Here is a 72,089-nt window from a genome sequence, read left to right on the forward strand (position 1 = left end):
CTCAAGTTTTGTAAAATGCTTAATAAAAATTTACCTTTACTGGTAAAAAATGGTTTGCTAAACGGTAAAGAGTCTTTCCTTCTATGCTCTGATTGTTGCATAGGAATATTTTGTTAGTTAACTTTTTTGTGACATTTTTTGAAATGTTGTCTTTTCTACAAACAGGTGTGCTGATCACATGGGAAAACTTCTAAAACAGTCTGTTGTGTCACAATTACCTTATGTCTATCGGTCAATTCTGAAGCAATCCATATCAAGTGAAGAGGATGACATGGGTAATATATACTTCTATGCTTTATATATTTCTATTAATTTTCAGATCATAGGTTTCTTATATTTCTCCTAACCCTGAATACATCGTCAAGGAAATGACACTTGTACAAATATGAAACACATGAATGAATGATATTAATGAGAACTAAGGACCATATGTAGCACCCCTACTCCTACCACTCTAGATTAAAAGAAAGGTTGAAAAAGAAAAAAGATAAACACCCGATTTGGAGGGCTCAGTCTGTTCCTACATTATCATATTTCTTTCTTATTAATGTATAGAAATATATGGATTAATTTTTTGAGTTTCCTCAGTTTTACTACTTGCATAAGATGCATCTTATGTATTTTTTCCTTCCTATCAAGGTACAGGAAAGTTGGAGACATCAATATGACATTACTTTGTTTCCTGTAGTAAATGGTCTTGTGTGTTGGATTCATAATAAGATTCCAACTTTATGATCTCAATGACTTTGGGCCTATATTTTAAGTTTTTAACCTAAGGTGCAACCTTACCTTCAGCCAGGCAGGACTCAGGCCAGTCTGGCCCATTGTTCATCCCTTGATTTATCAGAGTCAATTTTATCATCTGAAGATTGATGACTGTAAGAAGTTGTTAGTTTGTTGACAAACATTTATGCCGGACAGATTATAAGTTAGGTGACATTTAACCCTGTTTACCAATGAAGGATTGTTATTGATGTATATCACTGGTCCATTTTTAAATCAATTCAAACAAGTGACTAAGTGCTATTTCTTTGATATGGCATGACATTAAGTGATTAAAGTCTGTTTCTTTTAGGCAAGTGATTAAAGTCTGTTCCTTTTCACTTTCTCTCAGGTACCCAAATTTGTGTTTTCATTTTTGTGGGTTTGTCTTGATGAATACTTATTATTGATGTTTACAAAGGGGTTCATCGGCTTTTCTACTTTATATCTAGAGCAAATGGGTATTTCGTGTCTTCCTGTTTGTTAACTGTAATTTGACAAGAAAGTTATGGAACCTCCCTTGGTCATAAGTGGGGCTTGTTTTTATTGATTTAGGCCTAGCTATTAGGTTGCAATGAGCAACAATGGTGGGGCATGTAGAAATTGGTAACTATTTTCTTCTTATAGGACAGTCTTGGAGACTGTACTCACTTTAAGATAGATGGTACATCATGAATGTTACTGGCTTACTTCTATTCCTTTTATTTCCTATAAAAGGTAGATGTTGTGCGTATGTGGGGGGGATGTGGTGTGTGAAGTTCATGGTAATGATATTTTTTTGGGGCTTATGAAATGCTCTATTACTCCTTTTAAATCCAAAATGGACCTAAAAAAAAAAAATCAACGTCCATTAGCTTCAGAACTTTCTCTCAGTCTCAATTCTGACATGATCAAAGGATAATCCAGGTGGTGGAAAGAGGACATCAAGATATTTTCATGTTTTAAGAGCTCTACTGAGTTTTTTTTTTTCTGTTTTTTCTTTTCCAGAATTCAGTTCTTTGTTTTTTATCTCTCCAGATGATGATCTTTTATTTGGATAGGAGTCCAGTTGTTACATATGTTATCTGTTGATTGCTTGGCTACTAAACAAGGAACTTGTGCTACTGTTTTTATATTATCTAGGTACTCTAGTTTCTACCCTTAGCTGGAGTTGAACATTGATACATTTGTCCCATATGGTATTCCAAATCCCCTGAGGCCTAAACAAGACATCTAATGCAGAAAATTATAGGCCTTTTCTATCAGCTTGAGGCATTGTTGTACAAGACTTTCTACTAGGAGGCCATCAAAATTGGAGGTAATTCAAGTACCCAAAGAAGAAACCTCTGGCTAGTTAACCAGTGAATATATCATGGTATCCCATGACTCTTGCAACAAAGCAGGAAGAAACAATCTAGAATTTGTCAATGTGGCAAGACCAGCAATGTACCATGATTAGCTCTGTTTTCTATGAGGTTTAGGAATCTGTACTCTGTAGGGAGCAGTAGTGGTCTGTGCAAGTATGAAAAACTGTTATGGTTGAAAACCAATCTGATTTTCTGATACAAGTAAAATTGCCTTGTCATGTTTGTCTTGTAGGATATAGATAATGAACCATCACGTAACCCATATTGTTATTGTCCATGGACAGTCCATCTCATAATATCACTCTTGAGAATCCAATAATTTGCTGTTCAATAAGAAAAAAGATGGTTGTTTGATACTTTAACTGTCATGGATAATCTATGATTTGGAGTTTCAATTCCAGGGCCTCGGTTTGGAAACATTGCAAATGTTTTATAAATTAAACTGAAAACAGAACCACTTTTCCCTCTGGGTGCTGGGTCAGCAGTTCAACCGTCCAGGTCAAACGGTTCAGCACATGAGATCATAAATGAGATAATAAAGACAAAAAATAAAAAGTAATTACAAGGCAGAAAATACAAAATTATTTTTCTTATTCTTAGAAATTGTTTATTCAATTTCTTCAACACAATTATCTCAAACCAAAGAGACCGATATGGTTTCAAATATATATCCTCAGTTTGGTCCGTGGTTAACTGAACCACCAAAGAGACCGATATGGTTTCAAATATATACCCTCAGTTTGGTCTGTGGTTAACTGAACCGTGAGCACCCCTATTCCTTTATCTAGGTTTGAGATCTGCAGTGCAAGAACCAGCACAATATTGGTCCAGCTATTGTTCCCTCAGGCACCAATATGAAATTATGAAATTTGGTTGAAGTGGCGGCTATCAGTGTAAATCACTACCTTAAAAATGATCCAACTGATTTGCCAAATGAAACACCATGGAGCAAGAGGCTTTGTCAACGTGAACCGATATCCATCTGTGGTGTGATTCATACAAAACCGGGCCCCACACAGTTATTTTGATTTGAACAATTCTTAAAAATTAAAAATCATCAGTTGCTTCTTTAATATGAAGTGGGAGCAACCAAGTGTTATGACTCCTTTTGTGAATGGCGGGGAGATTGGATTGACCCACTCTCCTCGTCTGAAGTAAATAACAAATAAACCATTTGAGCATTCAGCAGTTCTTTGGCTGATACGGAATAGCAGAAACAATTGTTTTCTCTAATACTGACCCAGACCCTTTTTCTCTGATTGTGAATGCAAATAGGTATATGAAGAACTTCCAGCAAGCAACATAGCTGGTGCTCAATTCCAGCTTGACCTCAGCTTAGAATAGAGGTAGGCGAAATACATTTTTGGATCCCACCAAAACCTGGCTTTTTAAAGGCAAACACAGAAGGTGATTTTTTTACTTCAGGCTCAGCATCCTTTGGTTTTATTCAGGGACAAAAAAGGAGTCTTTTGGCAGCAAAATTTGGCAAATCAGCAGCAGTTTCTCCCAGCACTTAGAAGCTTTAGCTGTACTGGAATGCTTAAAGTTCATCAAGGAAAAGAATCTTAATAATGTCATAGTGGAAGGTGACTCAAAGCGTTTGTGTTCAAATGTTTATCGTCTTCCAACAAGGTTGCATAGAAGGAATCTTGTTTTACCATCCAAGACATTCACAAGATGGTGCAAGAATTAAATGTGTTTCAGTTCAGTGCCAGAGAAGGAAACAGGGCAGCTCATTTATAGGTGTTCTACAACTTAAATTGTTTTTCTAGTAGCTGGTTCCAAAAACAAATCAAAAACCATCTTGTTTGAAAAGATGTTCTTGGTTGTGTGTATGTGTTTTATTTTCAAAATTGAAACCAATAACATGCTCTTGAATTTGATTTGAAAAACATGTTTTCATCTGCTTGTTCAAGATCATGTTCCATAAATCGTATAATTTTTATACTAGAAATTTATTTTTATTTTAAAAATCAAGATTTTGTTGGTTCTAAAAACATTTATTGTTTTTTCTTAAACAAAACCAACTTATTTTTTCCCTTGAAAACAAAAACAGAGTTCAAGAACATATTTTTGTTTTATTTTGCTAGTGTGACAATTCCAACAATAAATGAAAACAAAAAATATTCATGAGGAATGCTCTCATAGTTGTTACCTGATTGTGCGCAATTTGGATGCTCCAAGCTGGAAGATGATCTGGACTTTAGTTGTGTGACGATCTGGACCTAGTTGCAAGATAAAAGATTAGAAAACCTGGGGTGGCTAACCCGACGAGGTCGCTCCGATGCTTAAGTGAGCAAATAATCACGCGTACTTTCTGCTAGGGGGTGAGTGCTCTTTATATAGTCAAGTTGTCATAGGCCTCACGAAGCCCTTTCGAGATCTTCGAGCTAGATAAGTGGGAGTTCGTTCTGCTCTGATAGGGGGATGACGTGCTAGATGATAACGTTTATCGTGTCCATCCGATTCGGGTAGGATGCGGATAAGGCCTAAAGCTCCGCATCATGATCCCAGAAAGTTAGGAGACAACAACTTTCTAAAACCTGTTGCGTAATGCATTTAACAGTTTCAACCATCCAAGGTCCCCGGAGCTCGGTGCCTTGCGAGGTTGTTAGGACTCAAGTGATTTGCCTTACTGAGGTGGGCATTCCGCTAAGTCATCGTCCAGTTGGTAGTCTATACCCATGTGTCCTCTATTTATCAGGTCAGGCCAAATCGCCCATCATCAATTGCCCCCCACTCCTCGTGCATGGGTTATGACTCGGTGCGAGGAGTTTACGTCGGGTTGAGGTGGACTTGGCTTCAGTCGGTCTGACGGTTCGTTCTCAGCATTCCCTCCGGTTCGACTAGGAAACCAAATTGTGTATCAGGGGCGCACGAATGTCATGCGGATTTATCAACCCCGTAGACATCAAAACCTGCGCTCAATTGATTTCTGCCTCGATAGGAGTGCAGCTGGTTTTCATGGGAGTCATCGGATTACATCAATCTTGTTCGTCGAAAATCGACTACAGTGGCTATAAATAGGGGCCATGGGGTCCCAATTTTCTCCGTCGTGATCTGTGTTCGTGTTTTGAGCTCACGTGTCTACTTCCAAGTCGATATCATCTATCCTCGTTCTTCGAAGTCATCTCCTTTCTTCGGTTGAGGTAAGCCTCCTTCGTTTCAACTTGTTTCCCTTTTATTGCAATGTCAAGTGTTAGCACTAGTAGTCTGTTGGATGTCAGTGGCGAGTCAAGTGGAACCGAGGTGGACTCCTCGGGCCAAGCATTAGAATCTGGTCCTGACAAAGTGGGCACCTCGACATGAGCTTCTGAGCCCAGCCCACTCGAGGTGGATTCCCAAGCCGAGGAGCAAGGAGCCTCCGGGAAAGAAGCCTCGAGTTCCTGTAGTTCTCGGAGATTGGGGCTGGACTGCTTCAGTCCTTCCGTGATGACTGCGGAGAGGCTGCAAACACTGGCCGAATATTACAAGTTCCCCGATGACCACGGCTGGTGTATCCCTTTGTAGGGATACCCTTGGGACCACGATCCTGATGAGGTTGTGGTGTTCGAGGAGTAGCTGATAGCCGAGCTACGCTTCCCACTCCACCCATTTATCATGGAAATTCTTCAGTTCTTCAACATAACCATAGGTCAGCTTCCCCCGAACTCAGTTTATTCCATAGTAGGTACCATTTCCTTATTCCATCACTATGATAAACCCTTGACCATGAACACCTTTAGCTCGATTTGTTCTATTAAGAAAAACTCTTCTAACCTTCCTTCTTCCGAACACCGTAACTACTACCTCACCCCCCGACCTGGGTACAAGATCCTGCATGGCCTCCCCAATAAAGTTTTGGCCTAGAAGAGACATTACTTTATTGTCACTATGGTTGGGGGATGGCCATTTCCGACGCATTGAGGGACAATCATCTGTGACCCCGACGTCAAGTTAGATAAGGAGATGAGGGAATAGGTCCGTGCTTGGGCAAAGCTCAGGTTGGAAATGGACGACTTCCTAGCTAAGGAGAGGTTTGTTAGTGCGGGGCTGAGTCCGGGTAGGTCTCCATTTCGGTTTCGCACACTTGGACTTTTTCTTTCCCATTGATTTCATTGCTAAGTCTGTGTCTGTGTTGCAGGTACTATGGCGGATATCCCTATCTCCAATCTTTTTACCGACATGAAGAAGAGGAAAAAGAGAAAGGCATCTCATAGTGATCCCCAAGACGCAAAGCTCGTCGCCAGTCCCACCGCACCTGCACCCCCGAGGAGGAAAGAGGATGCACCCATCATCAACCTGGTCGAAGATGACCAGGGATCCAGGTCGGCAGCCCGTGAGCCCGAGGTGGCCTAGGAGTTTGAGCCCCAACCCGTCCAAGCCGAGGTCGCTGCTTTAGCGCATCCCCCGAGGAGGGACAAAGCATTTTTGATGCTCGGATTGCCACTCTCAAGAGCAAGGAGGCCGTCTTCCCTGCCGAGGTGTCGAAGTGCATCGGGATGTCGCGTTCCGAGCTCGCTGCCACTACGTGGGGTCATCTGATGGTGGTATGTCTCTAACTTCGCTTCTCTGTCCTTGATGCTTTTCTTGCCTTGCTAATTGGTGTGGCTCTTTTGCAGACGAACTCTATGATTCACTCACTAGTTGAGCAGTCCAACCGTTAGATAGAGCTGTTACAAATCTCGGAGTCAAAAGCGAAAGTCTTGGAGGCTAAGGTTTTGGCTGTCAAGTCGAAAGCGGCGGAGTCCCAGTCCAAGACGATAAGGGTTGTCGAGCTAGCGACGAAGCGGGAGGCAGAGTCGAAGCGAAAGGAGGAGCGTATCTGCGAGCTACAAAAGGAGATTGAGGAAAAGGAGGCTCTCCTTGCTGAACACGAGGCTATCTTCTCATAGGAGTTGAAGGAAGCAGGTGATCATGCTGTGCGAGCTTACAAAGCTTCTTCGGAGTTCGATAGTTTTGTGAACAAAACAGCTACTTCGGCTTTCCGCAAAGGTTTCAAGGTCTGCCACTAGTTGGCGAGATGTGCATTTCCCCAGCCCGATATTTGACTGCTCACAACAATTGGGATCTCGATAAAGACTGTGATTCAGGCAGCAGGCAAAGATCCAGACTCCGAGGAAGATGATGATGACGAAATTGATCTAGAAGCTGGGAATAGGTCGGGGAACTCTGACGCAGCGGCCGACGAGGTCATGGAGATCGATGAGGTTGCTGCTGCGAAGACATCAATGGAGGTGGACTTGACCAAAGATGTCGAGATTGTGGAAGGAGGGGGCAAAGAGCCCCATGAAGACTGAGTTGTGCCTCTTTTCTTGGACCCTCTTGTATATATAGTGTGTATTGAACCTCTGAGTTCGGTAGTAATGCTCTTCCCTGTTTTTTTTAATGTAATGAACTCCCATTTAAATGAATGAAATATTTTGGCCATTTATCTTGCATGCACAAAACTTCACTTGCCCGAAATTTTCTAAGTGTGGAATACTTCGAAGCACCGAACTGACGAAGTAAGCACAAGTATTGATAAGCTAATCTTGACGTACGCCGAAGTGGGCAGGCACTGTATGGTATATATGCCTGGCATGTCTGTCCACGAGCTAATTTTTTATTTGTCCATGCCGAAGCGGTTGGTTTTTGGTTGCCTATGCCGAAGCGACTAGGTCTTAGGTTGCCCTTGCCGAAGAGGCGACTGGGACTTATATCGTGCCGAGGTCTTTGTCAGCTCGGCACCATAGCCCTTAGGCTCTGGGAGTGACTCATAGTCCTCTCTCGAAATTGATGTCATTTTTACCAACTCGGTGGCCTTGTGGACTTGGTAAATATTTGGTTACGTTGAAGTCACGAGCTCATAAGTAATACCTCCTTAGATTGTTGACATTCCAAGCCCAAAGTACCTATCTCCCTTCCATAGTCTCGAGCTCGTAAGTACCCTCTCTGAACACTCGTCTCACCCGGTACGGACCCTCCCAATTCGGTCCGAGCTTACTTGCACCGGGCTCAGGTACCATTACTTTGCGGAGCACCAGGTCGCCAACTCGAAATTGTCGTTTCCTGACCCGAGCATTGTAATACCGAGCAACCCGCTGTTGGTAGGCCACAGTTCGAATATAGGCCAGGTCGCGTACTTCTTCAATCAGGTCTAAGTTGGTCTGGAGCTCATCGTCATTGACCCTCTCGTCATACGCATCAAGTTGCAAGGTCGGTACCTCGATCTCGATAGGGATCACGACCTTTGTTCCATATGTCAAGTTGAAGGGTGTTTCACCAGTTGCGGTTTTGACAGTCGTCCTATAGGCCCAGAAGACACTGGGCAGCTCGTCCACCCACAAACCCTTAGCTCACGCTAAACGAGCTTTCAATCCGCGGAGGATGGCCTTGTTCATTACTTTGGCTTGTCCGTTCGCCTGCGGATATGCTACCGAAGTGAAGTTTTACTGGATACCCATCTCGGTACACCAGTTCTGGAACTTAATATCCTCAAATTGCTTCCCATTATCCGATATTAGAACCTTAGATAGTTCGAACCGGCATATTATATTCCTCCAAAAGAAGTTATGCACGTTCCGGGCCGTAATTGTCACCAGGGACTTAGCCTCTACCCACTTCGTGTAGTCCACTACCACTACTAAGAATCTTCTCTGCCCGGTTGTAGGCAGGAATGGTTCGAGGATATCTATCCCCCATTGCGCAAAGGGCCACGGGCTGGTTAAGTACCTTAGATCGGCGCAGGTTGATGGAGGATGTTGGTGTGCCTCTAACAGTTATCACATTTTCTAATGAGCCCGATTGCGTCTGCCTTCAAAGTAGGCCAGTAATATCCTTGCCTGAGTGCCTTGCCCCCCAAGTGTCCTCCACAAAGCCCTTCATGAATATCGTGGAGTACTCGGTTTGCTTCTAAAGGCTGCAAGCAACGTAGGTAGGGGAGCGTGAAAGACCTCTTGTACAACCACCCATTTATAAGAACGTACCGAGCTAATTGATGCCCTACCCTTCGAGCTGCATTACGTTCAGATGGTAGGGTCTCGTGGAGCAGGTAATCAATGAGTGGGTCGGTCCAGCTCGGCTCTACATTTGTGTTGCCGGCTTTGGTGTTATTGGGTATCTCTATTTTGCTTCGAATACTGGGACGAAGTGGATCAGGGGTCCTTCTTCCTGCTTCTTCTTCGTCACAAGACTGGTGTTGGCTGTCACAGGGTGCCAAGGGGTCTCATCTTGGGCCTGTCCTTCGAGTTCCCTCTTTGAGAAACAGGGGAGTGGGCTGTTCATCTACTCTACCCCAAGGTGGGGTCCGACCCCTGGGAGGGACCGGTACCTACAAGGTTCTCTCACCCCGAGGGGGAGATTGACAGACGTTTTGACGAGTCTGATGCTAATTCTGATTCTGAGTTTGCCCTTAATACTGTCCTGTTGGCTGGTTCGGTTGTAATGGTGGAAACTGTTGTTGGTATTGCTGGTAGAAGTAATAATGCTGGAATTGTTGAAACCGATGCATCTGCTGCATCTAGAGTTGCATTGCTTTGACACTCTAAACGAGGTCGTCGAACTGAGAGCGTCTGATCCCAGGAGGGATCATTGATCTGCTGAGTCATTTGAGGCACTAACAGAGTGGGGATCCCTGAAGCAGTTAGGGGAATAGTAAACTGCCCAGTAGTCACTGAGGGGCCTTGAGGGAGCGGTGTCAAGTTATCTTGCCCCCTAGTGGCATTCATCTCAATGCTTTTACCGGTGCTGCTAGAAGATGCTATTAAAAAGTGTGGAATGGATGAAGATAGAGAAACTAGACTTTTCGTTAGTTTCCCACAGATGGCGCCAATTGATTGTGTGCGATCTGGATGCTCCAAGTTGGAAAATGGTTTGGACCTTAGTTGTGTGATGAGTTGGACCTACCTGCAAGATAAAGGATCAAAGAACCCGGGGTGGCTAATCCGGCGAGGTCGCTCCGATGCTTAAGTCAGTATTGTATTATGGATGCAAACTGAATACTAGAGTATTAGAGTGCTAGTGAGCAAATAATCGTGCGTACCTTCTGCTAGGGGTGAGTTCTCTTTATATAGTCAAGTTGTCGTAGGCCTCACAAAGCCTTTCCGAGATCTTCGAGCTAGATAACTAGGATGCAGATAAGGCCTATAGCTCCACGTCGTGATCCCGGAGAGCTCGGTGCCTTATGAAGTGACTAGGACTCCGAAGTGATTTGCATTGCTGAGGTGGGCATTCCGCTGAATCATTGTGTAGTTGGTAATCTATACCCACGTGTCCTCTATTTATCCAAATCACCCCTCATCGTTACACATGGTCTTCTTTTTCCAGGATTGGCTGTTAGCAGTGCCCCTCTTCAATTTTATTTAGTGAATCCAGTAGGTTTATCAGTGTCTTGTCTCGAGGCTGAGTCTTGTTTTTTCTTGTAGTTTGCTAGTTGTTTGTGTTTGATTGTCTGTATCTGTGGATTGATCTTTTCCGGTTTTTGAATAAAATTTAATATTTTCCACCGAAAGTGTGAAGTCGATCAAATTTGACTTCTAAACAAGGGATATTTTGCCGTTGGAAATGAGATAATTTTAAGTGGATGTAGAATTACATGATTTAAGAAATTGATTAAAAAAATCATTCAACATATCACCATTAAGCAGTGCTGTTTTTTTATCCTAGCATCTTATTGTTGACGTGGATGCTTTTCCTGTGTAACAACTGAGACATCAAGTCGTTATCCTTCAACTAAGCAAGATTCTTACTTGCCACAGAGAAAACTAAGGCACTAAGCAAGATTCTTATATACCACAGAGAAAACTAAGGCAGTAAGCAAGATTCTCTTTTAAAGACGTGTCTCAAATCAAAATAAAATCGTTCGTTTCTGTGTTTTAGGCCTGAGGTCAAGATGTCAGGTACCTGATTCTGGTTCAGACACCACTAGAAATCGAATTTGTTCTTCTCACATAGCGACCAAATGGATCAAACGAAAATTTGATCTTTGTATTTTATTTGTTGGAGAAGAAAATTAACATGCATTTTTTTAATCTTGTTTGTGGTTTTTGTAATCTGAAATCTGCACAAAAACACAGGGACACAGACACATGGTAGAAGTAAAATAAAATTACTTGATTCATTTCTTCATTTACTGAAATAGGTCAGAGTTACATCATCTTTTCTTTTTCATTCACAGCTCTCGATCTCGAGGATCCTGAACTACGATGAACCGGCAAAATCAACCAACGGCCAATATCTTGAGCACACCCTCGTAAGAGATGCCCTCTTTTCCATCTGCACCTCCCAATCTAATCATGGCCCAGATATCCTCATCAGTGGCGGAGATTCCAACCCAGTTCATGTAAATCCTCAAGTCCTCGAAGCCAACTTTGCCGTCTCCATCTTTGTCTATGATCTTGAACATATCCTCCATCACCCAGTTCGCGTGGGGCGAGCTTCTCCTGCAATCGCAACCCAGAACCCGCTTAAACTCGTCGTACTCCACGAAACCATCTTTGTTGAAATCGGCCACCCATATCATCGACCCAATATCTTCATCGCTGGCATCGGGGAATCTCGCATAGAAACTCCGGAGGTCGTCGCGACTGATTTTACCGTCTCGGTCTGTGTCGAGAACCTCGAATGCCTGCCTGCAGTGTGATACTGATACCCTCGTTGGTTCCTGACTCGGTGGGACTGTGTCGCCGGAGGGACACATGAGTGGTTGTTGACTTGTTGTCTTTGCCGGAGGCGACAGCTGGAGAGATAGGCGAGGAGAAGCGTATAGGAAGAGAGGGAGAGGGCACAGGCAGAGAGAGTAAGCATATATCAATCAGTAATATTTATAGGGAAATGATTAAAAGAGGGGAAAATGTATATGATGCGGAAAAGATACGGTGGAAAGCGCAGATCGGAAATGTGGTGGAAAGCGCACTAAGGTCGTATCTGCCTGCGTATAGAATGACGTCATTGGTGAGGTTAATCTCGAAAATCTGAATCGTGGCTGGAATTAAATGACGAGTTACATGTAATGAAAGCAATATTTAAAAAACCGACCGAAACGGAACCGGTTTTGGGGTCAGCTGTTCCACGGCCCCGTCTGAATGGATCAACCTGTGATATTATTAAATGTTTAATAAAAAAATATAATTGACTTCTTAGTAAACGTGGTAATCAATTAAACGAACCAGAAAAACACAGCAGCACAAAAGACCTACTACAAAACACCAAAAAGAAAAAACAACTGCAGAACTAGAAGGGGAGAGGGCAGAGTTTTTGTAAATCAATTGCCAGGAACTCAGACAACCACTCTGGAGAACTGTTGACAGAAGACCCTGACTTAAAAATGCCTTGATTAGCCACTCTGTGGGCAAGGGCAACCTTGCTTGCTTTCCTATTGACCCAGGTAAAGGAAACATCCAAACCTTGGCTGAGAAGCAGGATATCTCTTAAACTGAACTTATAATCCTTAATTAGGACAGCCAGCATCCTTCTTCAATTTGGGCCTTCCGAACCAATGTATGATTTTTTTTTTGACAAGAAAGTAAGCCGATTTAACAGTGAACTTACCTTGTGGGTGTGGGTTCCAAAAGAGCTCATCCTCCCATCTATGAGAGGTCAACTTGATACTTAGAATTTGCTTTGCAAGTTGCAACTGGGGGATGGAATTTTCCTCAATTAACCTCTTATTCCAGCCACCTTGGCTTGGATCTATTAAGTCACAGACTTTGGACAACCTGGGATTGTTTGGTTTAGGGCCATAGGTTTTGTATCCACTCAACCCTAGAACCCAATGGGAGTTCTAAATATCTATCTTTTCACCAGTAACAACTTCCCAACAAATTCCTCCAAGGATAACAGCTACCAGCTAAAAGACTTTTCCATCCCCAAGAGCCATGAGAACTTAGGTTGGATGAAAGAAAACATTTGTTTCTTAGATATTTTGCTTTAATTACTTTTGCCCACAAACTTGTAGAATCCACAGTTGACCTCCAAGCCAGTTTGCCAAGAAGAGCTCTATTAAACACTTATACGGATCTCTGAATCCCAACCCTCCACTTAGTTTGTTCTTGCTAATTTTGTTCCAATAATTAATCCAGTGAGTTTTTCTTTCATCAAAGTCAGTGATTCGCCGATCGATTCAATAGTCTTTTAGGCTGCATTTCGAAATGATGCAAATAAGTGTGAATGCAAATGTGTAGAGTGTAAAACGGTTCATATAAATTGTAAAGTTGGGTTAGTTTTGCAATGACAAATTTACCTTCTTACCAAACAGACTTTTAGCTGTAATGGATATAAACATGAATTTCAATAAAGCATATGCCTTTTTTTTTTATCAAGAGCCCACTTGAATGCAAATTTACTTTTTTTTATTGATATACTTTTACATCTTATTATCAATGTAAATATGCATTGAAAAATGTGTTTTCTGTCATTTGTCAATACATAAATATAATATTGCCAAATACAAACAAAAATGAACCTGAACCGGGATTTACACTCCATTTGCATCGTTTCCAAACGCAGCCTTAGAAAAATCTGAATTAAGTGGTAAATTGAACTACATAGATGACTGGTTCCAGGTCTGAATGGTTCAACTGTTTGGACCAACAGACACATGCCACATGGGCAAAGCAAACTCCTGGACCTTAATCAGAAAAAAGTCATAATTGCTTCTCATAAGGAATGCCTAACACCAACCCAATGTTAAAAAATCACCCAGAAATGAAACCATTTTTTCCTTCAACTACCTGAACGGATCCACATGTAACATCATAAAATAGGTAATATAAATATTATAAACAATCATGTTCTATGAGTTATTCGATATGCTTTCTATTTTTCTTTTATTAGAAGTTGCTACACATTTCTAGAATACTTTACTCTAGAACTTCCTAGTTATACTTGAACGGATCCACATGTAACATCATAAAATAGGTAATATAAATATTATAAACAATCATGTTCTATGAATTATTCGATATGCTTTCTATTTTTCTTTTATTAGAAGTTGCTACACATTTCTAGAATACTTTACTCTAGAACTTCCTAGTTATACTTGAGAAGCACATAAATTTGTGTGGTCAAAATTCTTTCAGTAAAAGAAGGATCTAGAGCAAATAATATTAACCACAAATGTAAAGTCGGTTTACCTTCCAACCACCGACTCTAGCTACTATAAATAGAACCTCTTGTATTGCAAATGAGTATGAGAGAAACAGAAAAAATACAGAAGCTACTAGCATTCTCTCTCCTATTTCCTATCATGTACTCTACTCTTCTATACCTTCAGTATACCAACAGTGGTATCAGAGCTTTGTTTGATCAACACTGGGCGTAATCCTTCCTACTCATTATGATTACCGATTCCAACCGCTCTTCTCTTTCTCTTCCAATTTTCCATGGAGAAAATTATGATTTTTGGTCCATCAAAATGATGACCTATTTTCGATCACAAAATCTATGGAACATTGTTGAAGAAGGATTCAGTATTCCTGAAGACACTTCTACTCTCTCAGCAATTCAAAAGAAGGTCCAATAAGAGAATCAACAAAAGGATTCTCAAGCGTTATTTTGCTTGTAGCAAGCAATGGCAAACGATATATTTCCACGAATTATAGGCACGTCAACTGCCAAAGAAGCATGAGATGCATTGCAGAAGGAGTTCCAAGGAACTATCAAGGTACGCACTGTTAAACTGTAGAAGCTTAGAAGGGATTTTGAAAATCTTAAGATGAAGGATAATGAGATCGCAAAAGATTACTATTCTAGAATAAAAGAAATAGTAAATCAAATGAGAGCCTATGGGGAAATTATTTCTGAAAAGAAAATAGTTGAAAAAATATTAATTTCTTGTACAGAAAAATATGATGCAATAATTTTTGTGATAGAAGAAACAAAGGATTTAGAAACTTTATCACCAACTGAATTAATGGGCTCTCTCGAAGCATATGAAAATAGGCGAGATAGGCAGAATGAAAATTCAACTGAAAATGCCTTTCAGTCTAAATTAATTCGCGGTCTCATAAATCAAAAGCTAATGAGAGAAAGTCACAAGGAAAACAAAAAGAAAATAATGACAAGTATCCTCCATGTGGTATTTGTAAAAGAAAAAACCACTTGGAGAAAGATTGTTGGTTTAAAGGAAAACCCCTGTGCCAAAATTATAAAAAGTTCGGGCACGTTGAAAAAACTTGTTGTTTGAAGAAATTCCATCAAGCTAACTTTTCAGAAGAGAAAAATGAAGAGAATAATCTCTTCTACGTCTGCCAAGCTGCATTAGAAGAAAAGAAGGATACTTGGTATCTAGACAGTGGGTATAATAAACACATGACAAAAAATGAAAGCATCTTTTATAGTCTCGATAAAGTCAAGACAAAAGTCAAAATTGGTAATGGCGACTTCATGGAAGCAACGGGCAAAGGCACCATTGTCATTGACACCAGACAAGGCAAGAAATACATCAATGATGTATTCTTATTCCCCAACATTGATCAAAACCTACTTAGTGTAGGTCAAATGATGGAGAAATGATACTCTTTACATTTTGAGGGAGATTCTTGCATAATCTACGACAAGTAAGACAAATCCCTTGAAATTGCAAAAATAAAAATGAAAGAAAACAGATGTTTTCCTATACAATGGAGAGATGCAAGCAATGTAGCAATGCAAGCACAAGTGGACGAGTCGTGGCTATGGCATAGAAGGTTCGGACATTTCAATTTTCATGGGTTAAAGATCCTTCAGCAAAAGAACATGATGCGAGACCTACCAACAATCAAGGAACTCAACAATGTCTGTGAAGGGCATATGCTCGGGAAACAACATCGACAACCTTTCCCATCCGAAAAAGCTTGGAGAGACAAAGAGCAACTAGAGTTAATCCATCCAGACGTTTACGTTCCAATGCGTACTCCATCAAATGATCAAAACAGGTACTTCATTCTCTTCATCGATGACTATACTAGAATGACATTGGTTTACTTTTTGCGAGATAAATCACAAGTCTTCGATATTTTTAAGAAATTCAATACCCGTGTCGTGAAGCAAAGTGGTCACAACATCAAGACGATAAGAAGTAACAGAGGCAAAGAATACACTTCTGATGAATTCAACAAGTTCTATGAAGATGAAGGCATGGAGCATCAACTCACAATTGGATATGCACCAGAACAAAATGGAGTATCCGAAAGAAAAAACAGAACAGTTATGGAGACAACAAGAGCCATGCTCATGGAGAAGGGTCTTCCAAAAGCTTTTTGGGTAGAGGCAATAAGCATTACAGTCTACTTGCTCAACAGATGTTCAACCAAAGTTGTGCAAGATAAGACACCGATCGAAGCTTGGAGTGGGCAAAAGCCATCAGCAAAGCATCTCAGAGTTTTTGGCTGCATATGCTACACTCACATTCCACAAGAGAAAAGAGGCAAGCTAGACGAGAAGATTGAGAAAGGAATCTTCTTAGGCTATAGCACTCAATCAAAAGGCTATCGAGTCTATAGCTTAAGAACAAAGAAGCTCATAATCAGTTGAGACATAAAATTCGACGAAGATGCTGCATACAATTGGGAGACAGAAGAAGTTGAAAGAAAGAGTATCAACATACCCCTATTTCCAAGACAAGAAATTGAAGAAGGCTACGATCAAACTAGATCGCCAACTTAACCAACAACACAATTAGATCCAGTACAAGCCTCAGAATCTCCTCTAGACTCGCCACCAAGACGAACTAAATCCTTAACAGAGATATACGAGACATGCAACTTGATGCTTATGGAGCCAAAAAGCTTTTAAGAAGCTTTTAAGAAAGAAGTATGGAGAATAGCTATGGACGAAGAGATAAAGATGATTGAGAAAAATGAGACATGGGAGCTTGTAGATCATCCATAAAACAAAGACACTATAGGAGTTAAGTGGGTTTACAAGACAAAGCTTAACTCAGATGGCTCAACCCAGAAGCATAAAGCAAGGTTAGTTGCCAAAGGATACTCACAACAATATGGTGCCGACTACAATGAGGCATTTGCTCCAGTTGCACGCCTTACACAATCAGGGCATTGATTGCACTAGCTGCACAGAAGAAATGGAAGATTTTCCAACTAGATGTGAAGTCAGCATTCCTCAATGGCTACCTTAAGGAAGAAATCTATGTGGAGCAACCTCAAGGGTTTGTGGTGCAAGGACAAGAAGATAAAATTCTCATATTAAAGAATGCATTATATGGCCTGAAGCAAGCTCCGCGAGCCTGGTACAGTAGAATCGACAGCTACTTCTCTGAGCAAGGATTCAGGAGGAGTAAAAGTGAGCCAACACTCTACATCAAGATTCAAGGTACAAATGACACACTTGTTGTCTCTTTATATGTTGATGATCTCATTTACACAGGAAATAATGAGAAGATGATCAAGAAATTTAAAGAATACATGATGAAGACTTTCGAGATGACCGATTTGGGTTTAATGCACTACTTTCTTGGGATCGAAATAACTCAAGAAGAAGATGGGATTTTCATCTCACAAAAGAAGTATACAGAGATTCTCTTAAAGAAATTCAAAATGGAAGGCTGCAAGACAGTATCAACTTTATTAGACAACAATAAAGCATTCAAGAAAGAAGACGACTCAACAAAAGCAGATGAATCACAATTTCGAAGTTTAATTGGAGGCTTACTCTATTTAACAGCTACGAGACCAGACATCATGTATGCAGTTAGTCTGCTATCAAGATTCATACAGAGTTTAAGTCAAGTTCACTATGGAGCAGCTAAGAGAGTACTTAGATACTTGCAAAGAACAAAGAACTACGAAATATGGTACGGAGTCACGCATGACTCAAAACTAATTGGCTACATAGATAGTGACTGGGCAGGATCAATAGACGGCATGAAAAGCACGTCAGGATATGCTTTCACAATTGGATCAGGGATATTTTCTTGGGCATCAAAGAAACAAGCAACAGTTGCGCAATCATCAACTGAAGCAGAGTATACTGCAGCAACAATGACAACAAGCCAAGCTATATGGCTAAAATAATACTTGAAGATATGGGGAGAACCACAAGTGGAAGCTACAGAAATCTATTGCGATAGCAGATCAGCTATAGCAATGGCAAAGAATCCCGTATTTCACAACAGAACCAAACATATAGGCATCAAGTATCACTTCATCAGAGAAGCTGAAGCAAACAAAGAAATAGAACTCAAACACTGCAAGACTGAAGAGCAATTAGTAGACATATTCACAAAGGCACTACCAAAAGGCAAGTTCAAACTATTACGAGACATGATTGGAGTTACTGAAATGTGCACCAAGGAGGAGTATTAGAAGTTGCTACACATTTTTAGAATACTTTACTCTAGAACTTCCTAGTTATACTTGAGAAGCAAATAAATTTGTGTGGTCAAAATTCCTTCAATAAAAGAAGGATCTAGAGCAAATAATATTAACCACAAATGTAAAGTTGGTTTACCTTCCAACTACCGACTCTAGCTATTATAAATACAACCTCTTGTATTGCAAATGAGTATGAGAGAAACAGAAAAAATATAGAAGCTACTAGCATTCTCTCTCCTACTTCCTATCATATACTCTACTCTTCTATACTTTCAGTATACCAACATCTTTTCAAGAGTGTTCTCTGTTTGATTTTGTCTTGTTCTAAAAATCTACTGATATTTCTTTCGATTTGATCGAATAGGCTTAATGAAATCATGCTTTGAAGTTTGAATAATTCAAAAAAATAAAAAAAATACAATTAAGGTTTTTTAAGATAGCATCTTCAGAAGCACATTCATTGGTTGATCTTACTTTTGAATTTAGGATAGCGTCTCACACCATGAATGCTTGGAAACTAGAGAAAATACCAAAGCTACGACAACTTTTACACCAAATAACTCAAGGTTTAGTCGGTCATGGACCCAATACCTCGGGTATTACAGAAAATTTGAGGGGATATTCCAATTGCAAAATCGTTCATCGGTTACCACCGATATAGAAGGGATCTATCGATCTATGGAATAGATTAGGTGAACAAAACACTAGCAGCATAACTTGTCTTGCCGTTGCATCATGGTTAGAAAAAGAGGTCATCGGTAACCACTACATCAAGGTGAAAACAAGAGGTTGTTGCTCGTAGGGCTCTGCCATGATGTTTGGTACCGTTTAAGTTTATTCAGTAAATGTTTATTGATGGTGCCACATAGGCGCCATCTCAGCATTTTCTCTCTCTTTCTCTTCTGCATACATCGAAAATGTAAAACGTGAACTTTGGTTTATGTGCACACTAGCTATTTGTAGAAGTTATTTTTTGAAGCTTCCACAAACGGCCAAGCATTCACTATTACACTGAAGTGGCGCATATTGGCGCCCAGTTGTCATAAACAGTTGCAATTATTGCATTTCGGTTTTACCAGCAAATAAGTACAAGCGTTTATTCAATAAACACAAACGGTACCAAACACATACAAAGTTAGACTGCAAACCGTTGTCCGGGTTTAATGGTTTGATGGTTCAAACACCTGGGTCAATGGTTTGTTAACCAATTTAATGGATTTTTATATAAAGCCAGGTTATAGAGTAAATAGAACCGGAATTGTGCCCGATTTCTGGTTTTAACGGTTCAAATGATGGTTTTAAAAAATGACACAGAAACGGAACCGTTCTAGCCACCGGTTTCTGGGTCAACAGTTTGACCATCCGACCATTCTAACCCGAAAACGGAACCGTTTTGGCCACCGGCAAGTCTCAAAGAAGTTTTGGTCTCATGTTGTTTTGATAGCTTCTTATCTCATCAACCGAATGTCATCCAAGGTTTTGGGGATGAAAACCCTTTTTCTTGTCCTATCTCCAAAGCAAGTTGTGTTCTCTTTGCCTCCTAAGGTTTTTTGTTAATGATACTAAACAAACAAAGTTGTGCTCTCATCAACCGAATGTCACAACGTTGTGTATGTTTTTCATGTTAATGATACTAAGTAGACAAAGTTGGATCCAAAGGCAATCTATGGGGTGTTCTTGGGTTATTTCCTACACAAAAAGGATATAAATGTCTTGATCTAGCTACTAAAATGAAGTTTATCACCAAGGATGTCACCTTTTGTGAGTCACAATCCTTCTTTGATCATCCCTATGAGACTAATGGAGTGGAAGAGACTTCCTCAGAGGCTATCCCTTTTGTTTCATCTCCTACCTCCCCTACTTCTTCCTCAAACCCTCCTCATGTTGAACATTCTTCCTATTGTCTAGTGGATACTACAAGTAATGAAAACTCTCTTCATGGTACTACTCCTTGTCTTGAGGCAACTGGTCTTGACCGTAATGATGACATTGATGATGAAAGGTAGCTAAGGTATTGCTCCTCCCATTATTTCCTCTAATCTTGATTCAGATCTTCCACCTTACGAAAACTAGTTCATTCATGCACTCTTCCTTCCATTAATAAATATGTTTGATGTTTTTGTTTCCTTGCTACTACTCTTTTGTGTTGACATTGTCCTCTATCTCTACCCCTTCCAGGTACTGAGAAGCTATTGTTGATCCCAAATGGAGGGAAGCTAAGTGTTTGTCGAAAACTAACACTTGGGAGCTAGTGGATCTATTGGCTGGGAAAAGCACTATAGGGTGCAACTGGTTATAGGGAGACATTTGTTCTAGTTACCAAATTGAATACTATATGGGTGTTATTCTCTACTGCAACAATTTTTCTTGGAACTACATCAGTTAGATGTTAAGAGTGCTTTCTTAAGCTAGGATCTACAAGAAGAAGTATACATGGACCCTCCTCTAGGGTATGACGTGAGAAGAAAGGTATGCAAGCTAAGGACAATCTTATATGGCCTCAAACAATCTCTAAGGGCTTAGTTTGAAAGATTATGCAAGGCAATGAAGGTTGTTGGGTACAAGAAGAACAGTGTTGATCACATGTTAAAAGAAATGAAAGAAAACTAACATCATTAATTGTTTATGTTGATGATATGGTTGTTACAGGAGATGATCCAAATGAGATTCAAAAGTTGAAAGACTCATTAACCTCAGAGTTTGAAATAAAAGATCTAAGACCTCTAAAATATTTCTTAAGAATAAAGGTGGCTACATCTAGAGAGGGAATATACATCTATCAAAGGAAGCATGCATTGGACCTTCTAAAGGAGATAGGGAAGGTAGGAGACAAACCAGTAGATACTTCTATAGAGCAAAATCATGGGTTGCAAGAAGATGATGAGGAACTATATCATGACAAAGAGAGATATAAGAAATTAGTTAGAAAATTGCTTTACTTATCCCTCACAAGACCTAATATTGCATATGTAGTCCATGTGATTAGCCAATTTATGCATGCTCTACGAGTTACACATATGAGGGTAGTAGAAAGGATCTTGAAATACTTGAAGACGTGCCTTGGAAAGGGATTACTGTTTAAGAAATGTGACAAAATAGAGGTGGAAACCTACATTGATGTCAATTAGGCAGGTTCTCATGGATATAGAAGGTCGATATCTAGATATTGTTCCTTCATAGGTGGCAATCTAATCACTTAGAGGAGCAAGAAGCAAATTGTTGTTGTAAGATCAAGCACCGAGGCTGAATATAGGGCTATGGCCCATGGTGTTGCTGAACTACTTCAGCTTTAGATTTTTCTAAAGGAGTTGGGGATAAAAGTAATTGGACCTCTAAAAATGCATTGTGATAATTGATAGACACTTTGTGTGAACAAGAATTGTTTCTAGGGACCTCTACATCCTTTATATGCCATCTATAAGACAACTTGTTGATATTTTTACCAAGGGGCTCACCAAGACAAGATTTATGGAACTGTTATTTAAGTTGGGCATGAAAGATATGTCTATGCTCAACTTGAGTGGGAGTGTTGTGAGACCTAGCTTGTAGTCTTATCCTTAGTAGTCAACTATTATCAGTATACTATTCTTAGTAGTTGACAACTATCAACATACTGTTCTTAGTAGCCGACTACTACCAGCATATTATTCCTACTAGTCGACTACTTGATGAAGAGATTTCCTAGTAGTTGATACTAGGACACTGTTGTAATTTTTTTTTGATTGCCCTAGTATATAATAGAAGGGTTGTTTCCACCGGCATTACTCTTTTGCCTTTCTAACATCTTTTCTTCTTCTCTAGTTCTCATTTTCTCTTATTTCTTCTTGTTCTTCTTAGAAAACAAATATAAAATATAAATAATTTAAAATTTTTAAATACTACTAAAATAATGAAAAACATATTAAATAATTTAGAAGTGTTGAAACTTCCAACTAACAAAAAAATATGAAATAACTTTCAAAAAAGTTTTTTACTATATATTAAAAAATATAATAATAATTACAATTATCATTTTACTAATAATAAAAACATTTTTTAAATTATACCAATTAATAATTCTAGAAAATAATAAAATCTTAAAATCTTTATCTATATATTATATATTTATATGTACTAATAAAATGAATATTTTATTGTATTATCAATAATTATTTATTGTATTTTTGTGATAAATATATTTTCAATAATTATGTATATATCTATTTTCATTTTGTTATTTAATAGTAAATTTTCAATAATTATTAGAGATTAAACTATTGTTATTTAACTTTTTGAAATTTAATTTATTGTACTTATTGGATTGATTATATTTTTTTATAAATTTATTTTTAATAATTATGTATTTTTGTTGTAATTTATTGATTTATATTTATTAGAGATTAAACTATTAATGGAGATTACACTATTTTGTTGATTATTTTAATATGTTTTCAAGATTTAGGGTCTGTTTGGTTCAAGGGAATAGAAGCCTGGAATTGGATTTGGAATAGCCCATTTCGATTCCTATCATTTGGTTGAGCGTAAGGGGATTCCCATTCCCGTTCTAGGCAGAATAGGATTCCCCTATATTGGGGAATGGGCATTCCCTAACCCCCCGCCCTAGGGAATGCGATTCCCATTCTGATCTAATGTATTTTTACTTTTTATGACAAAAACACCCCCTTTGAATTCACTTCCCTAATCAACCAACAAGTCTGAAGGCTCTAAGCAACTCCTTCGGCCTCCATATCTTCCTTCATCCAACTAGTTGTTGTCATCATTGCTGATCCCATCTCCGGCAAGGTAAGACCACCGCCAACCATCATCATCATCATCATCATCTTCTTCTTCTTCTTTCAAATCAATCACCCTTCTTCTTACTACCATCTTCCTCCTCTAAAGATGTTTTTTTTTTATATTTTTTTATGATTTGTAACAATGAAAAATTTCTTTTGAAGTTCTTTTTACAAGGAAAATTTGTAAATTTTAGCTAATTTTTGGATTCTGATTTTTACTTCAAACAAATAGCAACAATCATAATTCAATTCCAATTCCAAACTGAACCAAATAGGCACCAAGAATAGGTGATTCTGGTTCCAATTTCTGGCCTTGCCTGCAAACCAAATGTACCCTTATTGTATTTTTGTTATAAATTTATTTTCAATAATTATGTATTTTTGCTATAATTTTTTAATAATTATTGGATATTAAACTATTATTATTTATTAGAGATTAGACTATTAATTTAGATAAAATTAATTATTATTATTATTATTGTATTGTAAAAAATTATTAAAAGTGAATATAAAATATAAATAATTATTAATTATTAAAAAATTAAAATGTAAAAAAAGTATTCACTCTTATGCGTTTCTATTATTTCTATTGTATCACTTTCGTTTAACAAAACCCATCGCATGGGTCCCCACAACTAAATAAATAAAACTCTACTAACACACCCAACCCAACTTTAATACTATTTGAACTGACCTAGTTATATTACATTGATGCTATTACCATTTAATATAGGTTAGATATGACTCCACTAGCTTTCTTGGTTCCATACTACATAGAGGAGAAAGAAACTAAGAAAAATAATTATTAGATTATTAATTAATTAATCTAATAACTGTTATTTCATTCAATAATAGAAAATTATTATGATTAAAAATTAGTTAAATGAATGAGTTTAGAAATTTCAAAATGATTAATTAAATACTTAGATGATTAAATAAATAGAAAAATATTTAAATAATAAAAAATATAAAACTTTTATACAGTAAAAGTTAATTAAATAGAAATTGATTTAATAATAAATGTTAATGATAAATAGCAAATAAAATAGATTTAAAGGGCAAAAGTTAATTCAATAATATAAAATGATTAAATAGTTACTAAAATACTGAAATGATTAAATTAGATAAAAAAAAACTTAGCTTATAATTAGTTAAACTCAACACTTGATTAAACTTATTTAATTAATTTTACTTAATTAACATTAACTAAAGCCAATTAGATTTGTAACATTTTCAGTTTAATTCTTTAAAATTAAATAAGGAACTCAAATCAAATGTACTAGATAAATAGTGGGTCCCATTCTTATTCAAATAAAAGATTTATTAATTATAAAGACTTTTAATGGTTTGAGTTTAATTCTTTTAGATGAAATATTTTATTAATTACAGACTTGATTTTACTATTTTTACAAGTGTAACCTAATTTCCTTTAAAAATAAATAACTCAAAATAGATTTATCAGATAAATAGTAAATATCAAATAAAGTGGGTTATTGTTTACAAATATTTAATCTCTTAAATCAAATTAAAAACAAATGGGTTTCAAACAAAGTAGGTCAGAATAAATTGCCAATTAGACTCGTATTAATTTTTCTAATTTAAATTTTTATAGCTAAATAGTAAATTTCAAACTAAATAATACACAGATGTGGTTGCTCCGTACTTAATACGGGTCGTTCTCTAGTGATACATGCGTGAAAGAGCCCGATCCTGCTGAAAGAAAATACCGAAAAAAAAAAAAATCTGCTGAAAATAGTTGAAGGGGCCCATCTTAAATTCATAGGAATACACATGTAATATTCCAAATGTATGTTTTAAGATGCACTTGCAAGTCAAAAAAAGGAACCTAAACAAGTGGGCTTGGGTTGATAGTTTGTTAAAATTGAAGGGCCCATCTTAAGGCCAAGCCCAAATGTTGTCGAAAACAACATATCAACATATCACCAGGCTTTCTCCTCCTCCACTATCGACTGAGTTCGAGAAGGAAACAATGGATGCTGATTGTGTAACATGCGTAACATATCTGGCAACTGCGCCAAACAATGGCATTGAACAACCGAGATCAGATCAGCGCCTCACATGCACATCTCAGTGTACATTGACAACATCTTCCGTATTTGTCATTGGGAGATGATCCCAACGGTTGGGATGTGGTGTGAAGCGCTGCGGGGCGCTGATGTGAACTCTGAACAACCACCACGGGTTTTTGGTTTCTGGTACGAGAGGAAGAAGTGGAGAAAGAATTAAGAGCCAAATCTCCGTTGAACTACTCCAGACATGAATCATCACGCCCTTCTTTTTCTTTTCTTGCTGCGAATAACGTTTAGTACAAGCAAAATTACTTAGGCCAGCGGTTTGGTGACCGCCGGCTTATCCTTTTAAGCTGCCGGCATAGACATGAGTTGACACTTGACAGTTCAGTGGCCGTTATCTATGTTTGTATTGCCCTAGGTTATGAGCGTCATCCTAGAAGACAACCCGCTGCCTTAGGGACCCGGTCCAACCATTCCCAAGCCAATGGTTTTTCAGTGAACCGCCAGCTTAGGCAAATGACAGAAAAAGGTGATTTATAAAAAACCGCCGGCCCAGATAATGTATGACAGCGGTCAAAATCGCCGAGCCAGAATACTGTTGTTAAGTTAAACAACAGTTACTTTCTAACCACCGACACAAATTTGAGTATTTGGTAATGGTGGTGGTCCTGACTGCTGGTACAGATTATGGTAGATGATGTTTTTTTTTTTTCTTGACCGTCGCCTTAGCACCATTAAGGGCAGCAGTTAAGACCACCGATATTGATGTCATATAATTCTATTTTTCAACCAAAAGCGGCGATCAGGACCATCGGTTTAGATCTATTTGTCATTTTAATAAACCAGCGCCTTAGCTAAACTATGTAATCGAATCCGACGATTTGAACCACCACCTTAGACTGAATTGTTATATATCTAATCCGTTGCCATAAATGTCTTATTTCATCAAAGGTGGCAGTTGCGACTGCCGGCATAGATGCATTACAAAACGCCAGCTTAGGTATATTGATTTGCCAAAGGCGGTGGTTTCTATGACCACCGGATTATATTTTATTTTTATATTTTAAATAATAATAGCTGTTGCCATCTACTTAAACCTAAAGCATAAAATTATTAAATCAAATGCATGGTGGCATATTGAAAATTTCCTACTAAAAAAACATGTCATTAATTATGAAACTGAAACCTGAAACAAGGATTCAATACAATCAGTTCTGTTAATCTGATTTGCACTTCTAATCAAGTTCTGGTAATCTGATTTGCATTGCTAGTTTTTCAAGTGACCAATGCTTCTTAAACTTATAAAGAACATCAAGACAGTCAGGGGAGGATTTCCTGGTGCATCCAGGATCCTTTATTCGAACCATCACTTGGAAATCTGCATCCACAGCTCTTCTCAAAAACTTTTGGATACCATAGACTGTTAAAGGATGGAAAATCAAAAGATCCAATTAGAGAATGATCAATGGAGCTTACCATGTTATCTTCCCCCATTTCCTCAATAATTTCAACTATAAAACCATCTGCTATAGCCATAAGTAAACACCCATTCATCAAAAACTTCATGCTCCCAGTCCCTGATGCCTCATAACCAGCAATACTGCACAAGAATTATAACCCATCAGACATCAAACAAGAATTTAAGTTAAGATCAATTTAGTAACTCCACATTAAGAAGTGTTTAACCCTCTTGATTTAGTTGAACTAGAATTTTTAATTACCTAGCCAATGAGCTCAAGATCACATGATTAAGAAATGGTTGACTCTGCTGTTTGTTAAAGCTCAAGAGTCAAAACAGCCGAAGAATCTAATTAGAGTGTTCAGAATTTGAAATGGCTGGAAGCCTGAAACTTCTTTTTGCATAATCTCCCTTGAAATATAAGTTCTTAAGGTGACTTATCAATATATATACAAGCTTGGATCGTATCATTGACAGATATGGTGGGAACCAAGTAAAGCATGGAATTCAACTAACACACCCACTATATATATCCATGTATAATTCTCTTTAAAACTTTTTTTGAGTCATAAAACTTTGAATGTGTTCGTTCACTGCTATTATTTCCTGAAATCCATAAAACTTTGAATCCAACTAACACACCCATTCAAACTTTGTTTGAGTCATTATCAACCCCATAGTCATAGAACTTGGTTCCCACCATATCTGTCAATGAACTTTGGTACTAATTAACATAACAAGCTTGGATCATATGTGGTTATAGTGGGTGTGTTAGTTGGATTCTGGGCATTCTTTTCAGAATTTTTTTTAATTAAAATATTACAAAGCTTGAGTAGTGGTATAATTTGACCAGTAGCTCCTATATAAGGATACTATGGGCTTGATATGGATTGCAGGAGATGGATGGTTTGGATTGGATAAGTGGTTCCAATCCAAATCTCCAACACTCAAGCCTTTGTGTACTAATTAGGCATACACTAACCAATGAAAATCATCAAAATTCACAGGGGTGGCTTTGATTGGTTAAACTCTAAAATCTAATAGGCTCATACCCGGGCTTAATCCTTAATAGGAATTTAGCCACACAAAAGTTATTCCCTTATGCAGAAACATCTGAGGTAGTCAGCTGATACATATTAAGTTCCTCACATAGCTGCATCATTTCAGAGAGAAACAGACTTCCAATGACTCATCACCCTGTTGGAAATTAAATAAAGTTTGAAACAACTAATAAATCTTTGTAAATTATTGCTCCCTGAATACATCTTACAGACCTATTCCCAAATCAGCTTAGATGTCTCTAAGAATATCAGCCCGCTACTAATATTTTGATCCATTGAATTCCAAAGCCAGGACTTAATCTGTGCATCTTCTTGAATCCACTCCACATATGTAGATGTACCAGATTCTGGCTTGTTATCAGTGAGGTACTTCAGTTTTCCTTTAGTTGTTGGAAAGACTTCAATTGGTTGAGCCCAAATAGCATAATTCTCCCTTTCACCAAGCTTAATAGATATAATCTGAATAGCTAACATATCAGATGGCATAACTACAGTACCCTTGGATTCCATCCTATGCACTTCTTAAAGCAAGATCAGTCACAAGAATGAATAAATTCTGGTACACTTCTCACATCACTGTCCTTCACTCACAATGGGTATGAAAACCTTGTATCAACATAAAAAGAAGATATACTCACCTATCTGCCCCTTTTGACTGCTTAATTCATCAAGAATATGTAAACATCAACAGTCTTCTAGTCACTAAGAAAATGAGGTCCATATCATCAACTTCATTAAGAGAGAAATGAGCAAACATCTAGCCTTCAGTCAATAACTTCAGGTCCGATAACATGTGTCCACCACTTCACTTCTCATTCACAGCGCCACATAAATACTCCTCACAGATTGTACCCTTCATCATCAATCATACTACACCTCATATTGACCATTAGAGGGTTTCACCTCACCAGTCAATCACAGCATCAATTGTGATGGTCTGAACCATTACAAAACATTTAACAGAGCAGTCCAATTGGGTCTAATCAGGTCTGATCCTCTAGATTTTGTGAAAAGTCAGAAAAGAAAGAGAACAGTCGATTTTGTTGGAATTGACTCAAAATAAAATCAGTTACAGAAAGTGGCTATTAGTGCTATTAGTGCATGGTAACCATAAAGTAGTTATAGAAAGTGGCTATTAGTGGATGGTAACCACAAAGTCAGATATAAAAGGAGTGGCTATCTTGTATTTACATCTACTTCTTCTTCTTCTACAATTTTAATGAAAAATCTCTCTCTGGAGTATGTGCTCTTCCTGTGGACGTAGGAGGATTTTCTCCGAACCATGTAAGTTCTTTTGTCTTCATCTCTATTTGCTTGAATTTTTGTTTACTTTGCCATTTTGTGTATTATCCATTTTTCTTCACAGGTTGATTTAAGATACGTGATCCAACGCTTCTGCACCAACAAATGGTATCAGAGCCAGGTTATTAAATTTGTGAAGTACTTACGATGGCGAAGATGTTGACTATAAAGTTCGAGGTGGAGAAATTTGACGACAAGATGAATTTTGGGTTGTGGAAAAAGAGGGTGAAGACAGCTCTGGTACAACAAGGTCTTCACAAAGCTCTCCTTGGAAAGGAGAAGGCAGAGAAGATGACAAGTGATGAGTGGGCTGAGTTAGATCTGAAGGCATTGAGCATGATTCAGTTATACTTGGCAGATGAAGTGATGTACAACGTACTCGATGAGGAAACCACCATTGGCTTGTGGACAATAAGTTGTACCTGAAGAGGCAATTATACAGTTTGCGTATGGCCGACGGAACCAATTTATTGGATCATTTGAATACATTCAATCGATTGATTGCACAACTTCTCAATGTAGATGTGAAGATTGATGAAGAGGATAAGGCGATTCTTCTCCTCTCATCTCTCCAAGAATCGTATGATCATTTGGTGACAACCATCTTGTATGGGAAGGATACATTGGTGATGGATGAGGTCACAAGTACTTTGTTGTCAAACGAGATGCGGCGAAAGCCTACCTTTAGTGATAGTGAAAGTTTGACTACAAATGATTCGTGTTATGAACGGGGCATATCTAAAGAGAGGGGAGATAAGAAGAATAGAGGCAAATCAAAATCCAAATTGAAGAAAACACAATGCAAGTGGTGCAAGGAAGATGGTCACTGGCTAAAGGATTGCAAGAAATTTGCAGAGGCTCAAAAGAAGAAAGGCAAAGCTATAGACGAGGTAAGCATTGTTTTCGATACAGAGAATGATGGAGATCTTCTTACGGTCTCCTCAGGTATGGATTCCTTGGATACTTGGATACTTGATTCTGGATGTTCTTATCATATGTTTCCTTATAGAGATTGGTTTTCTACATATGAGTCGCATGTTGCCGGCATAGTTCTTATGGGAAATAATGCTGTGTAGAATTGTTGGGATTGGGACAATTAAAATCAAGATGTTTGATGGGATTGTTAGACATGTCCCAAATCTTAAGAAAAGTTTAGTCTCACTTGGTGCTTTAGATGATCTTGGGTGTACATATAGTGGGGCTGATGGAGTCATAAAAGTTAAAAGGGGTGCCATGGTTGTCATAAAAGGAGAGAAAAAAGGATCATTTTATAGGTTAATTGGAAAAACTATCATTGGGGATGCAGTTGTCGCATCCACTTTAGATGATGATTCTAGTCATTTATGGCACTTGAGATTGGCACACATTAGTGAGAGAGGCATGATAGAACTACACAAAAGGAAATTACTTGATGGTGTTAAATCTTGCAAATTAAATTTCTGCAAATATTGTATTTTTGGAAAGCAATGCAAGGTCAATTTTACAACATCTACTAAAAGAAGCAAAGAGATTCATGAGTATGTGTGTGCAGATACATGGGGTTCATCGTCAGTGCTTCTAGTGGTGGAGCACGATATTTTGTTAGCTTTGTTGAGGATTATTCCAGAAAGGTTTGGGTGTATTTCATGAAGCATAAATCCCAAGCTTTTGAGAAGTTCAAGATTTGGAAGGCAAAAGTGGAGAAACAAACTGAAAAACAGATAAAATACCTACGGACAGATAATGGTGGAGAGTTTACCTTTACAGATTTTTAGAAATTTTATGCAACAAAAGGGATTACTCGACACCTTACTACTCCAGGCACACCACAGCAGAACGGGGTAGCAAAAAGAATGAACAGGACACTACTAAAGAAGACAAGGTGCATGAGAATCTTTGCAGATTTATCAAAGCAGTTTTGGGCCGAGGTAGTTAATATGGCCTGTTATGTGGCAAACAGATCACCTTCCAAAGCATTGGGACTCAAGACAGCAGAAGAGGTATGGACTGGTAATTCTATTGATTACTCAAAGTTGAGAATTTTTTGATGCCCATGTTATGTCCTATTGCAGGATAGAGAGGACAAAGCTTGATGCTAAGTCAAAACCTTGCATTTTTCTGGGATACAATGAAGGGGTGAAAGGATTCAGACTTTGGAATCCTAACACCAAGAAGGTTGAGATAAGCAGAGATGTTGTATTTGATGAAGCTTCTATGTTGAAGAAAAATCAGCAGCAAATCCGAGATGGTGAGAAGAGCAGTACCTTAATTCAGGTGGAGCTAAGTGAGGAAGAGAAAATGGGTAGTGAACCAATCTCTACAGATTCTTCTCATCAAAGCCAAGAAGTTGCACAATCCCAAGAGGAACCACCATATTCCATTGTTGCAAGTAGGGCTAAAAGGAACATCAAAAGACCAATATTTGATAATACAGTTGCATATGCATTAACAGCTAATTGTGATGATCCAATGACCTACAAAGAGGCAATGAAAGATAAGGATAACTCACTATGGATGGGTGCTATGAAAGAGGAGATGACTTCTCCTTGGAAGAATGAAACTTGGGAGTTAGTAGAATTGCCTAAGGGTAAGAAGGTTGTTGGGTGCAAGTGGGTGTATAGAAAGAAAGAGGCTTCATCTGCAAGCGAACCGGTTAGGTACAAAGCAAGGTTAGTGGCAAAAGGATATGCACAAAAGGAAAGAGTGGACGAGATTTTTTCTCCTATAGTGAAGCACTGTTCCATTAGAATCATGTTGGCAATGGTAGCTATGTGGGATAAGAGTTGGAGCAGCTTGATGTGAAGACAACTTTCCTCCACGGGAAACTTAGAAGAGGAAATTTACATGGTGCAACTCGATGGGTTTGTCGAGAATGGCAAAGAACAACTGGTATGCAAGTTGAATAGGTCTATGGCCTTAAGCAAGCACCAAGGCAATGGTACAAGCACTTTGACACTTTTATGACTTCACATTGCTACATCAGAAGTAAGCACGACAATTGTGTTTATTTTCGTTTCCTTCATGATGACTCTATTATACTATTGATGCTTTATGTCGATGACATGCTTATTGCTTGTAAGAGTTTGCATGAGATTGCTAAGTTAAAGCAAGAATTGAGCATGAAATTTGAGATGAAAGATTTAGGTGGAGCAAAGAAAATCTTGGGTATGGAAATTCAAAGAGACAAGCGCAATGGGAAGTTGTGGTTGACCCAAAAAGGGTATATTGAGAAGGCATTGACCAAATGCAATATGAATGAGGCTAAGGCAGTGAGCACACCACTAGTTCAGCACTTCAAACTATCTTTTCAACATTGTCCAAAGATAGAGGAAGTACGTGAGGAGATGATACATATACCATATGCAAGTGTAGTTGGATGTCTTATGTATGCTATGGTATGCACCAGACCGGACTTATCTCAAGCAGTTAGTGTTGTGAGCAGATTTATGGCTAATCCGGGGAAGGAGCATTGGAATGCTGTAATGTGGATTATACGCTACTTGAACGGTACTGAAGATACAGGTTTATTATTTCAGAATGGTTTGAAAGGAAACAAAGTGGTTAAGTATGTAGATTCAGATTTTGCAGGTGACCTTGACAGAAGAAAGTCTACTACGGGATATATTTTCACTCTTGGTCAAGGTCCTATTAGTTGGAGATCTACATTAAAAGATACGGTGGCTCTGTCTACTATAGAAGCAGAGTACATGACAGTAGTAGAGGCAGCCAAGGAAGTTGTACGGTTGAGAGGATTGGTTCAAGAGCTTGGAATTGATCAGAAGAACATTTGTGTTTATTGAGACAATCAAAGTGCTATATGTCTTGCAAAGGATCTACTATACCGTGCAAGGATTAAGCACATAGATGTGCGGTATCACAAGCTCAGAGATTTTGTAGCAGATGGTGACATTCAGTTGGAGAAGATTTCTTCCCAAATGAACATAGCAGACATGATGACCAAGCCATTTCCAAGGGAGAGGTTCAGGCATTGCCTGAATCTTTCAAACATACAGCAGTGCTAAGTTGTGAAGGCCCTTGGGAAAAGGGGGTAATCTAGATAGAGAAATGGAGCATGGTGAAGAAGAGAGTTGAAGAATTATTTTTTAGTCAAAGTGGAGAATGTTGGAATTGACTCAGAATAAAATCAGTTACAGAAAGTGGCTATTAGTGCTATTAGTGCATGGTAACCATAAAGTAGTTACAGAAAGTGGCTATTAGTGCATGGTAACCACAAAGTCAGATATAAAAGGAGCGGCTATCTTGTATTTACATCTACTTCTTCTTCTTCTTCTACAATTTTAATGAAAAATCTCTCTCTGGAGTGTGTGCTCTTCCCATGGACATAGGAGGATTTTCTTCGAACCACGTAAATTCTTGTGTCTTCATCTCTATTTGCTTGAATTTTTGTTTACTTTGCCATTTTGTGTATTCTCCATTTTTCTTCACAGGTTGATTTAGGATATGTGATCCAACGCTTCTACACCAACAGATTTAATCAAGAAAAAGCAAAATAAAGAAAGGAATCAGATTCATCAAAGAGAAGGAAAAACTTAAAAAGGCTTTTCAGTTGAGATAACAGAACTAGATTAACAGTGTTGGCCTTAGGCATTGGATAACAGAAATGTAATTCCTAGGTAAAAGGATGATGGATTCTACCATAGACTCATACAAAGTAATCCCACCAATATGTTAATACCTTAAAACTCATAGGATTGTCAGAGATGGTTGCTACCACAGGCTCTTCTCCTTTAGAAAACAAGAGCAGGACCTGCAGCATGCTTGCAGTCATTACTTATTCTATGCATTTAATGGGAAATTCATTGATAATATATGCTATGTAAAGGGATCTTCCAACTTTAAAAGAAAATATGAATGCATAAATGATAAGAAACATAATACCAGAGAAATATAGCCCTTATCTTTCAGTAATTTTTGCCACAGATCCCTCTGGTTCTAGATTTCCATATAATATCTGGATATGGCTTGTTGCCTTGACGAGGTTCTCTAATGGTCTTATAATTTGCCAAATAAAAGTAAAGAGAATAAGGTAGAAGTATTACTAAAGAAAATGACAGTAAGGTAAAAGCATTCACCTTCAAACTGCACTAAGGACAGAAAGGGAAAACAATTTGTACATTTTTAAATATCTACTGTCTAACTTGTCCTTCAGCCAAAACAGGGAAATCTTTTGCATTTTCTACCAGTGTCTTCCCAGTCACTAGAAAATAACAAAATTTTAAGTCAATTTTATGATTAAAAAGAAGACACCTACAATAATTATGGAAGTACCAGTCATGCAATCCCCATCTAAAAACCCTTGCTCCAAGAGGTAGCGAATGACTGCAGGTGTTCCTCCAATCTGTAAAAATAAGTTTTTATCGGCCCAATAAGTAAAAGCTAAGAAAGTAAGAAAATAAACAGAAAACAGGAAAATATACCTTCAAATTTAACAAATAAAGAATTGGTTGTTAAGAATGTCAGGGTTAAAGTGACATACGCCACAAAATGGACCATCTCACCTGCTTGTTTGCTAGTATCAAAAGTGGGGCTCCTATAGATCTCCATGCCGTAGTAATTTTCTGGTAATAAATTAGAGGTATTAGTTTAACACAGTTTCTTCAAGAATGTTTAGATACTTATGAAATGTTCCATAAGATTAGATAAACACAAGTCACTAACCCAATGCGGATTTTGAATCTTCAAAACGTGAAGGGAAAGCGGCATCAATGAATATGTGCCTCTTCATAATATTTCTCCTAAATCATTCGTAGATCACTCTGCAAATACATATTCATGTATAAAGGATAACAAAATTAAACACTCCCATATGGCAAGAAACAAGTTGCATGTGTTCTCAAACATCGTTGGGAAATATTCTGAAACTCTCAGAAGCTTATTGCAAGCAGATTAAATCTTGTTGAAAACCAAGATTTATAAGTTCCGAATTCCTGTTTACTTTCTATACTAAAAATTGTTTCAGTAAATCTATTTACTTTCAACCTTTTCACTTGGAGCTTATTTTCCTCCACACATGCATAAACCTTTTCCACAAAATTAGATGCAATGACCATAATATCCTCAGTATATAAGAGGAATTCTTACCTTCGCCTTTCTTGAGCTTCAATAAAATTAGAGTAAAATCTTTTATGCCGATAGGAGTAGATGACTAGGTGCAATGATAAAGAGAGAACCACCCTCCCTTCCCCTAAAAGGGAAAAGAAAAAAATCAAACAATCAGTTTCCTTGTTCACCCTGCCAAGTGTCTTGCTGATTTGCTATGAGGGAGGAAGCTGTTGTCAAACTTGTAAGATTGTGACCAGGTCTAGGTGCAGTGGATGACCCAACTCCAAAATATCCTGGAGGGTGAACAGCTGCTGATTTGGCATCAAGTAGAGGGCACAAGGGAATTGCTGGATATTTAGCTGAAGCAGATTTGACTAGTCACCTTTCTTCATTGACTCTTAGGGTAAGTGTTATGGACAGTGTTGCTGCTACTATTGCAGCAGAAAAGGCTATTGAGACAGCAAAGGAGAATAGTGTGGTTCCTCTAAATGGAGGCGGGGAGGAACAACTTTCCCTTAAATGATCACTTGCTGCTGTTAGGAAATCGTCTCAAGCAGTTGTTGGCTCTCATTCAAGCTACATTCCGTGCCAGACCATTCAAACAGAGGCAGTTAACTAAAGGTAATGAAAATTATGAGATTCCAACTAACCTGGTTGTCCTTTCCTCCTTGAAAAACGAGCCCAAAAGATCGGCCATGGTTGGAAGGGGTGCAAAGAGTATTTAAAGATACCCAACCAAATTGTAAAAATTCAGGTGAGGAATTGTATTTGGTTCTTTGCTGTCCTTTTGTTAAACTATGTGCTTCATATTGGATTCAATGATAAATTTCTGAATATTTAGAGTTTAAAGGTTTCATAATTAATTTACCAAACTTCAAAAAGAGATTTAGTTCCATAATTTAGTTTATGTATTTGGGTACGTTATATTGTTAAATAAAAATAAGGCTGCTGCCGACATCAGCTTTTGAACAAAGTGGTGGAGAAGAGGAAGGTGAAAAATGCAACCATTCTTTTGTTCTCAAGGATGATAGTGGATAATGTTTGTTGGGTATGTGGTGTTATTGAAAGGAGAATTGAGACAATTTCTTTACTATCAATGGATAAAGTTGAGGATATGCTTTAATGATGCATTTGCTGCTTTATCAAACTAGTGGGGAAAATATTTGGATAATTTGTTATTTATTATGATTAGTGTTGCTAATCTACAGTTCTACCTGTGTCATATCCATTTTCAAGGGAGCTGATAAATGTATGTGCATGTGCTATTTTAGCAGCTTCTCAAATTGATCAATGGTTGCAGATCGGCACTAAGCAATGTTATCTCTAATGCTCAAACTTATCTAGGCAGGTTCTTGGGTAATCAGTCCTATTTGGCTTATTAACCATTCCAGTTTCAGACTTTTAATATTTTCTCCATCCGGAAAGACTTCTGCTAAACAGAAGAGATGACTCCTAGGGAAAAAAAAAAACAGTTGGAGTGCAATCTGCCAACAATTTACCAATCCAATGACAAGACTACCGAAAAATGTAGCCATGTTATGAATATAATTCCCAACCTATCACATAAGGTGTTCACCATCAGAAGTAACACTTAGTAGACTAGTCAGCTGCATGAAGCAAAGAGAATTTTCGAAATAATCGTAACCCCTTAAAAGGGAGAAGCAAAATTTGAGGCTGAATCATACTTTCTCACTGAGAGCAAACTGAATGAGTAGTGTATCACTAAATATTTGGCTTACAAGATCCCTCTGGTGCTAGAGTTTCATATAATATCTGGATATGGCCTGTTGCCTTCATGGGGTTCTCTAATGGTCTTATAATTTGCTAAATAAGAAGTAAAGAGAATAAGGTAGAATTATTACTAAAGAAAATGCCACTAAGGATAGAAAGGAAAAACAATTTGTACATTTTTAAATATCTATTGTCTAACCTGTCCTTCAGCCAAAGCAGGGAAATCTTTTGCATTTTCTGCCAACATCTTCCCAGTCACTAGAAAATAACAAAACTTTAAGTCAATTTTATGATTAAAAAGAATAAGACACCTACATTAATTATGGAAGTACCAGTCATGCTAACGTTCTGAAAATCATCAAGAGTCTATTGCAGACCAACAAACCTGCTAAGGTGGACATACCTTGAACAAACATTAAAAGCACTTCAAGATACAAATGGGGAAACCAAGGACTCAAGGTCCGGCCCACACATAAGGTTATCAGTCTTTAGGTCATTTCTTATTACTTTCTCTTTAGCCTCCTCCCTACCTCTTTCCAAACCTTTAACTGCAACCAAGTGTTTTTTTTTTTTTTTTCATATTCATGTAGTAGGTAATTTTCTATGCACATGACCAACATCTTAATCTAATTTCCTTACTTTTATCACCTCTTAGACAAACCTAGGTTCTCAAGAATGTGCATGTTTCTAATTCCATCCCATCTTACCTTTTCCTCATTTCAGTAAATAATAGTAAGGGTTTTGGTGCTGATGCATATGACAGATAATGATCACTTTAGGTTAACAACTCAAATAAACTATATGCTCTATTAACCACCCTGGAATCAAGCTACTTGAGGTCATTATTTCATCACTATGCGGCTATTTGCATATTCTTTGTATTGTTCTCTGCTTTTGGTGATTTGGGCTACCTTGTCTTGAGGACTCAATTTATGGATTCCAACATCAATGAAATGCTTACTATAGGATGGGATTTCAGCTGTTGTTCGTGGGTCAGGTGGCTTTTGTCTGGATTGGTGTCTTCCAGAGGTGGTGGGCTATTGGTTTTATTTTAGTCTAGGTTCTAGATTGGTGTCTTTTGGTTTCTCTAGTTGCAGGCGTGCATGGTCTCTTTTGTTTTGTCTAAATAAGGTGTTTATTTTATTTTATTTTATTTTTTGCTTGAGCTGCATTTCTCATGTACTCCTTGGAAGCTATCAATTCTTATTTTCCATAATAAATCTTAACTTAAAAAAAAAAAACAAAGCTTACCATAGGGAAACTTAGATGTTCTGTCAGGAAAGCTTCCACCTCCTATACTTTCTCCCCTAGATTTACCACATAAACAATCACTACAAGAAGATTGCTGTTGATTCCTCTAATGCAACTCCAACATCATAGTTTCTCAACAATATTAATGACCATATCAATTTCGCTTGTATGAGAAATCAGTGCAGTCCAAATTCAGGTTGTACATCAAATGGAATTACCCTTCTTGTATTGTAGCAGGGTATGTAGAAATACTAAGATTACATTTCTGACAAGGGAAAGGAAACAAGTAATTCCTTTGATTACCCTGAAGAAAACTGTAGAATGCTCAAGGAAAAGACCTGACTATATAGTCAGCTTGGCCACTAAATGATATTCCTTGTTATTTCTCTTTCATGCAAGCAAGTTCCTAAGCAAGAGTGTTTAAGTTAAATGGTTTACTATCTCATGATGAACAATTATCTATGTTAGAATGATTGCTTGTTTTTTTTTCTGAAGAAATCAACAATATAGAAACGTAACCATATACATATTCAACTCTCACTCTCTCGCATTGCTTTTGTTCTTTGGTGTTTGCCCAGTAGATGTTTAATGGTGTTTTTTTTTCCATCTATTGTCCCTTTTCACAAATTAGGTTCTTTATCCTTCCATTGTTCAATATATGTCTTGGGTAGTCAGATGGACATTTAGAGAAGACTAGTGGATAATCAAATTAATTTTTAACTAATTTCGTTTTAAATGAGTCAGTGATTTTGGAAATGACAGCTAAGAGAATTGATGCCAACTTTATCTTACACGTGTAGATTGTAATAAGCAAACGAATGCCTACTTTATTTTAAATTTTATTGCTGTTTGTAATAAGCATCAGGAACTCTGATGTATCTCAACAAGGAATTACACTCTCTTGACATTTCCAAGGATGCAGTCATTCATTTACCAAAATTATTATGCACAGGCCTCAAATCCAACACCTTATTCACCAATCATGAGAGATGGGTTTTGGCACCTCATGTCTGCAAAGTGGATAAAATATCTAAAGGAGAAACAAAGAACAGAAAAAAAAAAATCAAAGAATCTAGCCTGAGGTCTGGCTTCATTTCAAGTAATGATCCTATGCAGGTATCATTTATCGGGTTATATATCTCAATCCTTTTGCTATCATAATTGAGTTATAGATAATTTAATAAGCGCTCATAGCTAAACAATAGATATGGCACTAAACAGAATTGAATTGCAAAACATGATTCATGTAGTTGATCTTATATAGTTGGGACAAGACTTAGATGATGTTGATGATTTGTATTTGTGGTTCTAGTAATAATTGGATTATATTTTTCATGATCAATAGTGAATCTGTCACTTGAAATTTGATAGGTTCCACCTTTCAAATGTGTTCTCTTCTCATTTTCTCACTGCATTATTCTTGGCTTATTTTCTTTCTGGGCATGATTGGCTTACATCCAGTCTAGGTATATGAGAGATAAATATTTATCATATGAAGTGATTGTTTTATGTATTAGTTTTTTTTATCAGTAATAGAATATTTCATTGAGAGGAAGCTAAACTGCTTAAAAAAAAAAAAAAAACAAGCAGGCCAGAACTGGTACAATGTAAAACATTAGAAAACCTAACCAGGTTCTCACATGTCACAACCAAGAACAGAGACACAGAAAGCAACTTTACAAAGAGCGACTTACAAATTACTGATTACCGCCCGGCCCCAGGCATCTCCATTAAAAACCTTCCCTACCCACCCTTCCTCTCGCCAAAGATCAGGGTATGCAATTGATATGTGGATCCTTAGCTCAACTGGTAGAGCACTTAGGAAATGAAGCTTTTTCTCCAGTACATCTCAAGAGGATGGTGGTTCAAATCCACCAAGATCCTTAGTTTTTTATTTGTTTTGTTTCTTCTTGGACATCTTCCTCACTAAATCCCAATTAACAAATATTCAGTTTGTGTTATTGCTAGGACATTATTGACAATTTTGATTATATCTTACTTGCCTAGAAGGTCCAATATCTCAGTTGCCATAGATATCTCAAAGTGAACTGAGGATCATGACATCTTGATTTAGAGTTGTGTTTCTAAGGCACACAAATTTAGAGAATCCTTTCAATTAATATCTGAAATAATTCTGAAAACAGTATTTGCATTTTTATTTAAAAATTAAGAATACCATATTAATGATCTCTGTATGGTTGGTTTCTAACATATACAGGAGGAAAGCATCTCACATGAAGTGGTCACTTTCTTAAAATTGGAAAGTTGGAGATAATACATGTTTATTTCTTTTATTCAAGTTGGAAAATTGAATCTTATGAGTCCTTGAAATCCATTTTCTTTCAGAATATTTGCATTATTAAAATTATTCCCGTCTTCAGAATAATTGCAAGGCAGATATTTATTAAAATAATAATAATAATTACAAGGCAGATCACTGATGTTATCGTGCTTTGCATCTAAGGCTGTATTTGGTAAGAGAGCGAATGATAAATTAAAGTGAATTTTCACTCAAGCACAGTTTTACAGGCATTTAGTATGAGTACGATTTTGTATTGAAAATGAAAGTAAATTTTGTTATAAGGATGTACAAGTGACTTTTCTAACTTTCTCTTAAACATGCTCTGACTTTCCAATATCTCCAGAGATCCTCCTATCAGACATTTTCTAAAAATCTTAGCGAGATTACAATGACAATCTCTATTCATCTCCATCCTCTAAGCCAAAATTCCAATAATAAGTTCATCCATTCACTGAGATTGAACTAGTCAGGTATTGGTGGGTTGTGAGATGAGTAAACATGAAATTGGCAATGAAACAGGGGAGAGAAATAAACCAATGGTATTTTGTCATATAAAAATTAGTCAATAGGGTAGACTGGATTATCAAGGTTAGAAGTGTTGAACAGGGAGCTCTATAAAGGTATTTGGACACATTTGGGCACAACTCTAATGTCATTTATTCATCATATTAAATAAAAACAAGTGTTATAAGTAAGAATTATTTTAATACACACAAGAAAATAAAAAATTGGAGAAAATTTGGAAACATATTATAACTATAATCACCATTATCATCATCATCATCATCTAGATTAGTTGCATGCAAAGCATATTCACATTTTCTAGTTCCTATAGAATTCCAAATATGTTTATCTTCCAAACCCTTCCAAAGGGCAAAGGGCATATCTGTCTATCTACAATCTACTAAATATTTTTAGATATTATAATTTTAATCAGATCATAACAGATTGAATCGGGGGTATATTCAAATATGGTTTTTAACTATTATTGGATATTTGAATTTGATATAAATGGATCAGATTCAAGTTGGATTGATCAATGTGCTCTATCAAATTCATGCACTGATATAAACCATTGACAACTTATGCTAAATCATTATAAATTGATAATTAATTGTTATAAATCTATACTTAACTATTACAAACCATACTCAACCATTTATATCTGATATTCAATTCATACAAACTGTTACAAACCCATAATCATTACAAAGCATACTTGATTGTTACAAGTCCATACTCAACTGTCACAATCCCATTCTTAACCTTCACAAACTGATGCCTAGCTGGTACAAACTGTTACAAACCCATACTCAACCATTACAAATATTTCAAATTTGAATTATCCTATTAATTAATGCTGCTAAAAACTACCCAAATAAAAGAGAGATTCTTCTAAAAGCTATTTTTATTGACTTTTCATTAACTATTCTAGTAGTTCACACTTTACATAATCTAATAAAACATATGTTTCATATGTGAAAGCACATTATTTACAGTCAAGACTTAGATTCAGTTCTACTGATTTACCTCTGGGACTTATTTGAGTTTCCTTGGCATATCCATGTATATCTTAATGTTTCCATTATATACACTTCTGATCCCTATACCACCACTCCTTTACCATTAACAAAAAAGAATTTCAAAACGAAAAAATGATTTATGGTCTATTCCTATAAAATCTTTGTGAACTACTACCCAAAAGTGTAATTATCCTAAAATCTGTAAACAGATTGACTCGGGAGAGACCCTCTTCCCTAAAGCTCTGTTGTTTCTTTCTTGCCAGATCATCAACAAAGCTGCTGTTGGGACAGTGTTCCATATAATTCTTCCTCTTTTGCTTAATCCTTCCAATCTTCATCCCTTCAAAAGGTCCTCAACTAAAGCAGGATAACATCCCTTGATGGCAAATAATTTCATCACTTTGGACCAAATTTTGTTGGCAAAACTGCAGTGAATGAATATGTGGTTAACCGATTCATCATGCTCTTCACACAACTAATAAGTTCCTCTGTTCACCACCATTCCTCTCTTCAACAGATTGTCCCTTGTTAAAATCTTATTCATATAAGCTGTCCAAACAAACAAAGACACCTTTGAAGGCACACATGATCCACAGAGCATGAGATGGGAAGCCATTATCCGCTTGTGATATTAAATGGTTATAAAAGGACTTCACTGAAAATGACCAGAATTCTCCCAGGTCCCCACTCTCTTATCTTCTCTGCCCATGTCCATCTGGACATTGTACAACAAATGCATTAGGCCCATCAGAGATTCAACTTCCCAATCATTTAATTGCCTCCTAAACTGTGGTGTCCATGCCCTGACTCCATTGTTTTCTGATAAGTGCCCAGCTACCTACGCCTCTATACATGTTGTTAGATCATACAAGGATGGGAAGTCATATTTCAAAGGTCAGTTTCCACACCAACAGTCCTTAAAGCCTTACTCTTTGTCCATTCCCTATTGCATACCTTACCCCTCTACTGAACTCTCTGTGGCTGTTCTCAATCCCCTTCCATATAGAACATCCAAAAGTGTGATTGGCTTCACCCGGCTCTCATCCTGATCTCCTCATACTGTATTTGGCTTGAATTACTTTCTTCCACAGCCCCCATTCTGCTCGCTGAATCTCCCAGACCACTCTCCCATTAGTGCTATATTCACTTCCTTCAACTTTCTCACACACAAGCTTCCAGCTTTCTTTATCCAGCATCCCTCATCCCAATACAGTTTTTCATGCACAAAAATGTGATTTCAAAATTGTAACAATGTTGTCCAGGCAATTAATATAAGGGGTACGCTTGTAAAGGTAGGTTTTTGTGGAGGTCAAAATACAGGGGAGGTTTGATTATTTTTGTTGCATAACACGAGTAGTTTTTAAATAATTTTCTCTATAGTAGTGACTTCACTAAGCCATAAGGTCAATTTTGTCTTGCATATATCTGTGCAAAATATCCAACTTCAATTGATGCATGTTTTTTGTATGGTATTTTTTCTTTCTATTCATCTCCCTCTTCATTGAATGGATCTGGTTGGCTGGTAAGTTATACTGTTTCAATTTGGGCAAAAGTACTTTTGAAAAGATCTATATGGTTGTCAACGGGTTGGGCTAAATGGTAAACTTGCCTTAACCCTATTGGATCTGGGGTTCAGTCAGCGTCAATCAGGTGTCAGGTTGGGTCAGGTCAAGCTGACTTGACCTGCACCATGTTCGGCAGACCTGAAGCAAACCTGACCCATTGGCATCACCAAGTCTGCTCTGTTTTTACTTAAACTCTGCATACAAAATATGGTTGAATAACCAACTGGATTATGCATATGGAAAGCATACCTTCTAAAATTTTGCTTCCTTCAAGATGTAAAATAGTTACAGTAGAAAGGGAAAAACCAGTCAGATTCAAGCTATTTGCATCCTGGATCTAATTTCTATATCCATCTATCAACAGATAGCTGATAAAGATGAAAAATGATATTTCTTCAGCTATACCTGTATCTGTTGAGTGTAGACACTATATATGAGATTAAATAAAGGGAAAGCAATGCATGATACTAGTCCTAGAGGTTGGGACTACTGGATGCTCCTCAAAAACAAGAACTTAGTTGCTGTAGCTTAAAAAGTTAACATGGATTATAGAGCCCCAACTTTTATAATGGACATACATATACTAAAATAAATGTGATTTTCTATTCTTTTTGTATTATCTAAAATCAATGTTTTGTAATGCACCACTTTGTTTCTTTAGTTGAGGGATTTAGAAAGGCCAGTTTGTTATTACTTATTAGTAGAATTTCTGTACATTGGTAAGATAGCATGTGTTAGGCTGAATGATCACCAAATATGAGTACTATTTCTCATGGGATTGCCTCAATTTGATTGCTTTGTAAGAGGACATAGAGTGAATTACATGGTTCCCTCTGTGCTGCAAATAGTATCCCTCCAAGGATTCAATTGTTAATTTTCTTTTGGAAAACTAGTGCTTTTAAGATTAAAATATTTTTATTTATCTGCCTACCTATTTTGCTTGTGATAATGATCTGACATTTTTCATTCTTCTCTGCCCATGTCCATCTGGGTATTGTACAACAAATGCATCAGGCACATCAAAGATTCAACTTCCGAATCATTTCATTGCCTCCTAAACTAAGGTGTCCACGCCCTGACTCTATTGTTGTCTGATAAGTAGCCGCCCACCTGTGCCTCTATATTTGTTGCTAGCTCGTACAAGGATGGGAAGTCATCTTTCAAAGGTCTCCACACCAACAGTCCTTACTCCTTTGTCCATTCCCTACTGCATACCTTACCCCTCCACTGAACTCTATGTGGCTTTCTCAATCCCCTTCCAAATAGAACACCCAAAAGTATGATTCACTTCATCCGGCTCTCATCTTGATCTCCTCATACTGTATTTCGCTTGAATTACTTTCTTCCACAGATCCCATTCTTCTCTCTGAATCTCTAAAACCACTTTCCCATCAATGCTATATTCACTTCTTTCAACTTTCTCACACCCAAGCCTCCAGCTTTTTCATCCAACATACCTCATCCCAATACAGTTTCTCATGCACAAAAATAGGATTTTAAAAGCATTAAATAATTATAACAGTGTTGTCAAGACAACTAACATAAGGGGTATGCTAGTATATTTAATTGAAACTTGAAGACATGTTTTTATGGAGGTCAAATACAGGGGAGACTTAAGTATTTTTGTTAGAAAATACAGGTGGCTTTTAAATAATTTTCCCTAAATTGGTGGTCTTCACTAAGCCACAAGGCTAATTTCGGCTTGCAAGTTTCTATGCAAAATGTCCAACTTCAAATGATGCATATTTTTTTGTATGCTTTTTTTATTTCCTTTCTTTCTATTCATCTCCCCCTTCATAGAGTGGATCTGGTTGGCTGATAAGTTATACTGTTTCGAGTTGGGAAAATGTAGTTTTGGAAAGATCTATATGGTTGTCAATTTCTTTGGTTAAATGGTAAACCTGCCTTAACTTTATTGGATCAGGTTCCAGTCAAACTCGATCAGGTGTCAAGTTGGATCAGGTCAAGCTGACTCTACCTGCATCATGTTAGGCAGACCCGAAGCAAACCTGACCCACTGAAATCACCAGGTTTTCTCTGTCTTTACTTAAAACTCAATACAAAATACAGTTGAATAACTAAATGGGCTATCCACATGGAAAGCATACCCTCTAAAATTTCGCATCCTTGAAGATGTAAAATAGTTACAGCAGAAAGAGCAAAACCAGTCAGATGCAAGCTGTTTGCATCCTTGATGGAATGTCTGTATGCATCAACAGGTAGCTGACTAAAGATAAAAAACATTTTTCTTCAGATATACTCGATGCTACTCATAAACAAGAAACCAGTGGTTGTAGCATAAAATGTTCACATGGATTATAGGGCTCCAACTTTTCTAATTGACATGTATATACTAACAGAAATGTGATTTTCTATTCTTTTTGTAGATACTATCTTAAAGTCAGTATTTTGTAATGCACTACTTGCTTGTTTAGTTAAGGGCTTTACAAAGGCAGATTTGTTATTACTTATTAGTAGAGCTGCTGTACATTGGCAAGATGGCATGTGTTAGGCTGAATGTGAGTGTTATTTTTCATGGGATTGCCTCAATTTGATTGCTTTGTAAGAGGACATAGAGGGAATTGCTTAGCTCCCTCTCTGCTGCAAATAGTATCTCTCCAAGGATTCAATTGTTAATTTTCTTTTGTAAAGCTAGTACTATTAAGGTTAAAGTATTTTTGTTTATCCACTTTCCTGTTCTGCTTGTTGTAATGATCTGACATTCCCCATTTTTTCACACCCCTTGTTTATCTAAAACGATCTAATTTTTTCTTCAAAAATAAATGAAAATTATAAGTTTTCTTTCATGTTTGGGAAGCATTAGCCACTAGGAGTTTTTGAAACCAACTTTGACCCAACTACCACTTAAGTTCAGTAATGTCAACCAACATACTGGAACGGACATATAATGATGGCAGTGATGCAGGAAAGTCCATTACAAGACAAATGATATAATGGATGGTCAAATGTAGCAAAAGCTACAAAGACGCTTCGACAAGGCCGGTTATCAAGAACCTACACTTATTATCAACTCCTAATCCATATGAATAAAATTATAAGAACACATTCAAGCTTAACTGCCAATGCTTCTAGAAGACTTGATGTCCCCTATACATGGCTGTCTATGCATCTGCTACATTTCCAATTCCATTCTTATACTCCTAGGAACACAATGCAAGGGCTCTATATAGTTTCTCCCAGTATCCTGACTGAGTGGAAATATAAGAAGACTCACAGGGGGTGAGGAAAACAAACTGGGAATTCAGACACTACATCAGAGAAGTAAAAGTGCTCTGCAAAAAATTGAACACCTCACTCAATTGGATCAGTTCAAAAGCAGTTTCACTCACTCTTTTGCAAGGGAGGGTATGAACAGGGTGGTTGCATTGTACATGGGGCCTGCCTTAGCAGTACAAGTACAGGATTAACGTAGTAGCGTGTGAACAGGGTGCCATTAGCCGAAGCATCCATGAGCCCAATATGGCATTGCCTCTTGAACAAAGCAAAAAAGGCCATTACCCAATTTTGGTCCTAGCTATTTGGATTCTTTGGGGGTATCCATTACTTACTTATTGGAATTTTTGCATAACGCTGTCTCTCTCACACTCACACACATAAAGGAAACAAGAAGAAGCAATATTTACGTGGTTCGGCATATTGTGCCTACATCCATGGAGGAACCATGCATATTTTCATTATTTCTGAAACAACTGGTACAGCATATATATATCCTTCTTTGTACAATGACTTTCTCATCACCTTGCCCGGCAGATGGTATTCTTTCCACAGGCAGCTCTCGGATGTGTATTGTTTTTAAACACAGTCTGCTTGGGAAGATTGCGCAGATCCAAAACCGTTATGCAATGCCTCTTCTTGGCATTCTCAGCAATTCGGTAACCTTCGTGAAGCTTCCTCTTACTGGCATTGATTTTCTCACAGAGAGCATCACCCACTAGCATGGGTTCCACTGTCTTGGCCGTCTTCGTCTTAATAGCATCTTTAGTCTCCTTCGCCTTTACCACATCTTTTGATGCATGCCTGTTTCCATCCTTCGAAGTAGAATCAACCTTCTTCTCTTTACGGTCTGTGTCTGCTATCATTTTCATCTCCGTTTTGTCACACTCCACAGACTTTGAGCCGCTGCTCTTGTTTTCTACTCCGAATGACAAGGTTGCCTCCATGAGCCTCTCCCATTTCATACCGAATTCCTCTGGACGATCCAAAGCTGCAACCTTGATCGCTCTCTCGATGATGGTGAATATATCAAAGTCTGCACTATGAAAAAAGCCCCGCCAGTATTCCAGTAGGCTGGATTCCGAGGCCGCCATGACTGTCTAACCCACAAGAACACAACTAGCAAAATCACAGAAACAAAAACAACCCAAACAATGAATGATTAAGCCGCAAACAATTGGACAGAAACAAAACAACCCAAAGCAAAATGACAGAGTAATGAACCAATAATTTCCTCCGATCGATCCAAACTATTTATAAATATTCGAAAGAGTCAGAACCTGTTTCCAACAGTGATTAGAATATAAAAACTTCTAAATTTGTTAACTTACTTAATATTGGAAGGTACAGCACTAAGTAGAAGTCTTGATTAACTTCTAAATTTGTTAACTTACTTAATATTGGAAGGTACAGCACTAATTAGAAGTCTTGATTAAATGATTGGAATATAAAAACTTCTAAATTTGTTAACTTACTTAATATGGAAGGTACAGCACTAAGTAGAAGTCTTCATAACTGAAAACTACCTAAAATATTTTGACCGAGGAGCCGTAGCCGGTAGCTCCATCAGTTCTCTTGCCGTGTCCTCACTCTTGTACTCTGATCCCTTCTCACATTAAGCCCCAAATAGACACGGTTTTCGTCCGAGGCTATCGCGATTCGGGTCAGTTCAACAGATCCAAATAACCTCTGGGTTATGGGTCACCCATAATGCGTGGTCTTTTAAGTAAAAGGGACTTGGCATTTATTCTTAGTATATTTTAGCATCATTTAGTAATAGGAATGACCACATACTAAGTACGCGGCCATTAATCTGAACTGTTTCAATATTTTTAAATTTATTTAGGTTAGGTTTTTTATTTAATTTAAGAGACTTATCATATTTTATGTAGAGAATGATATAAAATTACTATTTATTTATATTGTTTTTAATATGGTTTAAGAGATTAAATGATGTCTTATTTGTAAAGACTAACCCACTTTAATTGATATTTGATAAATTTATTTTTAAAAGCTAAATTAGGTTATACAAAGAATGAAACTCACACCCTTAGAATTCATTATAATTAATACATTTTTTATTAGAATTAAGAATGGGATCCACACCAAACATTTTGTTTGAGACATTATTTAATCATTTTAGTCAAAGTTCAAAATATCAATACAGCCCATATATCGGTTGGGGCAAATCCTTTTTTTTTTTTCTATTTAACTTCACCGTGTAGTCCTTCTCCCTAAGATGTCTCTCAATCCATGATTTGAAAATAAAAAGGAATCTTCTTGATAAGAACTGCATCGCTAAGCTTCCAAAAACCAAAGTTTTAAGAAGTACAAATACTTTGAAATCGAGAAATGCGATATGAGGATAGAAAACTAACCCATAAGATATTTGAAAGTGCGAACAAGATTAGTACGGTCCCCACCTCCGACCAATCGGAATGGAACTGGTTATTCGACGTCTCAAATTGTTCTTAAACAACCAAAGCATCGAGATTTTGAAGTAACAGAGAGACCAACCTTGATTGGAGCCTAGAGGTTGACAGCGTCAAACAGGCTACATGTTAGTCTCTCTCTCAACTCTCATTTTCTCCGCCGCGAACACCGAAAACCATGATTTTTAAAATCGAACCGGTCAGGGGTTCAGTTACCGGGTCAAACGGTCCGACCATTCGAACTGAATGGTTGGCTCATTCTGACAAAAAATAAAAAATTAAAAAAAATAAAAAACGGTCAAAGCCGTTCAAACGGTTAACGGCCCAGATCAAAGGTTTGTTGACCAAAATCAACAGTTTTTCGAGAAAATTCATTTTTGGGGAAAAACGGAACTGGTCACTTGACCAGTTCCCGGTTTTTCCGGTTTGACCGTCCGGTCCAATCCGGTTTTGAAAACCATGCTGAAAACTGATTGTCGTGCTCTCTCACCGATGTTACCAAGTGTCACTTTCTACTTCGGCACTAACTAGCTGGGTTGTTGTTGGAAGGGACTCGCTAAAGAAGAACCGTGACTTACGACGTCAGTTAGGAAGGGGCAATAGGAGACCCGATAGGAACACACTAATTGCCTGTTCTATAGTCTGCAAATGGATCAGATCATGATCTGAAGTCTGATCCTATATTTTTCAATTCAGATAGCTCCATTTTGGATCTTGGGATTGGTTCAGATAATAGGACCCGATTAGAAATTGGATCAAATTCAGATCACCCCTATCCAATCTGATATATATGTTATTTATTTATTTATATAACATATATATGTTATCCAACCTGATATATATTATTTTTATTACATTTTTGTAATTTTTTATATTATTTATTTTTTATTAAAAACATGCATATATATGATCAAAATAGCTAAAAAGATACTTGCATTTTTTGTTTTTCATTATTTAAATTGTTATATTTTATTTTTCTTTTAATAATTTATTTATTTATTTAAAAATCAAACTAGATCAAATCATATCCGAATGTCCAACTGCCTTATCGGATTCAAATTCAAATCCATGTTTACGATATCTGATTGGATCGGATCAATAATTAATAGTGTTGGATCAGATTTGGATATACCCTAATTGAATTGGATCCGATCTGTTTGAATCCTTATTACACCTATTCGTGGGTCGGACTGGGCTCGGGTCGAGCTTTCACTTGTTATCAACGCAATATATTGAAGCTTAGCCCAAGCCTAACCTGGCCATCAGGCCAAAATTGTAAGTCTCAGCCTGAGGCCTAAGCCTGAGCCTGACCCGACCATCGGGCCTAAATTGTAAGCCCGAGCCCAGCCCTAGTAAAAGCCCAAGGCTTGAGCCTGAGCCTGAAACCCGAGAAATGATTCAATAAAGTTACATTTTCAATCCAGAGATCGTCGATTTGCCAATAGGAAGGGTCGGCCATTGGTAAAATGGAGAGAGAGAGAAAGAGAAAGTGAGTGAGTGAGTGAGTGAGAGAAGGCTTGGAGATGGAGTTCATTGGTTATTGCTTGGCTTGCCGTTGAAGATGTCACTAGCCATTGTTGGGGATGCCACTACTCTAGAGTTTGGACCCAGAGCTCGGAGAAATGGAGACGTCATTGAGTATACAAAGTCAGAGCTTAGAGTTGGTTGTCAACTTGCCATTGTAGATGTTGCCAACCACTATTGGGGACGTGTTATGGGCCTGGGCATAGGATCTCGTCACGGGGCGGTCCACGGGGAAAACTCCTAGCCTTCCCTTGCCCTTCCCTTTGCGTGCTGACCCTATTGTGGCGAACAAGGCGGTGATTTGTCCAAGAGATCACCCTAACTCTCCTAAGCTCTTTCCTTGATAAAAAATTCAATGCCTTTACTTCAATCACAGCTCCTTAAATAGGAGATTACAGAAGGAAATTCCTTATTGGATTCGGCTAGGCTAGGGTAATCCAACTCAAACTCAAACTCCGAATTACCTACTCCTAATGATAACACAACTCTTACTTAAGAAGATAAGATAAGGATAAGGGATGAGGAATGATGTATCTGGTGGCGAGTTGGCGAGCAGAGCTGTTGTGGTAAGATAAGTGTGGGCCCACCCTGATGAGCTGTCGTGTGGGCCCCGCTCTACTACTGCTATTGGGCGGTGCGCGCATCTCACAGTGTTGCTGTCGTGTGGTGCGTGCTGCTGTCTAGTGTTGTTGCTGTGCGGTGCGTACTGCTGCCGTGCGGTGGGTGCTACGCACTGTCGGGCGGTGCGTGCTGCGTGCTATCGGGTGGTGCGTGCTGCTGTGCGGGCTACTGTGCGTGCTGCTGCCTATGACTGCGCCGTAGTGCGCTGCCAGGTGGTGTGTCCATAACATCACACCCCTCCTAGACAACGAGCTTGTCCTCAAGCTCGAGATCTGGGTAGGCGTTGTGAAGGTCGGTCTAGGAAATCCATGTGGCCTCAGCTGATGGTAGTCCATCCCATTCTACGAGAACCTCGAAGGTACCCTGATTGATGCGTGACCGGACAAGAGCTCGAGGGTGGAGGATGGGCCTGCCGTCCTTTAGAGGGGGTAGAGAAGGCACGTGATTAGGGGGAGTCCCTGTAAAAGGCTTCAGCAGGGACACATGGAAGATGTCATGGATTCTGTTGTGCTCCGGTAGTTCGAGTTGATAGGCAACCTTCCCGATCTGTCGTAGAACCTTGAAGGGCCCGTAAAATTTTGGGGCTAGCTTGGGGGGGCCTCGACGCCTGAGGGAGAGCTATCGGTAGGGTTGGAGCTTCAGCCAAACGAACTGTCCTGGCTCAAAGGTGACTTCGCGGTGGTGTTGATCATAGGCTTGCTTCATGCGCGCCTGTGCTTGCTATAAGCGTAAGGAGACTTCGGCTAGGAGGGCATCGCGGTCTTGGAGGCTGCGATCTACTTCTTCCAATCGTGTTGAACCGGGTTTGTAAGATAAAAGTTGGGGAGGGTCTCGGCCATACACAACCCAGAAGGGAGTCATGCCAAGGGAGGAGTGGTAGGACGTGTTATAGCAGTATTCGGCCCAAGGAAGGCAATCCACCCAGCGCCGTGGTTGGTCCCCTACGAAACAACGGAGGTACATCTCTATGGTACGGTTGACAACCTCCGTTTGTTCATCTGTTTGTGGATGGTAGGCGGAGGAAAAAGCTAGGACCGTTCCCTGTAATCGGAACAGTTCCTTCCAGAAGGTGCTGGTGAAGACTGCATCCCTATCACTAACGATGGACTCGGGCAGCCCATGTAGGCGAAAAATGTGTGTGAAGAAGGCGTGGGCCACAGAGACTGCACTGTATGGGTGGGACAACGGAATGAAATGGGCATACTTGGAGAAGCGATCCACCACTACGAATAAGACTGATTTCCCTCTGACTTTAGGCAAGCCTTCAATGAAGGCCATGGAGATATTGGCCCAGATCTGTGTTGGGAGTGAGAGAGGTTGCAGAAGGCTTGCCAGGTGTAAATTCTCCCATTTTTGTTGCTGACATATGGAGCAGTTCTGGATGAAATCCCTAACTGAGCCACACATACCATGCCAATGAAAATCGGTGCGGACGCGGTGCAACGTCTTCTGAACCCCTTCGTGGGTGGCGTTATGGATGCTAGCAATGATGGCTGGAATCAATGAACAATCTGTCGGGAGATATATCCTCCCTTTGTACAGCATAAGTCCCTCATGAATGGGCCAATTCGGGTTGGTTATTCCTGACTGTAATTCTTGCACCAGATCCCTCCATGCTGGTGATTGGGGCAGTACGCTCCTTAGGTCCTCCAATAGGGTAACGTGGGGCTGGGAGATCGCGCAAAGGTGTATCTCGTCTTCATCACGCCTAGATAGTGCATCTGCGGCCTGGTTTGAAACTCTCGCCTTGTGGTCTACGCGGAAGTCAAACCCTAGCAGTTTACTTGCCCAATGCTGTTGGGGTGGAGTAGTAAGCCGCTGCTCTAGAAGGTACTTGAGGCTGTAATGGTCTGTCTTGACGATGAAGGGTCTGCCCCACAAATATGGCCTCCAGTGTTGGATGGCTTTGGCAAGCCCGATCAATTCCCACTCGTAGGCTGGTAACTTTAGGTGCTGGTCCACTAGCTTGCGGCTGAAGAAGGCTATGGGGTGCTCTTGCTGTTGCAGCACTGCGTCGATGCCTATACCAGAAGCATCACACTCAACCGTAAATTCCTGGTTAAAGTTTGGTAACTGCAGCATAGGGGTAGAGGAGAGTGCATCTCTTAAGTTTGTGAAGGCGGTGTCCGCTGCTTCATCCCACTGAAATGCATTCTTCTTTAACATCTTGGTTAATTGGGAAGCCAGGAGTTTGTAATCCCTTACAAACTTGCGGTAGTATCTGGTGAGTCCTAAGAACCCGAGGAGAGCCCTAGTGGACTGCGGCTTGGGTCATTCCCGAATGGCTTGAATCTTGGAGTCATCTACCGAGACTCCTTCCCTACTAATTATATGTCCTAGGTAAAGAACCTGTTGCTCTCCGAAAGAACATTTGGTTCGTTTTAGGAAGAGCTTATGTTGGCGTAGCAGCTCCAGAACCGTCCGTAGGTGACGAACGTGCTCCACCCACGATGTACTATAAATCAGGATATCGTCAAAAAATACTAGGACGAACCTGCGGAGGTGGGGTCCAAATACCTTGTTCATCAAGGCCTGAAATGTGGATGGAGCATTGGTGAGACCAAAAGGCATGACCAAGAATTCAAAGTGGCCGTGATGCGTTCGGAAGGCTGTTTTTTTTACATCCTTGGGGGCCATCCGGACCTGGAAGTAGCTTGACCTGAGATCCAGTTTAGAGAAATATTGAGACCCATGGAGCTCATCTAGCAGTTCGTCTACCATAGGAATCGGGAACTTGTCCTTGACGGTCCTGTTGTTGAGTTCCCTGTAGTCCACACAAAACCTCCAGGTGTTGTCTTGTTTTGGTACCAGCAAGACTGGCGAAGAGAATGGGGAGCGGTTGGGGCGGATAATTCCTTGTTTCAGCATTTCCGTACACTGGCTCTCTATCTCGTCTTTCTGTAGGTGTGGGTAGCGGTATGGCCGAACAACAATGGGTCCTGACCCTGGCATTAAGGGGATCCGATGGTCACACGATTGGACAGGTGGAAGGCCCCTAGGTTTTGAGAACACGTCTGGAAAATCGGTAAGAAGTCTCTCCATCTCTGCAGTGTGCAAGGCGTCGCCATGGAGAGTATGTACCTATGGCCTTTTTGCTCTCATCTTGGTCCCTTTCCAGGTGACTTGTTTCCCATGTAGGTTAAACGTCATGGTCAAGGCACTGAAATCCCATAGGATAGGGCCGAGGGTGATGAGCCACTTAATTCCCAACACTATATCGAACTCGTCTAGGGGCAATACAAACAGATCAGCGAGGAATGGTTTAGAATCCACCTGTATTTGGATGTTTCGGCAGATCCCCGGATTGTGAACTCTCTCCCCATTTTCTACGGCTACCTGAAGCTGCGATCTGTCTTCCACCGGTAGTTTCAGTTGGAACGCAGCTTGCTTGCTGATAAAATTATGTGTCCTCCCTGAGTCCACCAGAACCTGTACCTGTTTTCCTGTCACTTGGGCCTACAGCTGCATGGTTTGGGAGTTTTGTATTCCAGTGATGGCGTGGAGGGAGATCTCGGGTTCTAGTGTTGTCTGCTCCTCTTCTTCCTCCTCCAGTTCGTCTACCAGGAGGTAGAATAACCGCTTGCAACGGTGGCCAACGGAGTACAACTCGTCGTAGTTGAAGCATTGTCCCTTGGCCCGGCGTTCCGCCATCTCGGCTCTGGATAGGCGTCTGATGGGAGGTGTCATCATGCTGCTTCCTATGCTGGTTGCAGATCAGGAAGTGTTACTGGTGAAAGGCCGTGGTTCCCTGTTGGCTGCTAGCGAAGACCCACCTCCAGTAGGCTTCAGGTTTGTCCAAGCCGTTGCTGGGCATCCCATGCTGGATGGCCCTCGGCTAATCTGCAGTTTGCGCTCGAAGGCTCGGGCTAAATTCATTGTCGTGACCAGGTTAGGCAGGCCCTGCATCTCTACGTCAACTCTCAGAGGTTCGGCTAGACCAGCTATGAACAAATCCACCTGCTGGTCTGGGCGTACTGAAGAGGCTCTAGCGAGAAGGGTTTGAAACTGCCGCTGATACTCTGCTACGGTCCCGGTCTGCTTGAGGTTAATGAGTTCCCCCAAGGGGTTGCTTGTTAATGGGGGTCCGAACCGAAGGAGGTAGTACGACTTGAACTGATCCCAACTAAGACCTGGTTCTTCCTGCTCCACTCGGTAGAACCAGAGCTGCGCTTCTTCGGTCAGGTGGAACGCGGCTAGGCTGACCTTGTCCTTCTCCTCCATGCGCTGATTACGGAAGAATTGCTCACAGCGGTACAGTCATCCCAGCGGGTCACCGCTGCCGCTGTATGAGGGAAACTCCAGACAATTGTATTTGGGTATGACCCCTGCTACTGGGGTGGCATCCTGTCGTTCACCGGAGCCTTTGGCCCGATCTGGACGGTGGCTGTGGTTGGTGGCTGCCTCTTTAGGACTCCTTTCTCTAGTGGAGAAGTATAACTCCAATAGGCGCCGAAGCTCCCTGACATCCTCTTTGACTTCTCTTACTTCGGCGTGATTTTCCACGAGTCGGTGTTCCAGTTCGTGAACCTTGGATGATAGCTGCTCCATGTCACCCATGATGCTAGGCTCTGATACCAAAATGTTATGGGCCCGGGCGTAGGATCTCGTCACGGGGCGGTCCACGGGGAAAACTCCTAGCCTTCCCTTGCCCTTCCCTTTGCGTGCTGACCCTATTGTGGCGAACTAGGGGGTGATTTGTCCAAGAGATCACCCTAACTCTCCTAAGCTCTTTCCTTGATCGAAAATTCAATGCCTTTACTTCAATTCGTAGCTCCTTAAATAGGAGATTATAGAAGGAAATTCCTTAATGGATTCGGATAGGCTAGGGTAATCCAACTCAAACTCAAACTCCTAATTACCTACTCCTAATGGTAACACAACTCTTACTTAAGAAGATAAGATAAGATAAGGATAAGGGATGAGGAATGATGTATCTGGCGGCGAGTTGGCGAGCAGAGCTGTTGTGGTAAGATAAGTGTGGGCCCACCTTGATGATCTATCGTGTGGGCCCCGCTCTACTGCTGTTGTCGGGCGGTGCGTGCTGCACGCTGTCGGGCGGTGCGTGCTGCGCGCTGCCGGGCGGTGCGTGCTACTGTGCGGGCTGCTGTGCGTGCTGCTGCCTATGACTGCGCCGCAACGCGCTGCCTGGCGGTGTGTCCATAACAGGACGCTGCTACTTTGGACTCAAAGCTTGGAGAAATGGGGACGGTGAGAGGCCCCTGAGTACTCGGAGTTGGAGCTCGAAGAGATGCCATCTTCGGCTTGCCGCCTGTAGTATAGAAGATAGATAAACTACCGTCAGCCACCACAGTGAAAGGGAAGAAGTTTCAATTCGTTCGAACAAAACAAGGATGAGGAAGAGTGAAAGACTGTCGATTCAAAAGTTAGGGTTAGAAAAATATATATTATTATATTTTTAATAAATATATATTAGTATTTAAATTATTGTCAAACCGGGCTGGGCTTTTGTAAAATCCTGAGCCCAGGCCCATGGGCCTAATAATATGTCCAAACCCAACCGTAGCCAGACCCGACCCATGGACAAGTCTAATCCCTACTATTTTGGTTTTCAGTTTTATGTTTCAAGACCCGTGTAATGCTTAGAATTTGTTAAATTTGTATTAATTTTTATTATTTTTTAACATAAAAAATCATAACTATTTTTTTGTTAAATCTCTCTCACTTCTCTTGATATATAGTTAGGTTTGAATAAGTTAGTTAACAACCCACTGTTTTTATAGTGGATAGACTTTTTTATGTGTTTTTTTATAAGTAGCCACGTTTGTATCACCTCAAAGTGGATTGTGTGTGTGTTTGTTCCAAAAGAAAGAGGCAGCTTCATTCATTTATGTGGCTTAAAAATACATGCATCCTACTATTTTCAGAAGGGACTATAGATAATGCTGATTTACAAGCTATATATGCTAGAATATGGGCAGCTTGATTGTTTGTTCTATTTACATATACCAAAAAAAGACTAGTGAAGGCTTCCAGAAGTTTGGCTAGCCGCGGCTGATGTAGCTTTTCAATCCAGAGCTTTGGCTTTGAGATGTCTTGCAAAAAAGTCCTAAGCTGCATGGAGTCGCCGTATACTGCTACCAAAGATAATTTTTGCTTGTTTGCTGCCTCTAATCCTGAAATTAGTGCCTTTAGCTCCGCATCATAAGGGCAGCTTGCCCAGCAAGGTGCTCCTTCGTAAATGGTTTCGTCTCTTGATAATCGTTGGAGGATGAAAGCTCGTCCTACACTTCCTGTAATACGATCATAAGAGCCATCAATTTGCAAAGTGGCCACTCCCCTAGGGGGGGTTTCTGAGAACTATAAATTAGCACAACTTCCCAAGACTTTTTGTTCCTCTAGTGGTAGATAGGTACTCCATTTCTTTATGATTTCCTCGGGGGTATATGTGATGTTTTCAAACTCCTTTCTGTTCCTTGCATTCCATATAAGATAAAATATTATACACCCTCTTCCCATGATCTCTATTGCTACTTCCTTTGAATGTGCAGACCTGAGTTTTTGATACCAATTTGAGAGGATTATGTGGGCCGGTTGGTCTGATATTGTTTCTGGGTTTAGTTCAACCTGGGCTGAGCACCATATAGCTCGGGTGAAGTGGCAGTGAAAGAAGAGGTGGTGAAAAGTCTCTACCTCGTTTGAACACATCACACATGATAAATCTGGCTGGGCTAGCCAGTGGTGGCTTTTGTCTTTCGTGGGTATCCCCTCCCATAGCATTTTCCATACAAATAATTGGAATCGATATGGAATTCTCTACTTCCAAAGCAGTTTCCAATCAAAGAATGTCGATGATGGTGAGGTCCCTTCTGAGGAGAGGAAGTGAAATACTGAGCTTACCGTGAATCTCCCTGATTTTGTTAACTTCCAAATAGGTGTGTCTCTCTCTAGCTCATTGTTTGGGGTGATGTTTAATATGTGGGGGATTGAGTGCTGGTCCACAAACTGGAGCAAATCTGTTTGACTCCAGGCTCCATCTGGACTTAGAAAGTCTCTCACTCTCATACTTGGGTTTTGTTGAGCATTTGGAGCTGGTTTCGGTAACCCTCCGTTTAGGGTGGGGATCCAAGAATCCTGGAATGCCAGTATTTCCGTACCATTCTTGATCATTCACAGAGTGTTTGGTTTGAGCGTGGACAGGAGCTTCTGGGTATGTCGCCACTATGGAGAACTGCTATTTCTTAGTTTTCTTGCATTGAATAGATTGGATTTGGGGAAGTATTTCTGCTTGATTTGTGAACTCCACAAGCTGTTTTGGGAAGGCCAACAACCTCCACACCTGCTTTCTAAATAAGGTTTTATTTATCCTTGCACTTTGCCTGAGACCTAGTACACCACAAACTTTAGGAAGACACAACTTGCTCCAAGAGATTGTGTGTCTCTGTCGGGAATTCCACCAAAAGTCTAGTGACAATCTGTCTATTGCTTTATGGAATTTTTGGGTAGTAATGTTGTTGACATCTGATATTGTGGGATTGATTGCAAGACCGACTTGACAAGTGTGGTTTTGCCCGCTTGGGATAGTAAATTTGAGCTCCAAGTTTTGATTTTGTTGTTATTTTCTACTGGAGCTCCTTTTGTGTGTTGGCTTCTTTGTCTTTCAACATTAGTCTCACTCCCAAACATTTATTCCCCATTAATGGTTGTTTAACTCTGAGGACCTGACTGATTATTTTCCTGTGGTGCCTCGGCAAATTGGTGCTAAAAGCCACTGATGACTTTGCTAGGATTGAATTTCTGACCTGAGATCTTTTTGAATTGGTGAAGGATTTTGTTAAGCTTACTTACTTGCTTAAAGTCAGCCCTACAGAACATGATGCAGTCATCTGCAAATAGGAGGTGTGTTATCGGAGTGCTCATGTAGTAGTTGGGAGAGGACTTTCATACCTATGATGAATAGATATGGTGAGAGAGGGTTTCCTTGTCTTAAACCTCTGTGTAATTGAAATTGCTCAAATGTTTCACCACCTAACTTTATTGAAAATTTTGGAGTGGAAATACATTGGTGTATGAGGTTGCACCATTTCTCGGGAAAGTTCATGGTTTTTAGCACCTCTAACACAAAATTCCTCCCCATTCTGTCAAAAGTTTTAGACATGTCTAGCTTCAAAGCTATTGCACCTCTACCTTTTTTCCATGTTTTCATCTTCTGAAGTAGCTCTTTTGTTAACAGTATGTTATCTGTGATTTGTTTGTTCTTGAGGAACCCTGATTGATATAGTGAGATGATGTCTTGTAGGAGGGGCTACACTCTCTTGACCATCCATTTTGAGATAATCTTGTAACTGACATTGCAAAGACTGATGGGTTTGTAGCAAGAGGCATCAATTGGAGAATTGCTTTTTGGAACAAACACTAGGTTAGTGTCGTTGATTCCTTCTATTAATTTCCCGGAGTTGAAGAAGTTTGTGACCATTTGGTGAATGTCTTTCCCCACAATGTCCCAATGTTGCTGGTAAAAATGGGTCGAAAACCCCTCGGGCTGTGGTGATTTGTGTGGGTGCATCTGCTGAACTATAGCTGTAATCTCATCCATTGATGGCGGGTGTAGGAGAGATTGTGCCTGCTCCTGTGATATACAAGGGAGGTGGATACTGGAGAGTGCAATGTAGTTAAAGTCCTCTTGTGACCCACTGATTGTCTCCATTGAGTGTTTGAAGACTTTTGCAATTTGCTTCTTGTTTGATGTCCACTCTCCATCTGGCTTTTTGATCCAGACTATGTCATTCTTGATGTTTTTGTAATTTGCCATGTGATAAAAAAACTTTGTATTCCTATACCCTTCTTGCAGTCAGAGTTCTCTGGACGTTAACTTCCAGAGTTGCTTTTCCTTTTATAGCCAATATTGGTGTTGTTTACTTAGTTCCTGGATCTGTGCTTCTTCCCTGGCCAATAGGGGACTGGTTTGCAGTGCAGCTATCTGGGAGGTTAGGGTGTGAAGGTGCTGCTGTATGTAGCCAAAGGAGGATTTGTTCCAAGCTCTTAGTGCATGTTTGCATGACTGCAGTTATTCTTCGATTATGTTGCATTGATGGCCATTCCATGCTTCTGCCACTATGATTTTGTAATCTGGGTGATCTGACGAGAAAGGCTGGTAGTGGAACTGGGTTTTTCTAGTAGTTTTTTCTGGGAAGGTGGATATTTTGATGGGACCATGGTCAGAGGAGATTATGGGTAGGTGAAATAGGGTTGTTTGCAGGTAAATTTGTAATCAAGAGGGGGTGGCCAGAACCCTATCGAGCCACTTTAGAATTTTGTGATTTCCTTGCTGCCCGTTTTTCCAAGTGAAGGAAGGACCCACAAAGTCAAAATCCACAAGTTGGAAGGTTTCTATGAAAAGTTTAAGGGATTTTGAGGTATGATGGGGTCTTGCTAGATAGTTTTTTTGGTCATGTGGCAGGTATACATCATTTAAATCACCCATCAGTATCCAGGGTCTGTCTATGGTGCTCATCTTCTTGCTTAAGAGGTCCCGAACTTCTTTCCGTTTATGTTTTTGTGGATGGCCATAGAAGAAAATGATGTCCCATTGCTAATGGACAGGGTAATTGCACATTGTTAAATGGATGATGTTTTGATGGGTAAATTGAGTTGTCATCATTAGGTTATCCCTCCATCTACAAAATATACCTCCTGATTTACCTAGGGCGTAATGGCCATTATGATTTTTATAATGGAGTTTATTTCCTAGGTTTTCGGTTTTGGTTTGAGAGAGATGGGTTTCACTTAGGAACAGATGTCTGGCTTTTCCTTTCGGCAGAGAGCTTGCAAGTTCCTTACATCTTTTGGGTTGTTTAAACCTCTAGTGTTCCAAGCTATGATCATTTTGAGTGTGATGTAGTTATGTACAGGCCAAACAAGATAAATTTACCGTAAGCTATATAACTGAAGTGAAATGAAGGTGTGGCGTACCTTTGCTGTGTCTTGAGGAACTATGGGTTGCTGGTGGTTGGCAGTAGCTTCGGCTTGGAGTGCCACATGTCTGAAGGGGAACGACTTTTGCCTAACCACATTCCTTTAATATATTACTTGTCATACAATTCAACAGGTTGAGGTTAACCTATTCCATCCCAATCTGGGTTGAATTAAGGTTGGACTCGAGTTAACCCAGTTCTTGTTATTCTTTCTGCTTCTATAAAACAGGTAAATGACATTCCCTCCTTTTGGGTTTTCTTTTTCATTTATTTTTACACCAAATGGCAACTTCCTTTTGGGTAATTGAGCTCAGCCAAGTTCCTTGTATTTGGCGCAAATTCAATTCGAGTCAATACTCACAAGTTATTCAAGCTCAGCTCAATTCAAGCCAGTTATAAATAATTTATTATTAAAAATAATAAATAAATTAATATTAAATATATTAAGAATATTAAAAATTATATATAAATTAATATGATAAATACTATAAATAAAAAATATTATAAAAATCAGTACATATATATATATATATAAATTAATATAAAAAATTTAATGTTTATTTATATTATATATATAATATATTAAAATATAATATTTTATTATAAACTTGATTAGGTTCGCCAACAATTCAAGCTAGGTATTGTAAAGCTCGAACTCGGCTTAATATAATCAGCTACTAGAATCGAGTCGAACTAAACTTTAACTTGATTACTTTCAACCAAAGTCAAGTATTTAACGAGCCGAGCCCAAAGTAGCTTGCACTTAGGCTTGGCTCACGTAAGCCCTTATCCAAGTCGATATTACAAAGTGAATTAATTATTATGATTTATTGTGGATAGGGCACTTGGGGGCAATTTGTCAGGCACAGGCCCACAGCTACGCAAGTATAAGGGGTGTTGAACTTTGAACTAGCCCAGGATAAGCCTTGCTGCTACGCCTGAAATAGAGATCCAGCCCGTCTATTACTATTAGAGAGGGGCATATCACATATGCAGAACCAGAATCTGACAATTGCTAGTGTCATATGGTTCAATTGACTTCAATTCTATGGATATGCCAGACTGCTATAAAGCGAGAACCAAATCCAATTATGAATAGAAAAATAAGGATACACCATAACCAGCATATAGAGTTTAGCTTTTAAAATGGATAGATACCTTCTCTAAAATGGATGGGTAACTTCTCTATGGTATTCAAAATCAGATTGGATCGGACGATTGGACCAGAAAAATTGGGTGATTGGTTCTATTTTACCCCAGAACCGTTATTTCGTCAAAAACTGTTGATTTGGTCAGTAAATCGCTGACCCAGGTGGTTGAATTGTTTGGACCGTCTGAACCGTCCAACGGTTTTGATCATTTTCTTTTTAATTTTTTTATGAGAACAGGCCATCCGTTCGGTTCAAACGGTCGAACCATTTAGCCCAGAAACTGGACCCCTGACCAATACGTTGTCCGTTTTGATTTTAAAAACCTTGAGAAATACTACCTCCACATGTTCATTTGTTAAAAGGGAAGTGAAGCTGTTATCAGCTCCTGAGTCACATGGTTCTAAAACCTTGACATCTTTATCTGTCGGAAAAACAAAGGATGCATGAAGAGATACCAAGATGTTCTTCCATTTGTATACATGAATATAGAGAAATGTTAGAAGCTACTTGCTTTCATATCTCACGTTAGACTGATTCATGGGTTGGGCTTCGGGGTTTGGCCCATGAACATTGTACATTGCTTTGGGCTTAGGCTTCAGGCCAGGCCCATTCAAATTATGGCAAAAGCAAAGCCTGAGCCTGGCCATCAACAAGTTTTCCTGACATGTCCAGATTGATATGATTATGGTTCAGCCTGATAGAGACTCAATTGCTCCAATTCCCTCTCTTATATAGGGGTTCCTAGAAGGCTAGAGGTTTTCTGCAATGAAAACCGTTGAATCTTCTTTTCTCTCCAACTGCTAATAACAAGCTCAATGACATAGTTTTCTGAGTATCTAACTATCTATGGGTCCATTTGGTTTACAGTTGAAATCGAAATCGAAATCCTTCAAAATCGAATCGGAATGGTCTATTCCTACAGTTTGTTTACAAGAGTGGGAATGAAAATTGGAATAACCAGGAATGGGATTTCATTCCCAAGTGAAATGGAGAGAATGGCCATTCCCTCAAATGGGAAAATGCCATTCCACCAGAAATGAGAATGTGATTCCAATTCCGCCCAACCAAACAGCTAGAACTGAAATGCCATTCTGATTTCGATTCCAGCCCCCTATTCTCGCAAACCAAATGGGGCCTATGTGTAAGAGATGGGACATAAGATTGGGCTATATATAGTGATGAAAGTCACTTCTTTTGGGATCCAACTATAAATGTACTAATTTAAATACAATAATGTGATTGCTTTTTTCTTTATTAGATGCTATCAAATGGTAAAAAACCCTTTTCGAACTATACCGCTGGAAGTATTAGAAACTCAACCTTAATACATGACATCATTAAAAAGAATCTTCTTTTAGTCAATGTTTGATTTAAAAGAAAAGGTAGGGGTTTGTATGGGTTTCCCTTCCTTTCCCTACCTTTCCTTTCAAATAAAACACAACCTTTGTGAGCTGTAGTTCTTTATTTGCATCTTGCTATGTTATAAAAGTCTACTCTATGGATGCCTAAATTGCAAGTAAGGCCCATTTTAGAAAGAATACAAATACAAATATGTACAGTATAAATATATATACAAATTATTAATACAAAATACAAGGTTTTGCACTCTATATATTTGTATTTGTACTCCTTCCAAACTGAGCCTAAGGAAGATATACCTGAGGCTGAGAGGCAAAGGTTAATATTAGAATTGATGGTTGTCTCATGATATATTCTGTACTCTATTCAGATTTGAACCGGTATACAAGCGTCAAAGGTGGACTCAGTTTCCATTTCAATTGCAGTTTGGGAGATGAGATTATTTAGGATTTGCTCTAACTTACCCTTCTTTTTTGCCTTAACAGACTATAGAGTATTTTTGTTAGAAAACACAGGTGGCTTTTAAATAATTTTCCCTACATTGTTGGACTTCACCAAATCCACAAGGCTAATTTCGGCTTGCAAGTCTCTATGCAAAATGTCCAACTTCAATTGATGCATGTTTTTTTTTTTTTTATGTTTTTCTTTTCCTTTCTTTCTATTCATTCCCTCTTCATAGAGTGGATCTGGTTGGCCGGTAATTATAATGTTTCAAGTTGGGAAATTGTACTTTTGAAAAGATCTATATGGTTTTCAATGCACTTGGTTAAATAGTAAACCTGCCTTAACCCCTATTTTGATCAGGTTTTAGTCAGCCTCATCATGTTAGGCAGACCTGAAGCAAACCTGACCCATTGAAATCACCAGGTTTGCTCTGTTTCTACTTAAAATCTACATATAAAATGCAGTTGAATAACTAACTGGGTTATCCACATGGAAAGCATACCTTCTAAAATTTTGCATCCTTGAAGATGTATGACAGTTACATCTGCAAGGGCAAAACCAGTCAGATGCAAGCTATTTGCATCCTTGATGTAATTTCTGTATGCATCAACAGATAATTGACTAAAGATAAAAAATGATTTTTCTTCAGCTATACCTGTATCTGTTGATTTTAAATCATCTATACTCGATGCTCCTCATAAACCAGAACTCAGTGGTTGTAGCTAAAAATGTTCACATGGATTATAGGGCTCCAACTTTTCTAATGGACATATATATACTAACAGAAATGTGATTTTTCTATTCTTTTTGTAATGCACTACTTGTTTGTTTAGTTAAGGACTTTAGAAAGGCAGATTTGTTATTACTTATTAGTAGAATTGCTGTACATTGGCAAGATGGCATGTGTTAGGCTGAATGTGAGTGTTATTTTTCATGGGATTGCCTCAATTTGATTGCTTTGTAAGAAGACAGAGTGTGAATTGCTTGGCTCCCTCTCTGCTGCAAACAGTATGTCTCCAAGGATAAAATTGTTAATTAGTAGTGTTAAGGTTAAAGAATTTTTATTTATCTGCTTTCCCATTCTGATTGTTATAATGATCTGACATTCCCCATTTTTTCACACCCCTTGTTTATCTAATAAGATCTACTTTTTTCTTAAAAAATAAATGAAACTAATAAGTTTTCTTTTTCATGTTTGGGAAGCATTAGCCATTAGGAGTTTTTGAAACCAACTTTGACCCAATTACCACTTAGGTTCAGTAATGTCAACCAACACACAGAAACAGAAATATAAGGATGGCATTAATGCAGGAAAGTCCATTGCAAGACAAATGATATAATGGATGGTCAAATGTAGCAAAAGCTACAAAGGTGCTTCGACAAGGCCGGTTATCAAGAACCTACACTTATTATCAACTCCTAATCCATATGATTAAAATTATAAGAACACATTCAAGCTGAACTGCCAATGCTTCTAGAAAAATTGATGTCCCCTATACTTGGTTGTCTATGCATGTGCTACATTTTCAATTCTATTCTTGTACTCCTAGGAACACAATTGAAGAGCTGTATATAGCTTCTCCCAGTATCCTGACTGAATGGAAAAAAAGAAGACTCACAGGTGGTGATAAGGTGCAAAGTGGAGGAAAACAAACTGGGAATTCAGACACTACATCAGAGAAGTAAAAGTGCTCTGCAAAAATTTGAACACCTCACTCAATTGGATCAGTTCAAAAGCAGTTTTACTCACTCTTTTGCAAGGGAGTGTATGAACAGGGTGGTTGCATTGTACATGGGGCCTGCCTTAGCAGCACAAGTACAGGATTAACGTAGTAGGGTATGAACAGGGTCCCATTAGCCGAAGCATCCATGAGCCCAATATGGCATTGCCTCTTGAACAAAGCAAAAAAGGCCATTACCCAATTTTGGTCCTAGCTATTTGGATTCTTGGGGGGTATCCATTACTTACTTATTGGAATTTTTGCGTAACGCTGTCTCTCTCACACTCACACACATAAAGGAAACAAGAAGAAGCAATATTTACGTGGTTCGGCATATTGTGCCTACATCCATGGAGGAACCATGCATATTTTCATTATTTCTGAAACAACTGTTACAGCATATATATATCCTTCTTTGTACAATGACTTTCTCATCACCTTGCCCGGCAGATGGTATTCTTTCCACAGGCAGCTCTCGGATGTGTATTGTTTTTAAACACAGTCTGCTCGGGAAGATTGCGCAGATCCAAAACCTTTATGCAATGCCTCTTCTTGGCATTCTCAGCAATTCGGTAACCTTCGTGAAGCTTCCTCTTACTGGCATTGATTTTCTCACTGAGAGCATCACCCACTAGCATGGGTTCCACTGTCTTGGCCGTCTTCGTCTTAATACCATCTTTAGTCTCCTTCGCCTTCACAACATCTTTTGATGCATCCTTCGAAGTAGAATCAACCTTCTTCTCTTTACAGTCTGCGTCTGCTATCACTTTAATCTCCGTTTTGTCATACCCCACAGACTTTGAGCCGCTGCTCTTGTTTTCTACTCCCAATGACAAGATCTTCTCCATCAGTCTCTCCCTTTTCATACCGAACTCCTCCGGACGATCCAGAGCTGCAACCTTGATCGCTCTCTCGATGATGGTGAATATGTCAAAGCCTGTACCACCAAAAAAACCCCGCCAGTACTCCAGTAGACTGGATTCCGACGCCGCCATAACTGTCTAACCCGCAAGAACACAACTAGCAAAACCACAGAAACAATAGCAACCCAGACAATGAATGACTAAGCAGCAAACAATTGGACAGAAACAAAATAACAGAGCAATGATTGCTCCGATCGATCAAGCTATTTATAAATCTTCGAAAGACTTAGAATCTGTTTCCAACAGTTCTTCTAAATTTGTTAACTTACTTAGTACGGAAGGTACGGCACCGACTAGAAGTCTTATAACTGAAAACTACCCCACAAGATTGTCCCCACATCTCCGCCGTGTATTGAGGACATGTTCCGATGATGATATCATCGTTTCTGATATTATCAGCGGGAGATGTTCTAAACATACGGCGGGATGTGCTGTGAGACGTTGTGGAGGCAATCTTGTGGGGGCTGATTTGGCCTCCCTTTTATTCTGTTCTCTGCTCACGTGAATTGACACGGTTTTCGTGGATAAATTAATAATTACCTTCTGATTTATTTTGAGTAATAACAAAAGTATGGCGGTGAATCGGTAAACTACCGTGAACTGCCCAACTCTCTCGATACTTCAACAGGAAAGGCCCAACAGCCAAAGTTAACCCCTCAACGGTTTGGGTCAATAATAACCTCGGGTTATGGGTAATTGGTGCTTTTTCTTAGCTTGACTAGTGGCTTGGCCCAGATTCTTTTTTCCTTTGTTTAGCCTAGCAGGGCTAAATTCATTAATAATCCAAATAGAATTCGGCTTCAGTCAGGGCAAAGCATGGATGTAAGGATGGAAAAGGCAGTCAGAATGGTGCGGGCACAAGTTTGTCCTGATGGAAGTCGATTTCATCCAAACAGGTACAGCCTTAAAAAAGGGACTTGGCATTTAGTATTTAGTATGTTTTAGCATTTAGTATTAATAAGAACCGGGTCAATACTGTGCACGGTTCAACGGGTTAGGTCAGGTTGAGGTTAACCCTATCCCAACCCAATGTGATTTGAGTTCAGGTTAAAATCGAGTTAGCTTAATCAGTGTTTTCAAACCTCCATTGACTCGGACGGTCGGGCCATTCAGCATGAGAAGAGTTCAGGCAACCGGTTTTATTTTATCTCAAATCCAGTCCTTAGCCAAAAATCATTGAATTGGTCAACGACCCGTTGAGTCGGGCAGTCAAATCATCCATTCGCTCAACCCGTTCAATAAGTTTTGATCGTCTTTTAATTTTAATTATTTTTTCTAATTTTTTAAATTTTTTGTCAGGATAGACCATCCATTCGAATTGAATGGTCGAACCATCGACCCAAAAACCGATGGCTAGAACGATTCCAATTTTAAGTCGGTTTTCAAAACATCCAATTCTTGTGTTTTTTTTTGCTTCTATAAAAGGGTAAATTACACTTCCTGCTCTCAGTGTGATTAAGAAGAAGAATCACTTGAACATTTATTTCTCAAATGCCCATTAATTAGCAAAGCAAGTTTGGTTTGGTGCGGACATTGCTATCCATTCTGATGTAACTATAGACATGAGCATGGCTGATTGGCTCACAAACTGGATAAAGCTTTTCAAATCAAGGTTCATCATTGATATTGATTTACTGAAAGTCATATCTCTTCTATGGCATATTTGGATTGTAAGAAATGCTCTAGTATTCAATAATAGTAGGGGTGCTCATGGTTCGGTTAACCGAATCGTGGGGCTTTTTCTTGGATCGAACCAGTAATACCAGTTTTTGGAAAAACGGTAACCGAAACCAAACCAAAACCAGTCGGTTAACTGGTTCAGTTCATCATTTTTCGATTTTTTAATTTTTATAATATATATTATAAATATATGTATAATAATAAAAATTTAGAAATATATATAAAATGTTATATTTTAATTAATAAATAATATATCATATATTATAAATATATATTTATATATATAATGCATATTTATTGATGTATAATATATATATATATATAATATATAATATACATAAATATATATAAAATATATAGAAATATATGTATACCGGTTGGTTCGATTAACTGCCGGTTTTCTATATTGGTTAACCGGAACCAAACTAGTACCTTCGATTTTTTAAAAACACCGAATCAAAACTGAATCAATCGATTCGGTTAACTGATTTTTCAGTTTTTTTTGCTCACCCCTAAATAACACCCCATGGAATCCTCATATCATTATCCAATGCGCCACTAGTTTTGCTCATCAAAACATCATGGTAACTTTATGGATCCTGCAAGGAACAGATTGATTCAGCCAGTACACTCAATAAAGCCTCCCAATGGCTATCTAAAAGTTAACTTTGATGGAGCCAATTCCTCTCAGAAGTCAGGTGTGAGATTTGTAGTGAGGGACCACACAGGTTCTCTCATCTTTGCGCGAGCTATTCCTATCAATTCTTCACTTCCATTTGTTTCTGAAGCCATAGCTCTATTGGAAAGTATTAAATTCACTATTTCCATGGGATTCTCTCATACCATCTCTGAAGGTGATAATGAAATTGTTATTAATCTCTTGTTGGAGGAAAACTCTCATCCTCCTTGGAGTATTTTTACTCTATTATCTAGTTGCAGGAGTCTCCTCAATCACCTTGATGGTTCCTCAGTTACTTTCACTTCAAGATAATCAGGTAGCTCACCACTTAGCTAAATTTGCTTTTACTTGTCAACTTCCTCAAACCTGGTCTTCTACTTCTGAGTTTACCTCTTCTGTAGGATGTAACTGAGATTTAAAAGTTGAATGAAGGTGCCTAAGGGCTTTCAAAAAATAATCTCATTTATTTCTACAACAAATGACAACATCCTTTTGGGTAATTGATCCAAGTAAGTTGATATTTCAAAATTATGATTTATTGTGGATAGGGCCCTTGGGTGGCAAATTGTGAGATGCAGCTACGCAATCCAGGTATAGTGTATAGGGAGAATTGCAGTGGCCCATGATCAGACTTGTTGCTAGGCCTGAATTAGAGATCCAGCCCGTCTATCAGAGAGAGGGGCATATTGTATGCCCAATTTTGAGGCATACAATATGGATTTGCCCTAGAACAAGAACCAAATTCCATTATGAATAGAAGAATAAGGATTTCGAGAAGAGAAGAGATCTTCTTTTTTTTTTTTTCTATTTTCTCTTTTTTACATTAAATAAAACATCAGCTCCATGCTTATTCTTTTTTTCTTTTACTTACTCTCTATCAAAATTTAAAATATCAAAATGTATCAGCGGTATCAATGCCCTCCTGATACGCCCTTATAGTATGTGTTAATTTTGGGGTCTGACCTAGTTCAAGGGCAGATGGGCCTTAAACCGATTCCTTTGAACCAGGCCGATACGCCTTAACCAGCATATCAGCCTGTATCTATATTTTGAACCTTACTCTCTATTTTCAATTTTATCATAAAAAATCATTATCTTCTTAGTTGCTAATTTTATAGGAGATTACTTTATTAAATACTTATTATATAGTATTAATTTTGAGTATTGAAATTAATATATATGAAATACTATCTTCCTAATATGATGATTTTCCATGTTGTGGCAGGAAATTTAATTTTCTTAAAAAGAAAATTGCTATTTTTTTAATTATATGCTTGTGGAACGGTATGTAAAACTAGGGAAGTGGGGCAAAACTATTTTTTTTCCTTTCATTTTATAGCTATGAAAATATATTGTAGCATCCAATTAAGGCTATGCTTAGTGATTAAGTGATTGTTAAAATAAGCACTTGTTGCCGAATCACTTATTGTGTTTTTAAGCACTTATTGGGGTGGGGATGGTGAACTACTTTCCCCACAGGTGCTTATTTTAGCATAAATGACAATTTTAGCCCTCATTTCACCCATACATATAAACAATGATTTTCACATATTATATTATACATTTCAATGAAACTAGGTACATCACCACCTCGTAACACATGAGAGCCCATGTGGGCCCACACATTGAGTGCGACATGGGCCCAAATATTTAAAATGTAATGAATAATAATAATAATAATAATAATAAAGCACTACCATTATGCAATGAGAATTTAACAAACATTTAACTAATTATTAATCACAACAAAATATAAAAAACATCACAAATATTCATTTAAAAAATCAAGAAAAAATTATCCAACCACATATTTCAACATATTTTTTGCATGATCTTCAACAAAAAAAAATCCTACTTATCTATAGGAATCATTACAAGACAATGCAACCACCATTATGCAATGAGAATTTAACAAGCATTTAACTAATTATTAATCACAACAAAATATAAAAAACATCACAAATATTCATTTAAAAAATCAAGAAAATTTGCAAACATTTAACTAATTATTCATACAAAAAATCAAGAAAAAATTCTGCAACCACATATTTCAGCGTATTTTTTGCATGATCTTCAACAAAAAAAAATCCTACTTATCTATAGCAATCACCACAAGACAATGCACAAAAAGCCTAACATAAATATTTTGGATTTCATTTATGAAAATTTAAAAAAAAATCAATTTCAGCCAAATATTCACCCAAAAAGCGAAAACACAACATCAAACATGGAGGGGTGTTCGTTTAGGCAAACTGACCTTCGTTTGTTGGTGTCTAGATGGTGGGTTCTCACCATTAAACACATCCCAAAATAGATCTGAGAACAAAAAAATGCAAGAAGTTTCAGGTGTAAGTACCATGGACTCCATGACCACCATGGCCTAGTTAGGCCTCCAAAGGTCCATGAGAATGGCGGTGAAGAGAGAGGAAGGGAGAGTTGGATGGTTGTAGGTAGAGGAGTAGAGAAGGAACCCTATGATTAGGGTTATATGGTTGTCCGACGTGGGGGAGAATTATTCCCCTTTTTATAGAGAGGACCCCAAGGCTTGTAAGGAGAATGATATAAAAGGAGACATTTCCTATTAGGAAATGGATCTTTATCTTTATGCCGGCTATTAAAGGAGCACCATTGAGATTTCACCATGTGTCTAACGAGATCCTTCAAAGACAAAATTTTCTTTCTCTTGAGGATTTTCGCGTGGCACATGTAGGCTACGTCCCCTTACGGGTTTCCTATGGCCACATGTTAAGGACAAGATTTGGGTCTAACTAGCATGCTCAGATGTTTACTCGATTGCCTTCAAGATGTCTCATCATAGCTTATTGTGACCATAAGGAATGTCGATCTCCTGTAGATGGGTGTCGCCAGCCTCGAGATCTATCCACTGTTCGTTACAACACGGGCTGTCATTTTGTGTCCATCACAAGGTGCTAGTAATGTATTGGGTTCATCTTAGATTAGTGATA

At 38.7% G+C, this 72,089-nt stretch overlaps 2 protein-coding genes, 2 long non-coding RNA genes and 1 pseudogene across 12 annotated transcripts in view; 2 read left to right on the plus strand and 3 right to left on the minus strand.

Moving 5' to 3' along the window:
- The window catches only part of LOC104599536 (uncharacterized), an 11,004-nt gene extending 3,417 nt beyond the window's left edge, over positions 1-7,587 (plus strand). Inside the window, exons 2-6 of one of the 2 annotated variants that reach the window (XR_016076133.1) lie at positions 166-275; positions 3,384-3,454; positions 3,560-6,150; positions 6,232-6,637; positions 6,710-7,586. This is a non-coding gene — a long non-coding RNA (uncharacterized LOC104599536). Of the gene's footprint in view, positions 1-165; positions 276-3,383; positions 3,455-3,559; positions 6,638-6,709 lie in introns of both variants that reach the window. The other variant, XR_735537.3, reaches the window with a different exon arrangement.
- A 3,578-nt stretch (positions 7,588-11,165) lies between these two features.
- Positions 11,166-11,874, minus strand: LOC104599537 (calcium-binding protein CP1 pseudogene; annotated as a pseudogene).
- Positions 11,875-26,324: 14,450 nt separating this feature from the next.
- On the minus strand, positions 26,325-35,229 carry LOC104599538 (uncharacterized). 8 transcript variants are annotated; one of them, XM_088887419.1, is made up of 8 exons: positions 35,091-35,229; positions 34,668-34,765; positions 34,508-34,567; positions 34,278-34,347; positions 33,685-33,756; positions 33,259-33,465; positions 26,664-26,787; positions 26,325-26,565 (listed from the first exon to the last, which is right to left on the minus strand). In XM_088887419.1, exons 2-5 carry the CDS (start codon positions 34,732-34,734, stop codon positions 33,717-33,719), a joined length of 237 nt encoding a protein of 78 aa, XP_088743545.1. In that variant the 5' UTR covers positions 34,735-34,765; positions 35,091-35,229; the 3' UTR covers positions 26,325-26,565; positions 26,664-26,787; positions 33,259-33,465; positions 33,685-33,716. The 8 variants fall into 8 exon arrangements, with proteins under 8 accessions (XP_088743545.1, XP_088743527.1, XP_088743532.1 ...); XM_088887401.1 differs by having other exon boundaries at positions 34,261-34,347; XM_088887406.1 differs by having other exon boundaries at positions 26,325-26,579; positions 34,261-34,347.
- A 437-nt stretch (positions 35,230-35,666) lies between these two features.
- LOC148803515 (uncharacterized) lies at positions 35,667-46,112 on the plus strand. Its single transcript, XR_016076144.1, has 3 exons — positions 35,667-35,805; positions 38,986-39,149; positions 45,348-46,112. It is a non-coding gene; the product is annotated as an uncharacterized LOC148803515 (long non-coding RNA).
- Positions 46,113-46,987: 875 nt separating this feature from the next.
- Positions 46,988-48,253, minus strand: LOC148803516 (uncharacterized). Its single transcript, XM_088899096.1, has 2 exons — positions 48,133-48,253; positions 46,988-47,776 (listed from the first exon to the last, which is right to left on the minus strand). The coding sequence occupies exon 2, from the start codon at positions 47,749-47,751 to the stop codon at positions 47,179-47,181; it is 573 nt and encodes a 190-aa protein (XP_088755222.1). The 5' UTR covers positions 47,752-47,776; positions 48,133-48,253; the 3' UTR covers positions 46,988-47,178.
- Between the last annotated feature and the right edge of the window lie 23,836 nt (positions 48,254-72,089).

This window comes from Nelumbo nucifera, chromosome 1 (genome assembly GCF_055504915.1).
Source record: "Nelumbo nucifera cultivar China Antique chromosome 1, China Antique-T2T, whole genome shotgun sequence".
In the NCBI taxonomy this organism is placed as follows: Eukaryota; Viridiplantae; Streptophyta; class Magnoliopsida; order Proteales; family Nelumbonaceae; genus Nelumbo; species Nelumbo nucifera.

What these genes read in the sequence shown, in the direction of transcription:
- LOC148803516 (XM_088899096.1), bottom strand. Translation starts at nt 47,751, where the DNA reads ATGGCGGCCTCGGAATCCAGCCTACTGGAATACTGGCGGGGCTTTTTT.
- LOC104599538 (XM_088887401.1), bottom strand. Translation starts at nt 34,712, where the DNA reads ATGCCGCTTTCCCTTCACGTTTTGAAGATTCAAAATCCGCATTGG. An exon ending in CTGGTACTTCCATAATTATT is followed by an intron (nt 33,757 to 34,260) that starts GTAGGTGTCTTC and finishes AGCATGCTGCAG; the next exon opens with GTCCTGCTCTTGTTTTCTAA. An exon ending in ACAATCCTATGAGTTTTAAG is followed by an intron (nt 33,466 to 33,684) that starts GTATTAACATAT and finishes CTGTTGGTGTAG; the next exon opens with AAGCGTTGGATCACATATCC.